At 43.1% G+C, this 72,089-nt stretch overlaps 1 protein-coding gene and 1 long non-coding RNA gene across 3 annotated transcripts; one reads left to right on the forward strand and one right to left on the reverse strand.

Moving 5' to 3' along the window:
* Positions 1–8,999: 8,999 nt before the first annotated feature.
* LOC139552078 (protein CutA homolog) lies at positions 9,000–36,360 on the forward strand. Of its 2 annotated transcripts, XM_071363477.1 has the most exons (7): positions 9,000–9,125; positions 9,275–9,458; positions 12,786–12,934; positions 21,090–21,149; positions 35,515–35,560; positions 35,669–35,718; positions 35,879–36,360. In XM_071363477.1, exons 2-7 carry the CDS (start codon positions 9,378–9,380, stop codon positions 35,979–35,981), a joined length of 489 nt encoding a protein of 162 aa, XP_071219578.1. In that variant the 5' UTR covers positions 9,000–9,125; positions 9,275–9,377; the 3' UTR covers positions 35,982–36,360. The 2 variants fall into 2 exon arrangements, with proteins under 2 accessions (XP_071219578.1, XP_071219577.1); XM_071363476.1 differs by having other exon boundaries at positions 9,047–9,458.
* Positions 24,106–26,859, reverse strand: LOC139552079 (uncharacterized). The gene is made up of 4 exons (XR_011670381.1): positions 26,730–26,859; positions 25,855–26,131; positions 25,671–25,770; positions 24,106–25,532 (listed from the first exon to the last, which is right to left on the reverse strand). It is a non-coding gene; the product is annotated as an uncharacterized lncRNA (long non-coding RNA).
* Positions 36,361–72,089: the final 35,729 nt, after the last annotated feature.

Raw genomic sequence — 72,089 nt, forward strand, 5'->3', positions numbered from 1 at the left:
TTAAGTTACTTACATTGTGTCTTCCAATGCCCCTGGGATAATGTACATTTGCTGAAGAATTATGACAACTCAGTGAAACAATGCTAGGGATTAAATGGGCGTGGGTCATTGATAAGTAATTGTCTCAACGCAGCCTTATAATTCTGTGAAATAATCCAGGAACCCAAATTAATTGGGTGGATCCCATCCTCCTTATAATACCAGGTTTGTATTTGAGCTTTGTATCAAAATTGTCAATAAATGTTACACCCACAGTGCTGCAATAGTCTCGTAGCCAGTTATTGAGGGCTAAACATTTGCTGAACGTTCAATGCTACAATTTAGGAAGGGCAGAGGGCCAGATATTATGGAACGTTTGTTGGTATCAAGTGTCAGTCAGGTCAAGACACTGGTGAGCATGCAGATGAGCTTCCTGAGATTTCCCTGAGAAATTCTTTGGTTGTGCAAACCCAGTTTCATCAACTGTCTGGGTGGCTGGTCTCAGATGCTCCTGCAGGTGAAGATGCCTGATGTGAAGGTGCTGGGCTGGCGTGGTTACACGTGGTCTGCTGTATTGAGACCGGTTAGACGTACTGTCAAATGATCTAAAACGACATTGGAGGCAGCTTATGGTAGAGAAATCAACATTCAATTCTCTGACAACAACTCTGGTTGAGTAATCACTGTTCTGATGTCCAGAAGCTCTTTTCGGCCAAAAGAGACGGTAGCATCAACATTATGTACAAAATAAGTTACAAACAATGCAAAAAAACAAACAAAATAGCAGAGTTGCTTTAAGAGCCCATAAAGCAGCAGCCATCCCCTCCGGCGCCATTATCAAGCAATCACAACAAATCCTGCGATTAACTCGATTACATATTTGTACTCTTGACAGCCCTATTTCGAATTGAACAGTCAATTGTCTGATATTAAGATTAATTGATAATAAATACACATTGGAAGAGAAACCCAGTGTTGGCCCTAACGGTCAAGTCATTGGCTTCTCCTGTGGTGAGACCTGGGTTCTAATCCTGCTGAATTCAAAAGCACACCTGAAACTACTTGCCATATGTGCGCCATCCCGTGCGTGTTGGTTTTGTCCAGATGCGACAATGGCACGCATGTTACAATATTAAAACCAACTGTGAACCAACTATATTAATTTGGGGGCATGTCGAAACACACATGAAACATTCATGGACATTTACTTGTGTGTGTAGTGTCCAAACAGTTTGGGCTAGTACCACTCTGTGGAAACGTGAGACTCTCACAAACACATACAGTTGAAGTCGGAAGTTTTACTTACACTTAGGTTGAGGTCATTATTATCATTCAACAACTCCACAAATTTCTTGTTAACAAACTATAGTTTTGGCAAGTCAGTTAGGACATCTACTGTGTGCATGACACAAGTAAGTTTTCCAACAATTGTTTACGGACATATTATTTCACGTATAATTCACTATCACAATTCCAGTGGGTCAGAAGTTTACATACACTAAGTTGACTGTGCCTTTAAACAGCTTGGAAAATTCCAGAAAATTATGTCATGGCTTTAGAAGCTTCTGATAGGCTAATTGGCATCATTTGAGTCAATTGGAGGTGTACCTGTGGATGTATTTCAAGGGCTACCTTCAAACTCAGTGACTCTTTGCTCGACATCATGGGATGTCAAAAGAAATCAGCCAAGACCTCAGAAAAACAATTGTAGACCTCCACAAGTCTGGTTCCTTTCACGCCCTGGCCATAGAGAGGTTTTTATTCTCTATTTTGGTTAGGCCAGGGTGTGATTAGGGTGGGCATTCTATGTTTCTATTTCTTTGTTTTTGGCCGAGTGTGGTTCCCAATCAGAGGCAGCTGTCTATCGTTGTCTCTGATTGGGAATCATACTTAGGCAGCCTTTTTCTCACCTGTGTTTTGTGGGTAGTTGTTTTCTGTTTTGTGTCTGCACCTGAAAGAACTGTTTCATTTTGTTCGACTTTGTTATTTTGTTTCAGTGTTCAGTTTGATTAAATATCATTAACGCTTACGACGCTGCACCTTGGTCTCCGTCTACTTCATACGACGAGCGTTACAGTTCATCCTTGGGAGAAGGTTCCAAACGCCTGACGGTACCAAGTTCCTTTGTACAAACAATAGTACGCAAGTATAAACACCATGGCCGTTATACCGCTCAGGAAGGAGACGCTTTCTGTCTCCTAGAGATGCACGTACTTTGTTGCGAAAAGTGCAAATCGCAAAGAACAACAGCAAAGGACCTTGTGAAGATGCTGGATGAAACAGGTACAAAAGTATCTATATCCACAGTAAAACGAGTCCTATATCGACATAACCAGAAAGGTCGCTCAGCAAGGAAGAAGCCACTGCTCCAAAACCGCCATAAAAAAGCCAGACTACGGTTTGCAACTGCACATGGGGACAAAGATTGTACTTTTTGGAGAAATGTCCTCTGGTCTGATGAAACAAAAATAGAACTGTTTGGCCATAATGACCATTGTTATGGTTGGAGGAAAAAGGGGGAGACTTGCAAGCTGAAGAACACCATACCAACCGTGAAGCACGGGGGTGGCAGTATCATGTTGTGGGGGTGCTTTGCTGCAGGAGGGACTGGTGCACTTCACAAAATAGATGGCATCATAAGGAGGGGAAATTATGTGGATATATTGAAGCAACATCCCAAGACATCAGTCAGGAAGTTAAAGCTTGGTCGCTCGCCAATGAGTCTTCCAAATGGACAATGAGTCCAAGCATACTTCCAAAGTTGTGGAAAAATGGCTTAAGGACAACAAAGTCAAGGTATTGGAGTGGCCATCACAAAGCCCTGACCCCAATCTCTTAGAAAATATGTGGGCAGAACAGAAAAAGTGTGTGCGAGCAAGGAGGCCTACAAACCTGACTCAGTTACACCAGCTCTGTCAGGAGGAATGGGCCAAAATTCACCCAACTTATTGTGGGAAGCTTGTGGAAGGCTACCCGAAACGTTTGACCCAAGTTAAACAATTTAAAAGCAATGCTACCAAATAATAATTGAGTGTATGTAAACGTTTGACCCACTGGGAATGTGATGAAAGAAATAAAAGCTGAAATAAATTATGCTCTCTACTATTATTCTGACATTTTACATTCTTAAAAAAAGTGGTGATCCTGACTGACCTAAGACAGGGAATTTTTACTAGGATTAAATGTCAGGAATTGTGAAAAACTGAGTTTACATGTATTTGGCTAAGATGTATGGAAACTTCCGACTTCAACTCTACATGTCGGTTGTTTTTCTCTAGGATACCCTCAGGCCTCACAAGACTCGTCTGAAGGTCCCCCGGTACCATTTAAAAATATTTATGGAAGTACTGTATATATGGAGACTGTTTAGTGCCAAAAATAAGGGGTACATGTCAAAATGTGAAAATCTGTTTGAGTCTTCACACTTGTCCGAAAACAAAAAATGTGTTTGTGACATTATTTAGATGTAATTTATTCAAACGTGTGTTTCATAAATGTGTCTGAAAACCACATTTATTGTTTCCACATGATTTTTTAAATGTCTGTGTGTGTACGCACGTGTGTGTGCATGTGTGCATACGCGTGTTTTTTGTGTTTGTGTTTAAGATTGTGTTGATAAGTGATTTTGAGGTGTCAATCATTCTGTGCTGCAGAAGTCCCATGGGTCCAAAGCATTTAAGCAGTTACAGGGAATGAAGATGTTTATTGTATCTCTCTCTCTCTTTCTGTCTCTCCTCTCTCTTCCTTTCTCTCTCTTTCTCCCTCTCTCTCCCTCCCTCTCGCTCTCTCCCTCCATCTCTCGCTCTGCTTTCCCTTTACTCTGTCGCCCGAAGGCACAGTACACGCCACTGCAAATGATCAATAAGCCAGCACACTGAAACGTTCAATCCGAGGTAAATATCATCCCCCTCCCACCCCTCCTGTGTGATTTTGGCGCAGGCTGCGTATATTATGAGTGGAGCTGTAATGAGATCGTTCCACAGCCATCAGAGGGGGCAATGAGTGAGGCGATGACATGGTATGGAAGTGTACTGAGAGGGTATGGATTTGTCCTCCATGGCGGTAGGAAGGGGTTGACTCTAAGCCCTGGTTCCTCTCCTAGTCGGTTGCTGATCATGTGTGACATGATTTAAGCCCTACGCCCACGGCAGCAGGCAGACTCCACAAGTAAAACCAAAGATGTAAAAACAAAATGGACCTTTTTTGTGCCTCTGCTGAGCTGTCTGTCTTAACTCAAAACCACTCAACCGTTCCTGTATCTCTTTTTCTCTCTTTTCCTTTCACCTTCATTCTCTGTCACTCATCTGTACTTCTGTCCACGGAAAAAAGTCATTCTTTCTCTTTGGCAAGGATACCTGGAGGGTGTTTTTTTAAACGATGGTGGTGATTCTCTCAAGCTGTGGTTATGATCACCAAATTACAGCTAGAATCTGTGGTCAGAAAACATGAAAACGGCACAAATGTAGTTCACAGTAACATGAAGAAATGGTCTACCAAATGTATGCAGGGTTGGGGAGGAATATCATTGAATACCCTGGTGGTCATTGTCCCAGCCAGACAAGCAGGCAAACAGGCAGCACAGAGAGAGCAGTGGCATTATTGTAACAGTTATTGTCACAGCCAGTCAGTTAGTGGTTGTGGATGTGGTTGAGTCATCATTCAGGGACTGCAGCTGTACAGGAAGCAACGCAGCAACCAACCTCAGGAATCACATGATGGATGGCTTACTCACTCTGTCCAGGAAGAGTGTGTGGGGGAGGGGGGGCTCCTCTTCCTTTAGCTCCAATCACTACCGGGGAAAACCCCTCGTTAGGCCTCACCTGACCCCCCTACCTACCACTCCGCCCTTCCACCCCAATCCCTCCCTTCTTCAACCTACACACAGATAGAGGGAGGAGAGAGAACCGTTTTGAAGGTCACCCACGATCTCGCTATTCACCCTGTCTCCTCTGGCTGTTCTGCTGCTCTTTTCATGATTCCTTTACTTTCTTCTCTCTCTTCATTATTTATTACTCTCTTTTCTCAGCCCTCATCTGCCGCCCTCTGCCTCTTGACTCCCTACACTCGTTCTTTAGATGTATCTTTCTTCACCTTCTCTATTATTGTCTCATCTCCTTTGTCACTCCTCACCATTTTCCCCCTCATCCCGCTTTCCCTATTCTCTCTTTAACTTCTTCCACTGTGAAAAAAATAATAATAATTTAAAAAAAAATTGGGACCTGTGGCCTCATTATTTACCTCTCCACATCCCACTTTAAGCCTGCTGGTATTAAAAAAAAGAAAGATGAAAAAAAAGAAAAAACTGAATAAAAACATTCCAGGGGACCACAAATGCTGTCTACTGAACTCCTAGGGAACAACCCCCCCACCGAGCGATGCCCCAGAACGAGCAGATCAAACGCTCTCTCCCTAACTTCCTTTTTTCCCTTTCTCTCTTTTTTTCTCCACCCATCCCTCTATTTTGGTTTTCCTCTTTCATGTTAGGGAAGAGTGGCTTAAGTGGCTATATCTGTTTCTGACGGGCCTCTCAAATGAAGCCTGTGTGAGTTGGCTGAGAGGGGAAGTAAATTGGTTGGTTCTGGGGGCTGTGGCCCTGGTGGCGACCAATGCTGTGAACTCTTTGATCTGCACCGTTGCAGGATGAGACAGCTAGACAGCCACACACACGCATGTAGGTACACATGCACGCACATGCACCCATACCAACACACACACACACATAAAGTGGAGGGGTCATGGGTGGGGAGGGAGATTGAATTGGACGGATGAGTCACACTCTTTTCATTCTTGGAACAAGCCTGTTTCGTTACAGTATATTCTGGTTATTGCCTATTATGACATGGGGATTGAGCGAGTGCCCTGAATTATTGATTTTCACATTGAAGGCAAGATTATGAAGGAGAAGATATGTGAAGATACACCCCCACCTTGTGGCGGCCATGCATTATGGCATTACAGGTTTGACAGGCTTTTATTGAGAGGTGTGTCCTTAAACTGAAGCAGAAGTCAGTTGACTGTCTACTGCCAACTACAACTTAACCATGTCACAATCATGGAGCTGTTTATCCTTTTATTTATCATCTTCTCTGCTCCATCCTTTATTTATCACCAGGCCATCTTAATCATAACAGGGACATCCTTCCATTTCGGTGCCTTTAACGAAGTAAAATTTGATTTCATATAATTTTAACATTCTGTCATAAATAGCAAATGTTCAACTTAATTTAAAAAAAATCCAATCCCAAGAGGTTAAATAAATAAAAAATGACTGTAGTAAGTGTGTATTAATTGCCAAATAAAGTTACAGTGTTGACTGTGACAGGGAATGGAACACTGTTGTGTGAAACAGGGAGTGGCAATTGAATGCAAGCTTCACACCAGGCTGTCATTCTCTGGGTAAGAGGTTTGATGTGTTATGCTTGACCTGCTCAGTTTTCCACCGCAAACACCAAAATGGACAAAAAGAGTAAAACCAGTTCACCTGCTTTTACACTATGATTTGACGATTAGGTGTCCAATGTTTCTTTTGGGAAAAAAAGAAAGGACTAGTTTCACCATAATAAATTAAAGTTCAGTTTACGTAACAAGGTTAAATATAGAATGAGGAACAGTAGTGAATGAATCATTAATCACATGTCAAAGCAACAAAATAATTAGGGCGTCACAATGATGGTGACATTTTTGGATTAAGTGGGTTGAAACCTTCCAAGAAGTGACACAGGGTTGATGGAGGGACATGTCAAAATGAATAATTTTTTCATATATAAATATCAGATTTATTGAATGTTCCAAGTGGTGTATATTAATGGACACTTCATTTAATATAACAGGGCTTTTAAAATGCAATATTGGTGCACAATTTCTACTTAAAATATCAAAGGGAGGCAAAAGGCACTCATTTCGTGGAAAGAACCAGTAGCGACATGATATGGTTATAACTATGATAGATAAATGCCATAAACAGTCATACAATTGTTGGTGTTAGCTTATGACAACTGACTGTATATGTTTATGACCTCTTCTCTACCAGCAGGATCTTAGTTACAGTAGCTTATCTGTGTTTGTATATGATCTTCCTGTCCGGTTTTGCGCCCCCTCGGGTTTGTGCGGTCTTCCTGGGCTATAATCAGCCTTGTCTCAGGGTAGTAAGTTGGTGGTCTGTTGATATTCTCTCTAGTGGTGTGGGGGCTGTGCTTTGGCAAAGTGGGTGGGGTTATATCCTGCCTGGTTGGCCCTGTCCGGGGGTACCCTCGGACGGGAACATAGTGTCTGAGGCCTACCTGGCCTGATGATTCCTGGCTGTCCCCGGTCGACCTGGTTGTGCTGCTGCTCCAGTTTCAACTGTTCTGCCTGCGGCTATGGAACCCTGACCTGTTCACTGGACCTGCTGTTTGTCTCTCTCTCTCTCCCTCTCTCTCTCCTGCACCTGCTGTCTCGACCTCTGAATGCTCGGCTATGAAACGCCAACTGACATTTACGCCTGAGGTGCTGACCTGTTGCACACTCTACAACCACTGTGATTATGATTTGACCCTGCTGGTCATCTATGAACATTTGAACATCTTGAAGAGCAATCCGGCCTTAACAGCCATGTACTCTTATCTCCACCCGGAACAGCCAGAAGAGGACCGGCCACCCCTCAGTGCCTGGTTCCTCCTCCTAGGTTTCTGCCTTTCTACTCACCGTGCTTCTACATCTGCATTGCTTGCTGTTTGTGGTTTAAACCTCTTAAGGATGTCAATTTTCACCTAAAATGACATACCCAAATCTAACTGCCTGTAGGTCAGGCCCTGAAGCAAGGATATGCATTTTCTTGGTACCATTTGAAAGGAAACACTTTGAAGTTTATGGAAATATGAAAGGAATCTAGTAGAATATGACACAATAGATCTGGTAAAAGATAATACAAAGAAGAAAACAACCATTCTTTTATATCGTTTTTGTACCATCATCTTTGAAATGCAAGAGAAAGGCCATAATGTATTATTCCAGCCCATGTGCAATTTAGATTGTGGCCACTAGATGGCATCAGTGTCTGTGCAAAGTTTTAGACTGATCCAATGAACCATTGTATTTCTGTTCAAAATGTTGTATCAAGACTGCCCAAATGTACCTAATTTGTTTATTAACTTTTCATGTTCAAAATTGTGCACTCTCCTCAAACAATAGCATGGTATTCTTTCACTGTAATAGCTACTCTAAATTGGACAGTGCAGTTATATTAACAACAATTTAAGCTTTCTACCAATATCAGATATGTCTATGTCCTGGGAAATGTTCTTGTTACTTACATCCTGATGCTAATCGCATTAGCCTACGTTAGCTCAACCGTCCCGTGGAATGGACACCGATCCCGAATCAGTTTTTAAGGCTGGTTTTCTGTTTATCGCTTTGTGGCATCTACTGCTGTAAAAAGGGCTTCATAAATACATTTGATTTTATTTTCATTTAAAGGTGTGCCCTGCCAAAGTCCTCCACCATGTCCTCTGTGGGTTATAGGAGGAAGTATGTGGCTACATTCCAATTCTCTACCCTTGTCCCAAACTGGGTGAAGCCAGGATAGAGAATCTGAAAGAAGCCAGTGTCTTGATTAATGGAGGAAGATGTCTGATGCCTATGATAAAGAAAACCAAGTTCCTCAAATTATCTATATATTCAGAGTGTGGGATTAGGTTGTGGCAATATTTTTAGGGCATGTCATTATGTCTTTGTTTATCATAACATATTTATATATTTTATAATTATGAATTGCGTGTTCAATAAACTCAACCATTATTGTGTTGTTGATGCCATGGCCCTGATGTTGGTTTGCAGGTCAATGGAGCGGTTTCATTGTGCATATTTTTTGGCAGATTTACTCAATTGTTCCTGTCAAACAAGCGGGCCTACAGTATAGCCTCGCCCACAAAAATTAAACCATTTATATTCCTAATCTGCACACTCTATTCACTATCTCGCATCCAACGAAAAGCACTTGTTTATTACGGCGCAAAAACTGTTTATGACAGGGGTTCGGGTAGCGACCTAGGGCGAAACCGGTGTTTGGTTGGACGCTGTTGTATCAGGAAGTGTCAAACATCCAATGACAAGCGGATTCTTGTTGCCACTGCGCTGATCCACCGAAATGTGGTTTATCCAGCAGAAAAGTGAGTTAACTTTTGCAGATTTTGTACATTCAAAATAGACTATTATTCACAATAAATTATTCACGGACTATGAAGTGAGAACTGTATTGGTAGGTGAGGGTAAGCACATAGCTGCCTAGAAGTTAGCAGCCTACTTTCCCCTTCTCCAGGACAAATTGAGCGCACAAGGTGCCTCTGTTCTCGACCTCACTCTCTCCCGGACCTGACAGTTTGAATAACTCGGTCGGATTGACATTTGCTACTGGCAGTAAAATGGACTGGCTGTACCCACGATTTCACAAGGAGTCCCTAGCTCAAACTCTCTGTCGTTTGGGATTGTTCGTGATCTGTATGGTAAGTTCATTATTTTGTTGAATAAAATTATATAATGTATCCAGCAGGTGGCAAATTATTAACGCGTTGGATGCAGTTTTGTAGCAATAAGTAAAACAATTAGCTATATAAGATCAGTTAAATTATATGGGGCAACCCTCACCAAATAGGCCTAGTCAGATGTATTTAATTAGGCTACGTGAAATGCGTCTGTAGTATTATAAAAAATATTGGCGGATGTTTTGGACGGGGAGGGGGGCCACTTTAATATTGAGTGAAATGCCAATCATTCCATCTCATACCATGCCGCTTGCAATGAAGCAGGGACAGGAGCTGCAGAGAGAGAGAGAGAGAGAGGATTATAAATTGGCCACCATCTGTTCCAACTAACCATTCAGCTGTGGCAGTGCAATAATAAGAGGATAGTGGACAGAGAGAGTCACCAAGCTGTATCCCGGACACAGCATTCCAGCATTCTGAGAGAACAGTTATATTGATAATACCTTGCTTTGTTCACTACCAATGGATGATCGTCAGGGTCAGGGCCATGCCCTGAATCCTTTCACAACCTGTCCTGAAGTGACCTCAACTCAGAGATGTGATGTAGGCATATATGTGAAATATGTCCCTATAAACACTGATGCAGGGTTAGGTTTTGTTCAGCTCACTAATGGTTCAGATTAGGAGTTGCGATAGGGTACTGTATCTAATACTAGATCTGTGATTAAGGGCAACACGGTTCTCCCTTGGAGAAAAAGTTATTCTGAGTAAATAAATGTTAAATAAAAGAATATGTAAAAGTATTATGTTTGTTATGTCATCATCATTACTACCACCTCAAGGTGCACTGTAAAACATTTCCTGTCATTTTTAAAAGAAATTACAGGCAGTACAGTAGCCAGAAGGTTACTGTAAATGTACAGTAAATTACTGTAGGTTTACAGGACTTTTACTGTAACATAAATTTACAGCATATTAATGGAACACCTGACTACAGTAACATGCTGTATTTCTAGAATTTACAGTGCATTACTGGAAGCAGAGTGGTTAGTAAACTGTTTTAGATATACAGTGCAGGTAGCTAGTGCCAAGGACGGGCAGTATTTCTGTTACATGTATTTGAAATAGGTATTTCAATACTTCCAATACCTATTTTGTAATTTGTATGTCACTGGCCTAAAATACATTTTGGTCATTTAGCAGACACTCTTGTCCAGAGCAACACCCAGTCAGTGCTACCGTCATAGCAAGTAAAACAAATCTGTATCTGTTACTGGGAATGTTGTTTTAGTTAAGGATACATTGGTCTTCAAAATATCCAGTATTTGTAATAACATACCTTTTGGATGTATCTTTCCCATCTCTGGCTAGTGCAAAGTACGTTACTGTAATATTCACATTAACTTGCCACCAGCTTCCTGTAAGTAACTGTAAAATGCAGAGCAATGACTGACAGTACAAAACTGTGAAATGAGCCTACTATAATGTAAGAAAACAAATGCTACTGTAATCATGTTGGTATTTTACGGTAATCACATGGGATGAGTGCAAGCAGGCTGGCTGCTAGGTATTTGTATATTACAGCAAATTTATGAATAGTTGGTGTTTAATAGCTTTTAGAGGCCTAAACAAAGGCTTCCAAACTGGCAGTGATTACAGGGCAAAACAAATCAAAAGGACACTGCTTAACCTTCCTGCTGTGTTCTGGTCGAAATGAACCGATTTACAAGTTTTCCTCTCTGAAAAATGTAGTTTATTTAATCTGATTGTCATAAGGTTCCATGACTTTGTCCACACAGGGCATCTGAACACACCAAATATATTTTGATGCTTTTCATACGATTTTTGGTGTTTTATTTAACTTTTGTAATACAAAAATGACCGGTCGTTAGAAATGAACGGGTGAGACTACAATTAGTGTCTAAAATTGAGTTCAGGCACAAGCCCATTCATCAGATGGACACACTTCCTCTCCCAGACCCCCACATGCATGTGTGTTTGAGCACACACACACCTCACTCCCCTTCTTGGCTTCCATGGCAACCCCAACAGGAAACTTTCCCCAATAGAATCTTTCCCCCACGGGAACCACACCTGTTGGCATTCTCACAAACAATCGCAACATTGTTTCAATAATATAAATAACTTTTCTCGCAGCTCTGATATATGCAGCTTTTTTGAGGCCTTGCTCACAATTCATTCAGTGGCAGCACAATGACCAAACGATATACTGTATGTGAGGCTCTTGATCATATCTTTGATCATGACACTGGTGAGGAGGAGAGAGTCCTTGTTAAACTTTGACACAAAGTAGTCTGTGATAAATAGCACAATATGTTTCATCGGAGTATTTGTTAAAGTCAAAATAATCCATACATTATGCTTTTTCTACTGAAAAACGAGTTGTATGAGCTCAGGTCAATGAGGCCTACAGGCCATAAACAGCAAATAGAAGTTCAAAACTTGTAATGTTCACAATAACTTAAGTTGATAAAAAGATCTAACACAACATTAGGTGATAATAATAATAATAATATATGTATTATTATGGATTTATAATCAGCTATAATGGGGTGGTCATTGTGGACCGCGATCACAGAATTAATTAACATGACACAAACATAACAGGAGGGTTAATATTCAACCATTAGAGGTTTAAGACCCACTGTCACTCTGATCTTTACCCTATATACTGTACTTTAAATCAGTTCAATTGGTACAGCATTCTCACGAACGGGTGCAACAAATATAGCCACATAAAATGTGTTAATGAGCCAGCTATTCTTTCCTCTCAAACAACATTTTCCCACAATGCCCCATCATTTACGAAACACTGCAGGAAATGTATAGCAAAACAGTAATACAGTACTTTATTGTTAAATTGTATTGTAATACAATTACAGCAATTGCTAACAGTGAATATGTAATTGTATATTACAGTATACCAATTAATATTTACTGTTATATATCGCTTGCACTTAGCGAGAGGTAGAGGTAGAGGCCTTAACAAAAGTTTCTAAACTGGCACTTACTACAGAGCAAAATAGATCATTCTTGCTAATGGGTGCAACAAATATAGCCCCTTTCAAGGCAATCCTCAAAATATGATAATGAGCCTGAGATTATTTCGCCCCACAACATTTTCCCACAATGTACCATAATTCACAGTATGCTGCTGTAATTCTAAATCAGTGTAGCGGAACAGCACGGTACTGTAATTTAGAATTACAGTACCTCACAGTGAAATTTTGCTGTAAATTTACAGCAATTTGTTACTGTGTAGGTGACATCTTGCGATTGTATTAAAGTGAATTGTATTGTTGTTCTCCCTTCCGTCCTCTTCTCCAGGGAATGGTGTTGACCATGTCCATGTATCCCATGCTGAGGGCCCTGTGTGTCCAGCTCCATTCTACCTTCATGGGGAGCTACGTACCTGGACACCACTCTGTCCTCCTCATCAACTGCCCCAATGAACAGGCAGCCAAGGACATAGGCAGGTAGGCTACAGAACAGCCAGCCTGGTCTCATAGACTAGACATAATATAGTACATGTAAAAGCAGGTTACTCAAATTAGTATGATATGTTACGTTTGGTATGGTTACAAAAGACAGATAGTTACTTAAACTCTTTAACCTATCTCCGAAACTTAACCCTAACCCCTAGCCTAGCTAACGTTAGCAAGCTAGCTAACATTAGCACCGACATAGCATTCGTAACATTTCCTACGTTTTGCATATTCTTTACATATTGTACATTTTCAAATTCGTAACATATAATACAAATTGTAATTTGTAGCACATCTTACGAAATGGATGATGGACATCCACAAATGAATAAATACCATACCAATCGTAACATATCATACTAAACGTAGTTTCTCGGATTTAGATACAGAATTATACAAAATGCTCTGAGACTAGGTTGGGACAGCATACCATTACCGCACTGTAACAACAGAATACTACACTCCAGTGTTGTAGTACTCAAGACCAGTCTCGGTATAGAGCCCAGAGTTTTTCCTGGTGAGGACGCTTGGTCAGGAAAAACTCCTGGCCCTATTAATATCACCCATGTGATATATCTAACCACTAACTAGAATATATGCTAGGTAATTAGTATTTCCACAATGTGTCAGTTCTCTCCTATTTGTAGATGACTCATTAAAACAAAAAAAAAAAAGAATAAATTAATAAATAAATACTTATTTACAGCATTCCGGAATACTGAGTGATGTTACGTTCACTTCAGATATAAGCTCTTATTATTGCTTTCTCTTTCTGCATTTATAGGAAATAAGTGAGTAAGCTGTGAAAGCCATAAGCCAGTGGAGTACAACTGTGCGTGCAGCTTCCTCTCTCCCTGCGTCTGTGGTGCATGTAGATGAGCTATTCTCTGTTTACCGTGTGCCTGCCTGGAGAGAACACTGAGTAGCTTACAAACAAGCCACGATCTTCTGCCAAAAATGTAAATGTCCATCCTCCCTCCTGTCTTCACAGGTTAGAGCAGTCAAATCAAGTAAAAAAAAATTTATTATATTTGTCACATGCTTCGTCAAACAACAGGTGTAGGCTAACAGCGAAAAGCTTATTTACAAGCCCTTCTAACAATGCAGAGAGAAAAAAATTATAACACAAGGAATAAGTATACAATGAGTAAATATAACTTGGCTATTTACAGGGGTATGAGGTAATTGAGGTAGATATGACGTATACAGTGCCTTGCAAAAGTATTCATCCCCCTTGGCGTTTTTCCTATTTTGTTGCATTACAACCTGTAATTTAAATAGATTTTTATTTGGATTTCATGTAATGGACATACACAAAATATTCCACATTGGTGAAGTGAAAAAATATAAACGGAAAAGTGGTGCGTGCATATGTATTCATCCCCTTTGCTATGAAGCCCCTAAATAAGATCTGGTGCAACCAATTACCTTCAGAAGTCACATAATTAGTTAAATAAAATTCCACCTGTGTGCAATCTAAGTGTCACATGATCTGTCACATGATCTCAGTATATATACACCTGTTCTGAAAGGCCCCAGTGCCTGCAACACCACTAAACAAGGGGCACCACCAAGCAAGCGACACCATGAAGACCAAGGAGCTCTCCAAACAGGTCAGGGACAAAGTTGTGGAGAAGTACAGATCAGGGTTGGGTTATAAAAAAATATCAGAAACTTTGAATATCCCACGGAGCACCATTAAATCCATTATTAAAAAACTGAAAGAATATGGCACCACAACAAACCTGCCAAGAGAGGGCCGCCCAACAAAACTCACAGTCCAGGCAAGGAGTGCATTAATCAGAGGCAACAAAGAGACCAAAGATAAACCTGAAGGAGCTGCAAAGCTCCACAGAGGAGATTGGAGTATCTGTCCATAGGACCACTTTAAGCCGTACACTCCACAGAGCTGGGCTTTACGGAAGTGTGGCCAGAAAAAAATAAGCAAACATGTTTGATGTTCGCCAAAAGGCATGTGGGAGACTCCCCAAACATATGGAAGAAAGTACTCTGGTCAGATGAGACAAAAATGTAGTTTTTTGGCCATCAAGGAAAACACTATGTCTGGCACAAACTCAACACCCTTCATCACCCCGAGAACACCATCACAGGGACTGGGAAACAGGTCAGAAATGAAGGAATGATGGATGGCGCTAAATACAGGGAAATTCTTGAGGGAAACCTGTTTCAGTCTTCCAGAGATTTGAGACTGGGACGATCGTTCACCTTCCAGACAATGACCCTAAGCATACTGATAAAGCAACACTCGAGTGGTTTACGGGGAAACATTTAAATGTCTTGGAATGGCCTAGTCAAAGCCCAGACCTCAATCCAATTGAGAATCTGTGGTATGACTTAAAGATTGCTGTACGCCAGTGGAACCCATCCAACTTGAAGGAGCTGGAGAAGTTTTGCCTTGAAGAATGGGCAAACATCCCAGTGGCTAGATGTGCCAAGCTTATAGAGACATACCCCAAGAGACTTGCAGCTGTAATTGCTGTAAAAGGTGGCTCTACAAAGTATTGACTTTGGGGGGGTGAATAGTTATGCACGCTCAAGTTCAGTTTTTTTTTGTTATTTCTTTTTTGTTTCACAATAAATAAAATTGTTTCACAATAAAAATATTATATAATAAATATTTTGCACCTTCAAAGTGGTAGGCATGTTGTGTAAATCAAATGATAGAAACTCCCCAAAAATAATTTTAATTCCAAGTTGTAGAGCAATAAAATAGGAAAAATGCCAAGGTGGGTGAATACTTTCGCATGCCACTGTAGGTAAGGGTAAAGTGACTAGGCAACATGATAGATAATAAACAGTAGCAGCAGCACATGTGATGAGTCAAAAGAGTTAGTGCAAAAAGGGTTAATGCAGATAGTACGGGTATCTATTTGGTTAACTATTTAACTAACTATTTGGCAGTCTTATGGCTTGGGGGTAGAAGCTGTTCAGGGTCCTGTTGATTCCAGACTTGGTGCATCAGTACTGCTTGCCATGCGGTAGCAGAGAGAATAGTTTATGACTTGGGTAGCTGGAGTCTTTATCAATTTTTAGGGCCTTCCTCTGACACCACCTGGTATAGAGGATCTGGATGGCAGGGAGCTTGGCCCCAGTGATGTACTGGGCCATACGCACAACCCTTTGTAGCGCATTGCAGCCAGATGCCAAGCAGTTGCCATACCAAGTGCTGATGCAGCCAGTCAAGATGCCCTCAATGGTGAAGCTGTAGAACTTTTTGAGAATCTGAGAGCCCATGCCAAATCTTTTCAGGATCCTGAGGGGGAAGAGGCGTTGTCGTTCCTTCTTCATGACTGTGTTGGTGTGTGTGGTCCATGATAATTCCTTAGTTGATGCCAAGGAACTTGAAGCTCTTGACCTGCTCCACTGCAGCCCTGTCGATGTGGATGGAGGCATGCTCTGCCCTCCATTTCCTGTAGTCCACGATCAGCTACTTTGTCATACTGACATTGAGGGAGAGGTTGTTGTCCTGGCACCACACTGCCAGGTCACTGACCTCCTCCCTATAGGCTGTCTCAATGTTGTCGGTGATCAGGCCAACCACTGTCGTGTCGTTTGCAAACTTAATGATGGTGTTGGAGTTGTGCATGGCCACGCAGTCATGGGTGAACAGGGAGTACAGGATGGGACTAAACACGCACCCCTGAGGGATCCCCGTGTTGATGGTCAGTTTAGCGGATGTGTTGTTGCTTACTCTCACCACCTAGGTGTGGCCCGTCAGGAAGTTCAGGATCCAGTTGCAGATGGAAGTGTTCAGTCCCAGGGTCCTTAGCTTAGTGGTGAGCTTGGAAGGCACTATGGAGTTGTCCAGGTGGGAGAGGGCAGTGTGGAGCAGACCTGGGATAACTATAGTTTTAAATATGCTTTGTGGAAAGTAACTATTCCATAAAAAAATCTGCCGTTTCCATCTACAATAGTCATTTACAACATTAACAATGTCTACACTATATTTCTGATCAATTTGATGTTATTTCAATGGACAAAAAAATAGGCTTTTCTTTCAAAAACAAGGACAATTCTAAGTGACCCCAAAGTTTTGACAGGTAGTGTACATGTAAATGAATCAATAAATTCTAGTATGGTGACGTGAATAAGTATATTTCAAGCTAGAATCCAACAGCTGGAAATAATCCTGGAACCCCTACGGCTAGGGTGAATCCTGTCTCTGTTAAAAAGTGCTGGTTTCTCCCACAGCAAATCAAAGTTGTCACAAAAACAGACATTCCTGTTGATCAGGTACGTGTTAATCAGGCAATACTTGTTCAGGGCAATGAGTCGGCTGAAACGTTCCGAACCCCTTCGGTAGCACGGGAGGGGAACAGAGAGTATTATTATCTTCCCTGTGCTAGCGAGCATGTTTACAACATGTTTGTTGTCCTCCCTCAGATCGCCAAAAACGAAGGTTGTTCAACCTACTGTATGTGAGTGACGATGGCCTCAATGTTAGAGTAGTTGGCCAGAACCGTGGGCAGGAGGGAGTTGTCATGGACACATGCTCCTTGGTGACAGTGGACCTTGGTCGGTCCACAGATCATAGGCAGGCCAAAATCTCTCACCATCGAGCTGCCCACCATGATGGTGGTAGTGATGGAATCCGATGGGGAAGCATCCTGTTGAACTGTGGTTGCCGTGGCCGTGAGGGAGGTGCCACTGGGCGGCCGCCGGCTGTTGGTAAACACCCAGGATCCGTGCTTTTAATTGATGTCTCTCTCCTCCTTCCCCCTCCCGGGGCTGGTAGGTCCGGCATCAAGGGGGGCAAACCAGTTTGATAACTGGATTGAATCTTCTTGGATAGATGAAGGGTGCCCAGACTGCCTCCCCAATCTCTTACACCTTGTGAGTGTCCAGTCTGCCATGGGCCACGAAGTTGAGTTTAACGTCTGTCCGTTGGATTGGGACAGATGACGTCTGTTTCTATATGAGTATTATTTTCATTTCCATTCCCAGGTGTACAGTGGGGAGAACAAGTATTTGATACACTGCCGATTTTGCAGGTTTTCCTACTTACAAAGCATGTAGAGGTCTGTAATTTTTATCATAGGTACACTTCAACTGTGAGAGACGGAATCTAAAACAAAAATCCAGAAAATCACATTGTATGATTTTTAAATAATTAATTTGCATTTTATTGCATGACATAAGTATTTGATACATCAGAAAAGCAGAACTTAATATTTGGTACAGAAACCTTTGTTTGCAATTACAGAGATCATACGTTTCCTGTAGTTCTTGACTAGGTTTGCACACACTGCAGCAGGGATTTTGGCCCACTCCCCCCTACAGATCTTCTCCAGATCCTTCAGGTTTCGGGGCTGTCGCTGGGCAATACGGACTTTCAGCTCCCTCCAAAGATTTTCTATTGGGTTCAGGTCTGGAGACTGGCTAGGCCACTCCAGGACCTTGAGATGCTTCTTACGGAGCCACTCCTTAGTTGCCATGGCTGTGTGCTTCGTGTCGTTGTCATGCTGGAAGACCCAGCCACGACCCATCTTCAATGCTCTTACTGAGGGAAGGAGGTTGTTGGCCAAGATCTCGCGATACATGGCCCCATCCATCCTCCCCTCAATACGGTGCAGTCGTCCTGTCCCCTTTGCAGAAAAGCATCCCCAAAGAATGATGTTTCCACCTCCATGCTTCACGGTTGGGATGGTGTTCTTGGGGTTGTACTCATCCTTCTTCTTCCTCCAAACATGGCGAGTGGAGTTAGACCAAAAAGCTCTATTTTTGTCTCATCAGACCACATGACCTTCTCCCATTCCTCCTCTGGATCATCCAGATGGTCATTGGCAAACTTCAGACAGGCCTGGACATGCACTGGCTTAAGCAGGGGGACCTTGCGTGCGCTGCAGGATTTTAATCCATGACGGCGTAGTGTGTTACTAATGGTTTTCTTTGAGACTGTGGTCCCAGCTCTCTTCAGGTCATTGACCAGGTCCTGCCGTGTAGTTCTGGGCTGATCCCTCACCTTCCTCATGATCATTGATGCCCCACGAGGTGAAATCTTGCATGGAGCCCCAGACCGAGGGTGATTGACCGTCATCTTGAACTTCTTCCATTTTCTAATAATTGTGCCAACAGTTGTTTCCTTCTCACCAAGCTGCTTGCCTATTGTCCTGTAGCCCATCCCAGCCTTGTGCAGGTCTACAATTTTATCCCTGATGTCCTTACACAGCTCTCTGGTCTTGGCCATTGTGGAGAGGTTGGAATCTGTTTGATTGAGTGTGTGGACAGGTGTCTTTTATACAGGTAACGAGTTCAAACAGGTGCAGTTAATACAGGTAATGAGTGGAGAACAGGAGGGCTTCTTAAAGAAAAACTAACAGGTCTGTGAGAGCCGGAATTCTTACTGGTTGGTAGGTGATCAAATACTTATGTCATGCAATAAAATGCAAATTAATTATTTAAAAATCATACAATGTGATTTTCTGGATTTTTGTTTTAGATTCCGTCTCTCACAGTTGAAGTGTACCTATGATAAAAATTACAGACCTCTACATGCTTTGTAAGTAGGAAAACCTGCAAAATCGGCAGTGTATCAAATACTTGTTCTCCCCACTGTAGATAATCAAGTAAACCCAACCAACCAACCAATGATATTATCCACAGATAAGTATAAATACGTTTTGACACTATGCTGCACAGCAAATTCTCCACTGTTAAAATAAAACAAATGAACACTGACATATAGGCACCGGAACAGTTTTAAATTAATACACTGCTTAGTCTAAAGCCGTATTCAAATATTTCCCACCGTGCCTTGCCTTTCAGTTAAATTGTAGAGTTACCACCCATGACTGTATTTGTTAAGGACAGAGAAATGGTTGTGACATTCATCCATTTTCTGTCCAATGGATTTCACCAAGTAAGAATCAAAGTGAATAAAATACAAAATACTAATATTTCATAAGGCCTTATTTTGAGGATCTAGTTTTACCCTAATACAGGGACCTGAAACTCATGCACGTTTTCCGCCCAGTTCTGGTGTGGAGTGCAATAGGGATTGCATCATCTGTGGATCTGTTAGTGAGGTATGCGAATTGGAATGGGTCACGGATGCCTGGGATGATGGTGTTGATGTGGAGACATGAATAGGCTTTCAAAACATTTCATGCCTACAGATGTGAGTGCTATGAGGTAGTCATTTAGAGTGGTTACTTTGGCATTCTTGGGATGTTGGGATGTCCATGGCTTCTGGTTGAGATATGTACGTACTGTCACTGTGGGGACGACATCGTCGATGCACTTATTAAGGAAGCCGGTGACTGATGTGGTAAACTCCTCAATGTTTTTTGGATGAATCCCAGAACATATTGCAGACTGTGCGAAACAGTCCTGTAGATAGCATCCGCTTCATAGGATCACTTCCGTATTGAGCGCATCACTGGTACTTCTTGTTAGAGTGCGAGGGAGAACTTACGTTTCTGTGTGCGGAGTAAAGGTGATCTTGAGTTGTATCTCCTCTAGTTGCACAGGTGACATGCTGGTAAAACAAAAATAGGTAAGACAGATTTCAGTTTCGCAGTAGTATTGAGGATATGTTCTCAATTGTTTAAACTGTTCTGCCTGCAGCTATGGAACCCTAACCTGTTCACCGGACGTGCTACCTGTCCCAGACCTGATGTTTTCAACTCTCTAGAGACAGCAGGAGCGGTAGAGATACTCTTAATGATCAGCTATGAAAATCCAACTGACATTTACTCCTGAGGTGCTAACTTGCCGCACCCTCGACAACTACTGTGATTATTATTATTTGACCATGCTGGTCATTTATGAACATTTGAACATCTTGGCCATGTTCTGTTATAATCTCCACCCGGCACAGCCAGAAGAGGACTGGCCACCCCTCATAGCCTGGTTCCTCTCTAGGTTTCTTCCTAGGTTTTGGCCTTTCTAGGGAGTTTTTCCTAGCCACCGTGCTTCTACACCTGCATTGCTTGCTGTTTGGGGTTTTAGGCTGGGTTTCTGTACAGCACTTTGAGATATCCGCTGATGTAAGAAGGGCTATATAAATACATTTGATTTGATATTTTTTTTCAAAATTAGAAACAACACATCCTCAACATAACCAGATCATGTCCATAAGTGTTTTAATTGATGTCTCTCTCCTCCTTCCCCCTCTCGCCCACAGAGCCCTTATGGAGAGGAGGATGGCAGCATGCATCAATATTCTGCCCAGGACTTCTACGATGTAAGTACTGTCGGGCTAGCTGGCATGCATGCACTTCTTGAGTATGGGCACCCGTTGCTAAGGAAATCACTAGTGTGGTTACTTGACTGAATGTAAATGACTCACATTACCACAGGAGAGTGAGAAAGTTTCAATCTAAAGTGTGTAAGCCTGTAAATGCATTGGCCATGAATAAGAAAGTGTGTTCTGTTCTCATAGAGGCTTGTTAATGTTCTACCAGCTACTCAACAAGGTGCTACTGAATTTACACCTTCAGGAAACAGAACAGCAGTGACCTGCTACTAAAATAGTTAATTATCTATAAGTTGAATTCACAATGTCATTGAGCCACCAAAAGAAGGTCAGATAAGGACAGAGCGCAATGACTGGAAGTTTATTTTACCTTTATTTAACTCGGCAAGTCAGTTAAGAACAAATTCTTATTTTCAATGATGGCCTAGGAACAGTGGGTTAACTGCCTTGTTCAGGGGCAGAATGACAGATTTTTACCTTGTCAGCTCGGGGATTCGATCTTGCAACATTTCAGTTACAAGTCCAATGCTCTAACCACTAGGCTACCTGCTGGGTATCTCCTTTAACTCAGCCTTCAACTGATTGATACTATTTTAGTAGCAGGTCAAGCTGTTCTATTTCCTGAAAGTGTAACTTCAGTAACACCTCGTTGAGTAGCTGTTTAAACATTGACAAGCCTCTATGAGAACAGACCATACATTCTTATTCATGGCCTAAGATAAGAGAAAGATCAATGGAGTAAGATACAGCGACAGCCACCAGGCCAGAAACAAGTGCCAAACCCTCACATTAGCAGGCCATTGTGTGACTTGTGTCACTGTAGAGAAACTGTGGATATTGGCCAGCTGTCAATCAAAGTGGCTGTGTCTGTTACTGAAAGTCCTGCTTGACTTGAGACTCACTTTTTGTGCAACCATGAGTGAGAGTGTTTTATTCCAGTTCAACTAATGTGTTGTGTTATGGAATGACATTATCTATGACTATGGGCAAAGATGGTCTCTTGTGAAAGACTCACGTATGGCCTTGTGTCAGTCAGTGGTTCTCAATTCTCTCTTCCTGGACCCCCAGCTGTTCCAGATGTAGCTCACTTCATTCAACTTGTCAATTAACACAATAATAACATGTATGGAATTTTAATAATATAATATGGCTGACCAGAATAAAAAACATGTATGTTTCTTCAAAAGGATCTAAAAATAACCATTCAGATTGAGAAAGGTTCTTTATAGAACCTTTATCCATAAAGGTTCTATAAAGAACCATAAAAAAGGGGTCTATATAGCCCCACAAAAGGTAACCATAGTGGAACCCATTTTTGGTCCTTTTTAGAAAAAAAATGTATAGTTCTTTATAGCACCAAAAAGGGTTACTCTGTGGTTACAAGCAGGGCATAACATTTGCTTTATAGTCCAGGAAGATGGCAGCCACTCAGATTTTTTACAACCCAAAATATTTTTTCTCCCGCTAATATTACACCAACAAAACACCCCAAAATGTATTAGGACGCTTTGTACTGTTTCTAAAACAATAAATGTATTACTAGTAAGAAGTAATGTGCAATATTGTTTAATTTATTACAATTTTTGTGACCTAATTATTTCAACCAAAATATCACAGCTGAGACAAAAATGTTAATCTGCCAGTGTAATGGCGGAGGGTTACCGTGGTTGCACGACTAAAGACATATTTGTGCCTGTGAGATTGAGTTTAACAAGTAAAAACATTGTATTTTCTTCCCTAGCAGTTGAAACTCAAACATAGAAAAAAACTTAGCTTGTGAACAAAAACTTTTAAATAGCCAAGAAACACAAGGACAAAGTCTCACTTCAGTAGACTTTCACTTCAAGTAAATTAGACCAACTTTTATGCCTGTGCTCAGCATTTCTAAAAATGAATCTTTTACTCAGCTCTTCATGTGTGCACAGCCAGCAAGGCAGTGTTGCAGCGCGAGGTGGAATAGGCTAAATCGGATTCGTAGTTCTTTGACTTTGTGCGATTAATTAACCAGCTATGAAACAAAACGTCAGAAATACTTTGAAAGCATTTATTTTACTATTTGTGATAATACCTGACTATTTTTATTAACAAATGTGAGTGAAATGCTCGCACTGGGGAGCCCTGACCACCCGCTAATGTGGCTGGTGAAATTAACATCTGAAAGGCACTGCATGGTCATTCCGATCGCTGGATTGGCCATGCAGCATTTACAGTGATATGACTGACCGGCTCAAATCGGTTTTATGTAGCAAAATTTGAAAATGTATTTTTTTTTACATTGGTAAAAAGTAGAAACTCAGAGCTAGAAAATTGTATATCATACACTGCATTTTTGAGGAACAATGGGAAAGTAATTATTCTTTGAAATTTGATAAACTTGTAAACTCACTTTTGAGAAAAGGGCTCTCCTTTGTCTACACCCATTCAACATTGTTCACACTCTCTTAAGCCAGCCCCACCCATCTCTTTAAGGATTCACATGTGAGGTCATGTGCTAAACGGTGAGTAGTGTAGTAAAGATTAAGACTAAAAGTGGTATTAGCCTACAATAAGGAAAAATTTCAGGTAAACAGAAGGTGTCCAGATAAAAATATTTTAGAAATAATAGGTGACGCTAGCACAGATACACTAGTCTAAATTGATGGGTCATGTGAAATAAATGCTATAACCACCAGCTACATCCAGTGGTGGAAAAAAGTGCTAAATTGTCATACTTGAGTAAATGTAACAATATAAACTTTAAGTAAAATACTTGATTACAAGTATTTGGTTTAAAAAATAAAGTATCAAAAGTATAAATAATTTCAAATTCCTTATATTAAACCAGACAGACCAATTTTTTGTATTTACTGATAGCCAGGGGCACACTCTGTAACGACATTCTACGTCATCCTCCTCCTCAGACGAGGAGAGGAGAGAGGGATCAGATGACCAATGTGCAGCGAGGTATGTAGACATGAATGAATTTATTAGACACGACGAACACTGACACGAACTATACTTGAATATTTACAAAATAACAAACAAACAACGTAGACTAACCTGAACATGCAAACTACATATAACGAAGCACGCATGAACAGGAACGAACGAGACAGTACTGTGTGGTGCAAATAAACACAGACACAGCGACAACCACCCACAACAAACAATGTGAAACCACCTACCTTAATATGGTTCTCAATCAGAGGAGATGAAAACCACCTGCCTCTAATTGAGAACCATATCAGGTCACCCATTAACCAACATAGAAACACATAACATAGAAATGCCCACCCACACTCACGCCCTGACCGACTAACACATACAAAACAACAGAAAACAGGTCAGGAACGTGACACACTCCAACATAATTTACAAACGAAGCATTTGTGTTTAGTGTGTCTGCCAGATCAAACGCAGTAGGGATGACCAGGGATGTTCCTTTGATAAGTGTGTGAATTGGACAATTTCTGTCAAAATGTATGGAGTAAAAAGTACATTATTTATAATGTAGTGAAGTAAAAGTAAGTTGCCAAAAATTTAAATAGCAAAGTAATGTACAGATAAGTATTTTTTGGGTTAAGTAGTACTTTAAAGTATTTTTACCGAAGTACTTCACACCACTGCCCAAATGCCTTCACACCAGTACATTAGCATACTGTTAGATAAGCATTTATCACATAGTATTCCATACATAAGTTAAGGCCATGAAAACTGAGTGAGGTGCACATGTACAGTACATAAACAGATATATGGCGCATGCATTTGTGTGTTGGACACCTGATATGGTCACATGATATTGTTGTGGTATGTCACAGAATCTTGTTACGACCACACATATCAATATTAATTTTGCTTGCTAAGTGGATGGGTCTCTACAGAAGGTATAAACGGTACCGCCAAATGGTTACTTGCATAGTAACAATATCAGAAATAGTGTCAATATATATAAAATATTATATACAATATGTACACGAACAATATCAATAATGATAGTGATAGACAAGGTAGTTATAGGCATAAAATCAGAAGTAAAGTGGCTGAGCAGCAGGATAAAAAAAATATATATAGTAGCAGCAACGTATGGCGTGTGTGTAAGGCGAGAGTCATTTGAATAAAGCCACTGCAGATAGTGCTGATGACTGGTCCGTCCGAACCACGCATGAACAAGGGAATCTATATTCAGAGAGCCTGTTTCTGTCCTGCCCTTGACTTTGGTGCAGGGCATGTGATGTCCATAGCCTCTTCGACACAAAACTCCCTGATCTTCTCAGAAAGATACGTTTGTCTAGCTGTGTCCAGTCCAGGTGGTGCTTGTACAGGCAGACCATCTATGGGAGGAAGGATGACTGTCCCGACTGAGTCCAAACGCTCCTTGGCGACAACACCAGACTCCAGAGCATCGAAGATGTAAAACAGGAAATAACCCCCAAAAATTAGAAGACATTACAGCCTTGCACAACATCAATTCACCTCCCAAGTTTAGATAAGAAGAATAACCTCATACAATGCAATGAAAATGATATTCACCTGAAGTGCTGGTACTGCTTGATCTGTGGCAGTGGCCTGAAGTACGGAGTCAGGTGTCATTGCCAGCCATAGCTTTCCACCAGCACCGTCCTCCATCCAGCTATGGGATGTGAGATCAATAAAAGTAGTGCCAATCATGTTGGAGGTCAATTAAATAATCAAAACGTGTTTATGCTTTACATACCAAGTGTTGTCATCGATTCCTTGCAGAGATGCAACACTGCTGCTTTTGTCACATGGGATGGCAGCAGCTTTCCACCAAAGTGTTTGTGTCCTGGGTGGCGTCCTGGTAACACTGTTGCATTATCCTCTGTGTAGTTGTTGATGAAGTTCACCAGTCGCTGCAAGTCCTCATGCTTCAGGTGTAACCTGTGCTTGGGCCAACTCTCTTTTTGATGGGAGGCATTAGACCATTCTCCTTGTATGACTGGTGGAGGAGAGTCAGGCGTGTTCTACTGTTGCTGAAAGACAAATTCCAGATACAAATATTTTAACATTATACAATATATGCAAAATGGCATTCTGAGAACATCCCTACACACAGTTCATACACGTAATGTCAGCTGGCTAGCTAACAGCAAGCTTTAACTTGCAATACAAATCAATTTTCATAGCAAGCTAAAGTTAACCAAATAGGTTCAATGTTAGCTAGATAGATAGCTACCATTAGGCTATAACTAGCAATGCAAAATGTAATTCTGAGAAAACATCACTAACGTTACATTAGATATGAAAACAGTACGAAAATTTCATATCACAATTATAGTGACCAAAATTGATCACGGTTATCAGTATTATCGCAGTATTGTTAAAATGTGCTGGAAATGTTCAAAAAGTACTGACACACTGAAATCCGTTCACCAAGTTTTATATTGAAAACCAACAAATAAACTAGCAGTACTATGCACTTTTTGTGTGCATAAACATTAAAATAATAACATTAACATTAAAGATAGCACCATGTGGCCACGAGAGGTTAAAGTTTCCCCAGTGCAGGTTTAAATGAACACAACCTTAAGTAAGTAAGTCAAACAAACAAATTAAATGAGCAGCACTCACTTTGTAGTGAGGCACGGCAACCTTCGTCAGGCTCAGAAAGCCAGGCCTCGCAACAATTTGAAATGGCATCATGTCCTTTGCAATGTAATATGAAAGGGCTGCAGTGAGGTCTTGAGCATTTTTTTGTGATGTGGGTGCATAAGCAGCCTGCCTTTTAAATGCTTGCTCGAGTGTCTGTCACAACTGTAGATGGGGAGGGACCAGTAGGATCACTGGGTTTGCCTGCTGCACGCCCACTCTGTAAACAAGGGAATAGCAAATGTATTATTATTAGTGTTGTTACATCATAATTATTCTTCACTTACACACAGTCTATCTTCTGTGTTGCATTTGAGTATATGCAATGACCCCCTGGACAATTGACATAAATACAAATGAGTCTTGTGATAGTAATTATAATGAGCCCAACAATTGACATAAATACAGGAGTCTTGTATAGTGTTTCTCCTGTTGTGAACGCTGCGTGTAACACATCCGGTGTCAGGATAAACAAAAAGCAAGGTCTACTAACTTTCTTTAATTATGTTTAATTACCGCAAACAATGAATGGCAAATGCAATTTTCGTATATACGGGTTCCCTGTATCACCGCGCAGGATGAACAGGGAACTGGCAAGAAGTACGTAAACAGCTGTTCTTATACCGTGATGACGTAGTTTCAACGCGTCTGTTAGCCTATCACAGTAGAGGCTGGGCTTGGTTTAGACTTTGCCCCCCTTTGCTGGCCCTTTGTCCAAGCCCCTTGGCGCGTTCCTTTGTTCACATCTGGTTGCTGGGTAGATTGGATCCGTCTTGGGTCTGTCGATTCTACACTAAAACAGTTCCTAATATGGTATTGTCCAGTATTCTAACCTCCTGGTTGGTCTAGAGAGATGCACCCCTCCCCTCTCCAGACTGTCCACAACTTTTATGGCCTGTGTTGGTCAGTCCTTACACCTACACACCCACACCCCTCTGTATAGTTTGTGTATGTGTGTAACAAAACAATATTCCTCCTCAACCAATATGCTAACAGGCTATTATGCTTAAACATAAATCCTAACACTGTTGGAACACTTTTACAACCAATTCGACGTCTGCCGGATTTTAAATTAACAAAATATGTTGGTTGGGTGACTAAACTACATAATGTGTTATCGTATGCAATGGGTGAATAGAGTCTGCAGACACACGATGCATACAGCAGCAGAACAACGTGTAGTGTTTTTACAAGAGTAAATAACACTGAAAGCTTCAGTTTACATTATTGACAAGCTGTTAGCAAGTTAGACAGACAAACCTTGACATTTTTCCCCATTCCGAAGTCCCCACATCATGCATTGAGCTGAAAGTTAACTTACCTTGCATTCGCTATAAAGTAGTGGGTGGTGGTCACCAAGATGACTCAAAAGATTTTAAAATGTTTCCCCCTTTCGCATCAAATTTTCTTTTGCATGTTCTGCAGGCAGGGTGACGATCTTAGATTAAGTTTCCCTCAGCACTCTTATAAACCCCAAAATACGACCACACTTCAGATTTGGTCCTTTTAGAAGGCTGAAAAATCTCCCGAGCGCTGTCACTGCCTTCCGACATGTTTTCACACAAAACAACATAACCCAAGTTGCATGCTGCACCTGCGTCAGACTGTTGCTAACTTTGGTCGATGCTGGACAGTATTTACAGTGAGTTTTTCAAACCGTGGTAATCAAACACGGTTTTAATGACAATTAATATTTGAAGCGGTAATACTAATCGTCGGGAATTTTACAGGGGTTTATCGTGAAACCGGTAACCGTTTCATCCATACCGTAAAAATTATAAGCGGGAAATCGACTCTGCCGCACGAGCATGCTTTTGCGGCACAGTCGATAGCGCTCCAGACCACGGGCTCCTTGCTGTTTCATTACATTGGTGTCAGAAGTGATCGGACCATGCATCCACGACAGTGCGTGTGCTTGGCCGGTGAGCGCGTTCCTGTAAGACGTAGAGTCGCAAGCTAGCGCGAGGACGCGCTCTTTGAAAGGAGGGAGTAGTGTAACGACAAGCACCAAACCAGCGTGCGTGAGTGCAGAGTTGGATGGTGAGCCGTGCATTGCATGACGTGCAATTTTGTGCTGTTCCTGTAACAATTCCAGTGGTGGAAATAAGAGTCAGGTGCAGAGAGCAGGAATTTCTTCAACGAGTGGAATTTATTTCCTTACAGTAATCACCTAACAAACCGGTGACGCCACACTAAACACTGGGCGCGTAAAGAGAAATGTCCAAAGTCAATTGACTCACAAAAATCCACAAATACACACCACAAACACGAAACAGAAAAACAAGCCCGCACAAAAGGGAGCGGGCAAACTGGGTTTAAATAACCCCTAATCTAAACACACAACAGGTGAAACAAATTAGACCAACTAAACGGAAAACAGAAAAGGGGATCGGTGGCAGCTAGTAGACCGGAGACGACGACCGCCGAGCGCCGCCCGAACGGGAAGAGGCACCATCCTCGGCGGGACTCGTAACAGTACCCCCCTCCCGACGCGCGGCTCCCGCAGCGCGCCGACTCCGGCCTCGAGGACGACCCGGAGGGCGAGGAGCAGGGCGCTCCGGATGGAGGCGGTGAAAGTCCCTCAAAAGGGACGGATCCAAGATGTCCCCCACCGGTACCCAGCATCTCTCCTCCGGACCGTACCCCTCCCAGTCCACGAGGTACTGCAGGCCCCTCACCCGGCGTCTTGAGTCCAGAATGGCTCTTATCCTATACGCCGGGGACCCCTCGATGTCGAGAGGGGGAGGAGGGACCTCCGGTACCTCACCTTCCTGCAGGGGACCAGCTACCACCGGCCTGAGGAGAGACACATGAAACGAGGGGTTAATACGATAGTAAGAGGGAAGTTGTAACCTATAACACACCTCGTTTATCCTCCTCAGGACTTTAAATGGCCCCACACACTGCGGCCCCAGCTTCCGGCAGGGCAGGCGGAGGGGCAGGTTTCGGGCCGAGAGCCAGACCCTGTCCCCTGGTGCAAACACAGGGGCCTCACTGCGGTGGCGGTCAGCGCTCCTCTTCTGCCGTTCACTGGCCTGCTTGAGAGAGTCCTGGACCGCTCGCCAGGTCTCTCTAGAGCGCTGTACCCATTCCTCCACCGCAGGAGCTTCAGTCTGGCTCTGGTGCCACGGAGCCAGGACCGGCTGGTACCCCAGTACACACTCGAAAGGCGACATGTTCGTAGATGAGTGGCGGAGTGAGTTCTGGGCCAACTCCGCCCACGGGACGTACCTCGCCCATTCTCCTGGCCGGTCCTGGCAATACGACCTCAGAAACCTACCCACCTCCTGGTTCACTCTCTCCACCTGCCCATTACTTTCGGGGTGATACCCAGAGGTGAGGCTGACCGAGACCCCCAGACGCTCCATAAACGCCCTCCATACCCGGGACGTGAACTGGGGACCTCGATCAGATACGATATCCTCCGGCACCCCATAATGCCGGAAGACGTGGGTAAATAGAGCCTCCGCAGTCTGTAGGGCCGTAGGGAGACCAGGCAATGGGAGGAGACGACAGGACTTAGAGAACCGATCCACAACGACCAAAATGGTAGTGTTCCCCTGAGATGGAGGAAGATCCGTCAAAAAATCTACCGATAGATGAGACAATGGCCGTTGTGGAACCGGAAGGGGTTGTAACTTCCCCCTCGGTAGGTGCCTAGGAGCCTTACTCTGAGCGCATACCGAGCAGGAGGAGACATAGAGTCTCACGTCCTTAGCCAAGGTGGGCCACCAGTATTTCCCTCTAAGACCACGCACTGTCCTCTCCACCCCCGGATGACCCGAAGCAGGTATTGAGTGAGCCCACCGAATCAATCGATCACGAACACCAAGCGGTACGTACCTACGGCCAGTCGGACACTGGGACGGCGCAGGTTCTACCCTCAACGCCCGCTCGATGTCCGCGTCCACCTCCCATACCACCGGAGCCACCAGACAAGAGGCGGGAAGGATGGGAGTCGGATCGATGGGCCGGTCATCCGTGTCATAGAGACGAGACAGCGCGTCGGCCTTTGTGTTGAGGGAACCTGGTCGGTAAGAGATCGTAAATCTAAACCGAGTAAAGAACATGGCCCACCTCGCCTGACGCGGATTCAATCTCCTCGCCTCTCGGATATACTCCAGATTGCGATGGTCAGTCCAGATGAGAAAAGGGTACTTAGCCCCCTCAAGCCAGTGTCTCCACACCTTCAGGGCTTTTACCATAGCTAGTAACTCCCTGTCCCCCACATCATAGTTCCGCTCCGCCGGACCCAACTTCTTAGAAAAGAAAGCACAGGGACGGAGCTTCGGTGGCGTGCCTGAGCGCTGTGATAGCACGGCTCCAACACCAGCCTCGGACGCATCCACCTCCACTATGAACGCTAATGAAGGGTCCGGATGCGCCAACACGGGAGCCTCAGTGAAACGTGCCTTCAACCGGTTAAAAGCTCTCTCAGCCTCGGCCGTCCACTGTAGACGCACCGGCCCTCCCTTTAGCAGTGAGGTAATGGGTGCCGCCACTTGACCAAAACCCCGGATAAACCTCCGGTAGTAATTGGCAAACCCTAAAAACCGCTGCACCTCCTTTACCGTGGTTGGAGTCGGCCAATTACGCACGGCGTTAACGCGATCACTCTCCATCACCACCCCTGAGGTGGAAATGCGATAACCCAGGAAGGAAACGGCTTGTTTGGAGAACACACATTTCTCAGCCTTGACGTATAGGTCATGCTCCAGCAGCCTCCCAAGGACCCTGCGCACCAGGGAAACATGCACGGCGCGTGTAGCAGAATAGATCAGGATGTCATCAATATACACTACCACACCCTGCCCGTGCATGTCCCTGAGAATCTCATCTACAAAGGATTGGAAAACGGCTGGAGCATTCTTTAACCCATACGGCATGACGAGGTACTCATAGTGGCCTGATGTGGTACTAAACGCTGTTTTCCACTCGTCTCCCTCCCGAATACGCACCAGATTATACGCGCTCCTAAGATCCAGTTTTGTGAAAAACCGTGCTCCGTGGAATGATTCCACCGCCGTAGCGATGAGAGGTAGCGGATAACTAAATCCCACTGTGATTGAATTTAGACCTCGATAATCAATGCACGGACGCAGACCTCCCTCCTTTTTTCTCACAAAAAAGAAACTCGAGGAGACGGGTGACATGGAGGGCCGAATGAACCCCTGTCTCAGAGCTTCCGTGACATATGTCTCCATAGCCAACGTCTCCTCCTGTGACAAGGGGTACACATGACTCCTGGGAAGTGCAGCGTTCACCTGGAGGTTTATCACGCAATCCCACCGTCGATGAGGTGGTAATTTAGTCGCTTTCTTTTTACTAAAAGCGATAGCCAAATCGGCATATTCTGGGGGAATGCGCACAGTGGAAACCTGGTCTGGACTCTCCACCGAGGTGGCACCGATGGAAACTCCCACACACCTACCTGAACACTCCTCTGACCACCCCTGAAGAGCTCCCTGTCTCCAGGAAATGAGGGGATTGTGAATGGCTAGCCAAGGAACCCCCAACACCACTGGAAACCCAGGTGAATCAATAAGGTAGAAACTAATCTGCTCCCTATGATCCCCCTGTGTTACCATGTCCAGTGGAATCGTGGCCTCCCTGATCAGCCCTGACCCTAGCGGTCGGCTATCTAAGGAGTGCACAGGGAAAGGAGGGTCTATCTGCACCAACGGAATACCCAACTTACGGGCTAGACCGCGATCCATAAAACTCCCAGCTGCGCCTGAGTCTACGAGCGCCTTATGCTGGAGAGAAGGGAAAAACGCAGGGAAAAAAATAACCAAAAACATGTGACCGACAGGAAGCTCTGGGTGAGTCTTGTGCCTACTCACCTGGGGTGATCGAGGAGTATTCCGCCTGCCATCTCCACTCCCAGAGGCGCTCCTCCAACACCGGTCTGAAGTGTGTCCTCTCCTGCCACAATAGGTGCAAGAAAAGCCACCTCCTCTGGCCCCCCTAGATGCAGCCCCTCCCAACTCCATCGGGGTTGAAGCGGGAGGACTGGGAGGTGGAACTGACAGGACCCCCTCTGAACGCCCGCGGGCAGCTAGCAGGTTGTCCAGTCGTATAGACATGTCAATTAACTCATCGAGAGAGAGCGTAGTGTCTCGACAAGCTAGCTCCCGACGGACGTCCTCCCGAAGGCTACATCGATAATGGTCCATCAGGGCCCTGTCATTCCACCCCGCGCTAGCAGCCAAGGTCCGGAACTCCAAAGCGAAGTCTTGCGCACTCCTCGTCTCCTGTCTGAGGTGGAACAGTCGCTCACCCACCGCTCGGCCCTCCTGAGGGTGGTCAAATACGGCCCGAAAGCGGCGAGTGAACTCTGGGTAGTTGTCTCGAACCGAGTCTGGGCCGTTCCAGACCGCATTAGCCCATTCCAGGGCTCTACCCGTCAGACAGGAGATGAGGAGGCTAACACTCTCCTCTCCAGAGGGAGTCGGACGAACAGTGGCCAAGTAGAGCTCCAACTGGAGCAAAAACCCCTGGCACCCAGCCACCGCTCCATCGTACTCCCTTGGGAGCGCAAGACGCAATGCGCCCGAACCTGATGCTGCCGTTGATGGAGAAGGTTGCGCCGTCTGGGAAGGAGCTGGGGTTGTAGTCGGGATACCACTCCTCTCCCATCGTTCCATCCTCTCCATCATCATGTCCATTGCCGTCCCTATCCGATGGAGAACGGTGGTGTGATGATGGACACGCTCCTCAATCGATGGGAGAGGGGTGGTTGCTGCCTCTGCTGACTCCATATTTCAGGTGCGGGCTTCTGTAACAATTCCAGTGGTGGAAATAAGAGTCAGGTGCAGAGAGCAGGAATTTCTTCAACGAGTGGAATTTATTTCCTTACAGTAATCACCTAACAAACCGGTGACGCCACACTAAACACTGGGCGCGTAAAGAGAAATGTCCAAAGTCAATTGACTCACAAAAATCCACAAATACACACCACAAACACGAAACAGAAAAACAAGCCCGCACAAAAGGGAGCGGGCAAACTGGGTTTAAATAACCCCTAATCTAAACACACAACAGGTGAAACAAATTAGACCAACTAAACGGAAAACAGAAAAGGGGATCGGTGGCAGCTAGTAGACCGGAGACGACGACCGCCGAGCGCCGCCCGAACGGGAAGAGGCACCATCCTCGGCGGGACTCGTAACAGTTCCTATCAGAATAAAGAGCTGTTTCATTACAATACGTTACACACACTTCATACACGTAAGTTAATGTTAGCTAGCAAGCCAGGTATCTAACCACCGCTAACGTTAAGCTAGTTTAGACATGTACTGTTACCGTTAGCTAGCAATAAAATAAAATAAACTTGAATCCCAATCCATAAAGTAATGTTACTAGCAATACAAACCGATTGTCATAGCTAGCTAAAGTTAACCAAATAGGTTCAATGTTAGCTAGCTAACATTAGGCTATAACTAGCCATGCAAAATGGCATTCTGAGAAAACATCACTAACGCTACCCACACTTCATACACGTAAATGAATCTACAATGTCTTCTTCAATGAAAATGTTTTTACCTAAATCAGGGAATGTTTTACCTACATTTCTCATCTGATTCATTTTCATAATCAGAGTCAGCATGCCACGATCGTCCTCCAGAAATTAGTCCAAAACTTTTTCCCACTGACCTTTGTTGATAGTGCCTGATAAATTCAGGGCAGCAATGTTATTGAGAGCAGAAGCAACATATTTGCAGTTATCCATGGCTAACGTTATATATTTCAAAAAAACTGCAGTAGAAAGGATTATCTACACATAACACCAGCTAATTTTATACACACAAGATGCTACGCCGCAGATCAATCTGAAACTAATTTCTCTGCATGTCCAACCCACTCATTATCTCAGCCAATCATGGCTAGTGGGAAGGTTCCTGACTTTTTCTTTGGCTAAACCCACTGGGCTTGTAATTTAACAACTTTATTCATATTTACAGATGACATAAAAGTTGGTTATCAAGAAGGCAATTCTGCCAAAAACCGGATTTTGATAAAAACATATTTTTTACGTCCAAACGTCTCTCCTGTGAAGTCATGACTTGCGACATACCTAGTTTCCTGAATCGGGTCACATATGTCCACTGCTGAAGTCAGTTCATTCATATTTCTTGCGCTTTGCAGCGCAGAGCTGTTGTGAATGAAGTTGTCAAGGAAGTGAGTTTGTGTTTATGCAGGATCTCCTACCCCAACTACCGTCAACCAATCATGTCAATGCGGAGCTATACGGAGCCCTCCGCATTGTTACAAAATATGAGAGGTGCATGGCGATGCGGTACACAGCTCATTTTGGCCTTTGTGTGCCTCTGGAGGCTCTGCATTTGCGTCACACCATCCATATAGCGCCTCCAACCACATTTTCGGATCAAGCATGAATTGGCTTTTACCTGCCAATGTCAAAATCTACCTGCATTTGGCAGGTGGTGGGTGTTAATTTCTAGGTCCTGGTTACAAGCCAAAGAAACTCTATCTGGTACTATTTAGAACCATTATATTTGAGTGTGTATTCTTTTATATTTTTGATTTAACCTTTATTTAACTAGGCAAGTCATTTAAGAACAAATTCTTATTTACAATGACGGCTAAACCCGGACGACGCTGGGCCAATTGTGTGCCGCCCTATGGGACTCCTAATCACGGCCGGATGTGATACAGCCTGTCACACTACACAGAAGTATACTTTTCACTGTGTGTGTACAGTTTCCTACTGTATGTCCCAAAGGTTTTTTGTATTGTCCCATAGGTATTACTGGAAAGGAGAGATTCAAGATGCGACGGAAATTCTGATGGTAAGGTTATTTGGCAGAGCTTTTAAGTCTCTGGCCAGTCATTCAAAATTACGCTATGAGTTGAAGCCAACTTTCCAGAGTGATAACAGGGACTTATCTGCATTGTAGTTTGTGAAGACGAGGACCTCGCAGATCCAGAGGGTCACAGACTTTGTCAAGTAAGTTACATTTGGTTCCTTTAGAAATCATCCCAAGCAGTTACATGTCAGGTAAAGCCAAAGCATTTATGGGTCCAGGGCAACAGTACTTCAGGTCTCAGGAAGGCAGTAGGGATGCTAATTTGCCTAATGTCTATGTTGTTCCTTCCCTCCACCCCAGGTCTGTCCATCCCTATGAGACTCCAGAGGTGCTGAGTTTTCCAGTTGAGGACGGGAGCCTGCCATATATGAAATGGATGGACGAGGCCGTTCCTGACGACTGACGAATCATGGAGCATAATTTCTTATTGGATGTGAATCTCCAATCGGTTAATTAACAGGAGAGTTAGGCCACAGGGATTGGCTGGGAACCAGGAAGCTTTGGATTCGATCGAGGGGTCCAAAGTTTAACTCATGCTTTTGAACTCTCAATCCACAGATGATAACTGTTTGTTTAGCTCCCACCAGAGGGGCATATAGTGCCTTGCAAAAGTTTTCATCCCCCTTGGCTTTTTTCCTATTTTGTTGCATTACAACCTGTAATTTAAACAGATTTTTATTTGGATTTCATGTAATGGACATACACAAAATAGTCCAAATTGGTGAAGTGAAATGAAAAAAATAACTTGTTTTAAAAAATTAAATAATAATAAAAATGTAAAAGTGGTACGTGCATATGTATTCACCCCCTTTGCTATGAAGCCCCTAAATAAGATCTGGTGCAACCAATTACCTTCAGAAGTCACATAATTAGTTAAATAAAGTCCACCTGTGTGCAATCTAAGTGTCACATGATCTCAGTATATATACACCTGTTCTGAAAGGCCCCAGAGTATGCAACACCACCAAGCAAGGGGCACCATGAAGACCAAGGAGCTCTCCAAACAGGTCAGGGACAAAGTTGTGGAGAAGTACAGATCAGGGTTGGGTTATAAAAAATATCCAACATTTTGAACATCCCCCCGAGCACCATTAAATCCATTATTTTTAAAAATGGAAAGAATATGGCACCACAACACACCTGCCAAGAGAGGTCCACCCACCAAAACTCACAGACCAGGCAAGGAGGGCATTAATCAGAGGCAACAAAGAGACCAAAGACAACAGTGAAGGAGCTGCAAAGCTCCACAGTAGAGATTGGAGTATCTGTCCATAGGACCACTTTAAGCCATACACTCCACAGAGCTGGGCTTTATGGAAGATTGACCAGAAAAAAATAAGCAAACGTCTTTGGTGTTTGCCAAAAGACATGTGGGAGACTCCCCAAGCATATGGAAGATGGTACACTGGTTAGATTAGTCAAAAATTTAGCTTTTTGGCCACGAAGGAAAACATTTCGGACGCAAAACCAACACCTCTCATCACCCCGAGAACAACCCCACAGTGAAGTATGGTGGCAGCATCATGCTGTGGGTATGTTTTTTATCGGCAGGGACTGGGAAACTGGTCAGAATTGAAGGAATGATGGATGGTGCTAAATACAGTGAAATTCTTGAGGGAAATCTGTTTCAGTCTTCCAGAAATTTGAGACTGGGACAGAGGTTCAACTTCCAGCAGGTCAATGACCCTAAGCATACTGATAAAGCAATACTCGAGTGGTTTAAGGGGAAACATTTAAATGTCTTGGAATGGCCTAGTCAAAGCCCAGACCTCAATCCAATTGAGAATCTGTGGTATGACTTAAAGATTGCGGTACACCAGCGGAACCCATCCAACTTGAAGGAGCTGGAGCAGTTTTGCCTTGAAGAATGGGCAAAAATCCCAGTGGCTAGATGTGCCAAGCTTATAGAGATATACCCCAAGAGACTTGCAGCTGTAATTGCTGCAAAAGGTGGCTCTACAAAGTATTGACTTTGGGGGCAGGGACCCTGGGCATCTTTCTTTTGGTGTTTTTCAGAGTCCGTAGAAAGGCCTCTTTAGTGTTCTATGTTTTCATAACTGTGAACATAATTGCCTACCGTCTGTAAGCTGTTTGTATCTTAACGACCGTTCCACAGGTGCGCTTTCATTAATTGTTTATGGTTCCTTGAACAAGCATGGGAAACAGTGTTTAAACCCTTTACAATGAAGATCTGTGATGTTATTTTGATTTTTAGGAATAATCTTTGAAAGACAGGGTCCTGAAAAAGGGACGTTTCTTTTTTTACTGAGTTCATTTATTTGTTATAAGTTATTTCCATTGAATTGTATTCCTAAAACGTCAGATTAATGATTAAATCACATTTGCTTTTGTTATCTGGTTTCCGTAAAGCTGACACAGCACCCCTGTTTATCGTTTCACTGTGAAGTGAAAGTTGAAAGTTCTGCATTTTGAGTAGGGATTATTGAGATCAGTTTGAAATGATTGCTCTAAGGATAGCGTTTTGTAATATACTGTATGATAGGTCAAAAATACTTTCCTTCTTCCTTGAGGTGATACATGATGCTTTGTACCAACTAGGGTTCTATTCAATCTGTATCACTGAATATACATTTTAAGGTAAATTCCGATTGAGCCGACATATGCATTGTTTCCGTGAATGCAGTCTTCGCTAACACGGGAACATTGCCTTTAAATTTCAATCATGCTGTAATGCTGAACTTCCGTGATACGAATTGAATAGAGCCCTTACATGTTTGAATTTTAGGATGGGGTGAAGGCTTTTACAATTTTTTTCTGGGTTTTGCCTTATATGGAAAGAGGAGATTTGGTGCATGCACTAGCACTCTGTGTATACTGTAGCGTGTTGTGTTCACCAATCTTTAGCCCGTGATCCCTGACTGTTAGATCCACAGAGGAAGCTGTGTGTCCACATTAAACCTGTTCCCCAGGGTACACGGAGCACAGAGAAGAAAGGTCCACCTGTTCAGGGCCCAGATGGATCTTGGCTTGGTGAAATGCAGGGCCTGTTGTGTATACACATTAAAACAGCCACACGGTTAGGTCACTGTTTACATTGCATACTGTAGATTACTGAGCTCTAGTTTATAGACACATACACACACGCACACAGTTACATTCACACCTCGGCACCCTGCATCCTCTGAGGGTCATCTCTCTTGCTCACACATACACAGTGAACATAGTATACCTGAGGGACTAACTGAAAAATTTTCTGTAATAAATGATAGACAAGATGTCAAACAGCTACAGTCTGAGTGGAGTGATTTATCATGGTACCGTTTTCAGAGCCAGTTTAGTTTGCTTCCTCATAGTCTTGAATAGAAGAATGCTGGTTAAACCATTGATGCAGCATAGTTTTGCTTAACTCGCGGAAGTTAGAATGGGGAGTTAGTCCCCCATCGGAAAACGGTTTCCAGCATCAGAACCTCACAAAGGAAATGCAGACATGGTTAAGCAAGGTTTTGTTCCCGTGGATTTACCCATAATCCACTTTACCCCCAAAGTCAGGAAAGGGCAGTGGCGAGTAGCCTATTTCCTATATAGTGCACTACTTTTGACCTGGGCCCATAGGTCTCTGGTCAAAAGTAGTGCACTAATACTGTATAGGAAATAGGTTGCCATTTGGGACTCACATTTTTCCTTTTCACCATTGGATTGATGAACGACCTGGAAAATGTACAGCTATGATGTCAATGTCATCACTATTTATTTGATATTACTATCAGCGTCATGAACAGTGGATTGAGTTCCTATGAGACTGAATCACATACTGTTATGTCAGCGTAACATAGTGACATGTTGCTGACTGATCATGCCCACTGGAGGTTATCACTGAGTGGACTCCATACTGATGACCATTTACATTGAAGGGGATCAAAGATTCTGTGTTCACCACTATTGTATTGTGATGGATAGGCCTACTTTCTATTTTGGCAAGCTACATTCAATAAAGGATCTCAACATTTGGTTACCAGCGAACAGGGTTGGGGAGTAATGGATTACATGTAAGGGATTACAAAAAAACTGTAACTAATCCGTTACCGGCAAAAATATTGTAATCAGATTACAGACACTTTTGAAAAACTAGATGAAAAATATCTTTCACACATCTCTGTTTTCTCAGTGACAATCAAAAGAGCATTGAAAAAAGGTGCAAGTTTAAGTTTGTTCCACCTGAGCGAGTCTGACCACATGTCAGAGACCACTATGATGACACACCAAATGTGTTTGATGGATCGCGGGAACAGAGCAGGAATAGGCTTTTGAAGGCTACAGTCCAAGCTATGTCTTCCAATGGTGCGACTGCTGTCGGCATCCAAAGATTATCCAACTTGAATAAACGCTTGGAGGTAAGGATGACTGCAGTGGTGTGGTCTACGGCGATATGGATATCACTTATTATTGATATATACATGGCGCATTGATGAAAATAACACTGCTGCTCTCTCATTTAGCTATTTGCGCCTTACGGATTGTGGTTGTTGTGGATGGCTGGTCACAAATCTAAATGTCTATTTGAACCCAATAATGATTGAAATGAAAAAGTTTAAGCTGCCTTTCAATCATTGTTTTTTAAACCAGTGGGCAGCCATTGAAAAATCCCCTCTTGCAACAGCTGCATAGTGCAGATCCAAACCTATGTAATAAAAGCATTTAATTCATGCTGATAAAAAAAAATCCATAGGCCTAAAGGACACATGCTCTCACTTTGAATAGAATTAAAGGGGCAATCTGTAGTTGCTACATCCATTTTTGGACTTATATATATATATAAATTATACATACACTGCCGGTCAAAAGTTTTAGAAAACCTACTCATTCAAGGGTTTTTCTTTCTTTTGACTATTTTCTACATTGTAGATGTCACGCCCTGACCGTAGATTGCTTTGTATTGGTCAGGGTGTGATGTGGGTGGGCATTCTATGTTTGTATGTCTAGGTTTTGTATTTCTATGTTTTGGCCTGGTATGGTTCCCAATCAGAGGCAGCTGTCTATCGTTGTCTCTGATTGAGAACCATACCTAGGTAGCCTGTTTTCCCACTGTTAGTTGTGGGTGGTTATTTTCTGTTTAGTGTTTGTATCACCTGTCAGAACTGTTTCGGTTATTCCTTTTGTTATTTTGTATTTAGTGTTCAGTTTCGAATAAATAATATGAACACGTATCACGCTGCACCTTGGTCCTCACCTTCTTCCTCTGAATGTCGTGACAGTAGAATAATAGTGAAGACATGAAAACTATGAAATAACACATATGGAATCATGTAGTAACCAAAAAAAAGTGTTAAACAGATCAAAATATATTTGAGATTATTCAAAATAGCCACCCTTTCCCTTGACAGCTTTGCACACTCTTGGTATTCTCTCAACCAGCGTCACCTGGAATGCTTTTCCAACAGTCTTGAAGGAGTTCCCACATATGCTGAGCACTTGTTGGCTGCTTTTCATTCACTCTGCTGTCCAACTCATCCCAAACCAACTAAATTGGGTTGAGGTCGGGGGATTGTGGAGGCCAGGTCATCTGATGCAGCATTCCATCAATCTTCTTCTTGGTCAAATAGCCTTTACACAGCGTGAAGGTGTGTTGGGTCATTGTCCTGTTGAAAAACGAATTATAGTCCCACTAAGCACAAACCAGATGGGATGGCATATCGCTGCAGAATGCTGTGGTAGCCATGCTGGTTAAGTGTGCCTTGAATTCTAAATAAATCACTGACAGTGTCACCAGCAAAGCAACCCCACACCATCACACCTCCTCCTCCATGCTTCATGGTGGGAACCACACATGCAGAGATCATCTATTCACCTACTCTGCGTCTCACAAAGACACGGCGTTTGGAACCAAAGATCTCACGTTTGAATTCATCAGACCAAAGGACAGATTTCCACCGGTCTAATGTCCATTGCTCGTGTTTCTTGACCAAAGCAAGTCTCTTCTTATTATTGGCGTCCTTTAGTAGTGGTTTCTTTTCAGAAATTCAAAAGTGAAGGCCTGATTCACGCAGTCTCCTCTGAACAGTACATGTTGAGATGTCTGTTACTTGATCTCTGTGAAGCATTTATTTAGGATGCAATTTCTGAGGCTGGTAACTAATGAACTTATCCTCTGCAGCAGAGGTAACTCTGGGTCTTCCTTTCCTGTGGCGGTCCTCATGAGAGCCAGTTTCATCATAGCGCTTGATGGTTTTTGCGACTACACTTGAAGAAACTTTCAAAGTTCTTAAAATTTTCCAGATTGACTGACCTTCATTTCTAAAAGTAATGATTGACTTTGGGGGGGGGGGTGAATAGTTCTGCATGCCCATGTTTTCTTTTCTTTTTTTGTTATTTCTTGTTTTGCTCCACAATAAAAAATATTTTGGATCTTCAAAGTGGTAGGCATGTTGTGTAAATCAAATAATACAAACCCCCCAAAAATCTATTTTCATTCCAGGTTGTAAGGCAACAAAATAGGAAAAATGGCAAGGGGAGTGAATAATTTCACAAGCCACTGTAAATATAGAAAATAGTACAAATAAAGAAAAACCCTTGAAAGAGTATTTTTGTCCAAAATTTGACTGGTACTATATATATATATATATATATCCATTGATTCTTGAAGAATATAACTTATGAGCTTAGTTCAACTGTCACAGTTCATGAGAACCCAAAATATAAGCTTGTTTTACTCCAACGTTTGTAAACATTGTAAATGTAAACAAACACTGTATAGTCTCATAACATGGTTAAAAACATAAAAAACAGAGTAGGGCTGGCTAATAAATCGTTGGTTTTGGGGACATGCTCAGGTAAAATCATTTGGCTAATCTATAGTTCCATATTTCCAAGTCCAATTCTTGAAGATCAAAGGAATGACTGGAATGACTGGAATTCTAATAGACTTTGTTTTTTAATGTAATGATATAATTTAATCGTAGTATTATATGTAGTAGAAATTGATGGGTTATAAGAAGCCTACATAACCAACCCATAAAGTAACATTTTACATCCATATATGGCCAGCTACGTAAACTTTAACATTCATTTATCCTGCAATAGATGTTGTCCAATTTGTAACATACATTTTTGTCTTCTAATGCCTCTCAAGGGAAAAGTAATCTAAAAGTCAAGGAATGTAATAAGATTATATTTCTGAGATGGGTAATCCAAAAGTTACTTTACTGATTACAATTTTGGACAGGTAACTAGTAACTGTAACGGATTACATTTTGAAAGTAACCTACCCAACTTGCTAGCAACTATACTTTCTTATAATTTATGCTCAAATCCTGGTGTTATCTTTAACAACCATTTGTCAATAATAAAACCATATGACATATGGTTCAATGTTATTTGTCTTTCTGTGTGATAAAAGTATCTTCTGTGAGCTTAACTAGAGAACACAGTAATTAAGAATAGGCTACAAACTGTCACCTTTAGCACTCCCGCTGAGTTCGTTAATAAAAATAGGTTAAAATGAACCGACAGAGCAATTACAATCCACGTGGAGACTGACAAAACTCCACAAGGGAATCGCAGGAGGCCCTACAACCTTTAGTATTTATCTGAAGCTGTCTCCAACTCTCTATGTTGTTATCAAAATGACAGTCAAAAACATTGCAGTGTTATTAGTAGAATAAGCCATTTCTCAACTACTGGAGACCAGTGAATGTCGATCACATGACAACAATGATTCTGTGTGACACATACTCATCCAAGGTTGTGGTGGACAATGTCACTAGACCAGGCTGCTCCAGGCCTTGAGGCCCCGGTCAGCCAATAGAAAACCAGTTTTGAAAGGTCCTCAGTAGGCTACTGGTGTGGGTGATGTTCTTAAGGCCCCTGGAAATAGGGACTCTCGCAATTTACATTTCAGATACATCCACAGGTACACCTCCAATTGACTCAACGTATGTCAATCAGCCTAACAGAAGCTTCTGAAGCCATGACATCATTTTTTGGAATTTTCAAGCTGTTTATGGACAGCTGTTTAAAGTCAACTTAATGTATGTAAACTTCTGACCCACTGGAATTGTGATACAGTGAATTATAAGTGAAATAATCTCTCTGTAAACAATTGTTGGAAAAATTACTTGTTTCATGCACAAAGTAGATGTCCTAACCAATTTGCCAAAACTATAGTTTGTTAACAAGAAAATTGTAGAGTGGTTGAAGTTTTAATGACTCCAACCTAAGTGTACGTAAACTTCCGACTTCAACTGTATTTGGCTAAGGTGTATGTAAACTTGCCACTTCAACTGTATAAACATTGGGAAACGCATGCCTGCATGGTGGTGCGTGACAGACCGTGACAGTCCGTGACAGATTGCCAAATATTCTGTGCACCCCAGATGCTTCTCTCTTTTGTTTTTTCACACCTAATCGGCTTCTTATTTTTCTCTCTGGCACACAGATAGGCCAGTAGCCTAGGCCACAGCAGCCAGAATGAGCTGGACAAGCATGGGGAATACAGCAGCGTGGTCAATAACTTTCTATGGCGGACTGTCACGGTCTGTCACGCACCACCATGCAGGCATGCGTTTAACACATGTTACATTTTCTAGACTAGGCTACAATGTGTAGGCCTATTACCATGAACTTTAAATAGGCCTACCTGTAGCCGGTGATGTAGTGGTAAAAAAAAAAAGCAGGTTTGCCGTCAAGGCAATAAAAGTAACACTCACTATTCGTTCAATGCATTTATCTGAAAAAAGTGGGTAAACTTGAGGTTACCCTCCACTGCCTACACCGCCGCTGGTAGCCTACCCTGACAGCCAAGGCAATTTTACACACATGAAAACACGCAGCACAGGTAGCCTGCATTCAATGTAATACATGAGTTGAATCAAAACATGTTTACACCCTAGTTCATGAGTTGTTGCTCATTTAAATTTTTGATTTATCAATGTTTGTTTTTGTCAGTCAACTTTTTAGAGCACTCTTTTTGTTTTTCATATGCACGTGGATATTAGTGTTCACCGTGCCATCTGTGGCCAGAAGAAGTATACTATTTATTTAGCATTATTATTTTCTATCACTATTTATTTTCTTTCCTGGATCAGCTGATGATGGTCGCCAATATCACCAGACAACTAGCCTACAGCTAGACACCAATCCGCATCCAATCTGTCCAACATTAAAACTTCTTGTCAATACGGGGGCGCTATTTACACTTTGGAAAAAATCGTGCCCAAATTAAACGGCCTCGTACTCTGTTCTAGATCATACAATATGCATATTATTATTACTATTGGATAGAAAACACTCAGAAGTTTCTAAAACTGTTTGAATTATATCTGTGAGTAAAACAGAACTCATTTGGCAGCAAACATCCATACAGGAAGTGAAAAATCTGAAAACGAGGCTCTGTTTCAGGGCCTGCCTATTCAACTGGCTTTTATTTATCGATATGCATGCACTTCATACGCCTTCCACTAGATGTCAACAGGCAGTGGAAGGTTGAATGGGGTGTCTAGCTTGATGTGAGGCCGAATAAGAGCTTTTGGAGTGACAGGTCCGGTATTTTGTTTGTTTTCGACGGCGCGCGGGGGACCTCTTCTGAAAAGCGTTCGGTATACACGGCGAATTGCTCCGGCTCTGATTTTATTTGATACATATGAGAAAAACTTCATAAAGTAGGATTTTTCAAACGAGTTTGATCAGTTTATTCAACGTTTATTGGGACTTTTGGAATTTTCCGTTCTTTGTGCCAAGAGATGATGGGCATGTTCGGGCCACAATGCTAGCCAAGGTTGCTAATTCGACAGAAGAAATGGACATTCTAAAACCAAACAACGATTTATTCTGGAAATAGGACTCCTTGCACAACATTCTGATGGAAGCTCAGCAAAAGTAAGACACAATTTATGATGTTATTTCGTATTTCTGTGTAATATGTTGACTCCAACTCGGCGGAGAATAGATGAGCGCTCTCACAATAATGCATTTTGTATGTTGTAGTAAAGTTATTTTTAAAAGTCTAACACAGCAGTTGCATTAAGAACCAGTGTATCTTTCATTTGCTGTACAACATGTATTTTTTAGTAAAGTTTATGATGAGTTCTTTGATTAGATTAGGTGACTGTCCAAAATATCTCCGGAGATTTTGGTGAATTGTTGTTACGTATTCACAATGTATAACCACGATTTGCAGCTCTAAATATGCACATTTTCGAACAAAACATAAATGTATTGTATAACATGATGTTATAAGACTGTCATCTGATGAAGTTGTTCAAGGTTAGTGTCAGGACCCGGTGCGAGAAACAGTCACTAAATCGGCAGAACCCAGAAGATGAGGCAGACACAGCAGTACTAGAGATGGTGGTTTAATAAAAAATAGATATCTTCCAAAATACAAAGAAAATCCACAAAGTGGTAAAAACAGCAAGGGAAAAACAAACCTCAAAAGACTAATCCAAAATACAAAAGAACAAAACCAGAGAACCTCTGGAAAATCCAACAAGAGAAAAAATATATGTTCACAACAAGGCTTGGGTTGGGGCTGGGTGCTAACATACAAACACTGAGCAGGGAACTGAGGAACACACAGGGATTAAATACTAACAAGGGAACGACATACAGGTGCAAACAATAATTAGAGCAAGGGAAAAACAAAAGGTACAAAAAAGGTGCAATGGGGACATCTAGTGACAAAAAAAACCAGAACAGTCCTGGCCAAAACCTGACAGAATCCCCCTCCTAGGAACGGCTCCTGACGTTCCTACCAGCCTTCTCAGGGTGGAGGGCCCTGAACTGACGAATGAGGTCAGGGTCCAGTATGTCCTTGGCAGGAACCCAGGAGCGCTCCTCGGGACCGTAGCCTTCCCAGTCCACCAGATACTGCCAGGACCGCTGCACCCGGCGGGAGTCCAGTATCCGGTGGACGGTATAAGCCGACTGGCCTCCGATGACACGGGGCGGAGGGGGAGGTCTGCCTGCCGGAATAAGGGGAGAAAAAACAACAGGTTTTAATAAAGAAATGTGAAATTGATTTTAAGGGATCTGGGTAAGTGCAGGCGAAAAGTAACGGGATTGACTCTCCTGGCAATCTTAAAGGGTCCGATGAATCTCTGGGACAGCTTGCGAGACTCCACCCGTAGCGGTAAGTTTTTTGTTGAGAGCCATACTCTCTGGCCGGGGTACAGGGTAGGACCGGGACGGCGACGTCTGTTGGCTTGTCGTTGGTACTGCTGTGAGGAACGCAGAAGATTAAGACGGGCCTTCTTCCACGTAAGCCGACAGCGTCTGATGAACCTCGAGGCTGAAGGCACTCTGACTTCTGCCTCCTGGTCCGGGAACAATAGAGGAGCATAGCCAAATTGACACTCGTGCGGGGATATACCAGTGGAGGAGGAGCACAAGGTGTTGTGCGCGTACTCGGCCCAAACAATGAAGGATGACCATGTGGATGGGTTGTTGGAAACCATACATCTGAGGGTGGTTTCCAGCTCCTGATTCATCCTCTCAGTTTGGCCGTTGGACTCCGGATGGTACCCTGAAGATAAACTGGCCGTGGCCCCTATGAGTTGGCAGAAGGCCTTCCAAAACCTTGAGGCGAACTGGGGACCTCTGTCGGAAACCATATCTTGCGGGATGCCAAAGACTCGGAACACATGGTTAATCACCAACTCAGCTGTTTCCTTGGCAGAAGGTAATTTGGTCAAGGGAACAAACCTGGCCGCCTTAGAAAACCTGTCGATGATGACTAGGATCGTAGTATTACCATGGGACGGAGGAAGGCCAGTAATAAAGTCCAGCGAGATATGGGACCAGGGTCGGTGGGGAATAGATAAAGGGTGAAGGAGTCCTTGAGGGCGGAGGTGAGAAGATTTGCCCTGGCAGCACACGGAACAGGCCTTGACGAAAGTGGCAACGTCTTCTTTTATGGTGGCCCACCAGAACTTACGCTGGATGAACTCCAAGGTGCGACCTACGCCCGGGTGACAGGTGAGGCGAGAGGAGTGCCCCCACAGAAGGACTTGGGACCTTGCTGCCTTGGGAACAAACAACCGATTAGCAGGACCTCCTCCAGGACCCGGTTCGATGGCTTGAGCTTGTTTCACGGTATCCTCCACTTGCCACGAGATCGGAGCCACGATCTTAGCGGCAGGAAGAACAGTCATGTCAGTATCTTCTCGAATGGCAGGAGAGTAGACTCGTGACAAGGCATCCGGTTTGAGATTCTTCGACCCGGGTCTATAGGTGAGAATAAACTAGAATCGGCTGAAGAAAAGAGACCATCGAGCTTGTCTGGAGTTCAACCGCTTCGCCTGCTGGATATACTCCAGATTTTTGTGGTCCGTAAGCACTTGAAACGGTTGAGAAGCCCCCTCGAGCCAGTGTCTCCATTCCTTCAATGCCATCTTAACCGCTAGGAGTTCACGATCCCCCACATCGTAATTCCTCTCGGCCGGGGTAAGCCGGTGAGAGAAGAAGGCGTAAGGATGAAGCCTCTTGTCTTCACCCCTCTGAGACAGGACAGCTCCAACACCAACCTCTGATGCGTCTACCTCCACCACAAAAGGTTCATCCGCCGTCGGTAGTGTCAGGATGGGAGCAGAGAGGATGCGCTGCTTGAGTCCTTGGAAGGCCGTCTCAGCTTCTCTTCCCCACAGAAACCTTGTGTTGCCACCCTTGGTTAAAGCTGAGAGAGGGGCTGCCACCGAGCTGAAGTTCTTGATGAACTTGCGGTAGAAGTTAGTGAAGCCCAGGAAACGCTGAACTTCCTTAACGGACTTGGGGGTGGGCCAATCTGCTACCGCCCCTACCTTCTTGGGGTCCATCTGGACTCGACCGGGTTCCACTACAAATCCCAGGAACTGTACTCGAGAGGAATGGAATTCACACTTTTCCGGCTTAACGTACAAATGGCTGTCTAGGAGGCGTTTGAGCACTTGTCTGACATGCTTGGTGTGTTCTTGAAGGGAGCTCGAAAAGATGAGGATGTCATCCAAGTAAACAAACACGAAAATGTTAAGCATATCCCTAAGCACATCGTTTATGAGCGCTTGGAACACAGCCGGGGCGTTGGTCAGGCCGAAGGGCATCACCAGGTATTCGTAGTGACCAGTAGGCGTGTTGAAAGCGGTCTTCCACTCGTCACCGGGTTTGATCCGCACAAGATGGTATGCGTTCCGCAGGTCAAGCTTAGTGAAGACCACTGCTTCCTGGAGCAGCTCAAAGGCTGTGGCCATAAGGGGTAGCGGGTAGCGGTTACGGACGGTTATGGCATTAAGTCCCCGGTAGTCGATGCAAGGACGTAATCCCCCGTCTTTTTTGGCCACAAAGAAAAACCCTGCTCACGCCGGCGAGGTGGATGGACGCATGAGGCCTGCTGCCAGAGCGTCCTTGATGTAGGTATCCATAGCAGCTCGTTCGGGAGGAGATAGGGAAAAGATCCGACCCCTGGGGGGGCAGGTGCCCGGAAACAGGTCGATGGGGCAATCGTAAGGTCTATGGGGTGGTAGTTTGGTGGCCCTCTGTTTGCTAAATACCGGTTTGAGGTCATGGTAACACTCGGGAACTCGGGACAGGTCGATGGATTCTAGAGACTCGGGAGGGGAACTCGGGGAACTTGGGAAGATACAAGTGGCTTGGCACGTAGGACCCCACTGCTTGATAGTGCCCACAGACCAGTCGATGTGAGGGTTATGGCTGTGAAGCCAGGGGTATCCAAGGACGAGAGGGAACTCGGAACACGAGGTCAGATGAAAGTTCATCACTTCCTGGTGTTGGGAAACTGAAAGACGCAAGGGGGTAGTGACACGAGTGACAAGTCCAGATCCCAAAGGGCTTCCATCCAACGTAGTAACCCTTATGGGGTCACTTATAGGTTCAGAGGGAACGCCATTCTCCTTCGCCCAGACACCATCCATGAAGTTACCTGCGGCTCCAGAGTCTACCAAGGCTTGAAGGGGAAGCTCGTGGTTGTCCCAGGAAAGGGTAACTGGAATGAGCAGGCGGGAGTTGGATGGATGAGAGGAGGTTATGTTTCCCGTTACCGTCCTCCCAGGCCTGCACGGGAGAGTGCGTTTTCCCTGGAGCCCGGGACACGTGGAGAGGAAATGGCCCGGTTTGCCGCAATATAGACAGCATCGCTCCCTCATCCGGCGGTCTCTCTCAGCCTGGGAGATGCGTCCAACCTGCATGGGTTCCGGTGGAGTCAGCGGGGATAAAGGTGGAGACTCGGAGCTGGGACCGATAGGAGCTAGGGTGAGAGATCTACGGTTGAGCTCTCTCTCTCAGACGCTGGTCTATGCGTGAAGCCAACTTGATCAGGGACTCGAGGTTGTCCGGTGGTTCCCGAGTGGCCAGTTCATCTTGGATGGTGTCGGAAAGACCCTTCAAAAAGCACACTGTGAGCGCCTCGTCATTCCAGCCACTCGCTGCTGCCACCGTGCGGAACTGGATGGCATAGTCCGTCACGCTGCGCCGACCTTGGCGGAGAGTCAGGAGCTGTTTGGCTGAGTCAGGACCGCTGGTAGGACCTTGAAACACTCGCTTGAATTCTTCAGCAAAGGTAGAGTAGCTGGCACAGCAGGGACTTTGGGCATCCCACACAGCAGTAGCCCAGGCTAGGGCTTTTTCCGACAGCAGGGTGATGATATATGCTATCTTGGCCCGGTCGGTGGGAAATGACGAGGGTTGCAGCTCGAAGGAAAGAGAACATTGGGTGAAAAACCCCTTACAACCACTCGGATCACCTGAGAACCGTTGGGGAGGCGGCAGACGAGGTTCAGCCAGGGGGTTAACTGCCACGGGCACTTGAATCTGATGAACTGGAGCAGAAGCGGTTGCAGGAGAAAGTTGATCAGAAATCTGCTTTATGGAATTCATCATCTCCGACAGAAGTTGAGAATGTCCAGCCATTAAGGCCTCTTGCTGAACCAGAGCAGCTTCGTGACGTTGGACAGTCCCCTCGTGGTGGGACAGCATGGGAAAAAAGTCCTGGGTACTGGCTGCCTCTGGGTTCATTTTAATGGCTCAGTGTTTCTGTCAGGACCCGGTGCGAGAAACAGTCACTAAATCGGCAGAACCCAGAAGATGAGGCAGACACAGCAGTACTAGAGATGGTGGTTTAATAAAAAATAGATATCTTCCAAAATACAAAGAAAATCCACAAAGTGGTAAAAACAGCAAGGGAAAAACAAACCTCAAAAGACTAATCCAAAATACAAAAGAACAAAACCAGAGAACCTCTGGAAAATCCAACAAGAGAAAAAATATATGTTCACAACAAGGCTTGGGCTGGGGCTGGGTGCTAACATACAAACACTGAGCAGGGAACTGAGGAACACACAGGGATTAAATACTAACAAGGGAACGACATACAGGTGCAAACAATAATTAGAGCAAGGGAAAAACAAAAGGTACAAAAAAGGTGCAATGGGGACATCTAGTGACAAAAAAAACCAGAACAGTCCTGGCCAAAACCTGACAGTTAGTGATTAATTATATCTCTATTTGTGGGTTTTGTGCAAGCTACCTATGCGGTGGAAACATGGTGAAAATATGCCGTTGTGTGTTTGGCTATTGTGGTTAGCTAATATAAATACATATTGTGTTTTCGCTGTAAAACATTTTAAAAATCGGAAATGATGGCTGGATTCACAAGATGTTTATTATCTTTCATTTGCTGTATTGGACTTGTGATTTCATGAAAATTATATTATATGATATCCCTGTCCCGTTAAGCTAGGCTAGGCTATGCTAGTCAGCTTTTTTGATAAGGATGCTCCCGGATCCGGGATGGGTATTAAGTAAATTAAACAAAGTACTGAGGAAATGGTCTGAATACTTATATAAAGGTGATATTTCAGTTTTGTATTTTTAATATATATATGCAAAAATAAATTCTAAACTGTTTCAGCTTTGTCATTATTGGGAATTGTGTCTAGATTGATGAGCAAAAACAAATCTAAATCAATTTAGAACAAGGCTGTAACGTAACAAAATGTGGAAAAAGTCAAGGGGTCTGGATACTATCCGAATGCATTGTAAATCAGTCAAGGAGAATATTTATGAATCAGTCAAGGATACCCATCACTACACATTTTGGGAACTTTAAACTTGTAGAATGCACGTCAACTCAAGCTGCATGTTTTCAAAACGTTTAAAATCACTGTATATTGTTATTGATGATATCTAGTAAGCCTACATACCCTGCTGTGCACACCTACCATAGCCTAAACAGCACTCCTATTTGCCTCGAGTGATTGGGTTTAAAGGGACAGCCATTGAGTAATGCATGAGTCAGAGCTCCCTCTTCATCTGAATAATAAACCATTGTCCTTCGTCTTCAATCCAATATCAATTTCCAAGCGCATGCTGCTCAGCTCTGCTGTGACAAATCTGTGTTGTGCTTTATGGTGTGTACATAATCAGTCCGGCGACCACGTACTGCAGGTCCATACCGGAGCGGCGCACACTAAAACCAGAGTGCCATGTGATGAGCAGATGAACAGAGTGTCGTATGGTTCTCTTGGGAATAAGTTGGGGTTGTAAGGAGTTTTTTAAATGTATTTGAGAAGGGATATCGTGGACAAGAACCCCGTGTTTCAGATGTCTCGCACTCACCACCAACGATGGATCAAAGTGTCAGGTAGGCCTTAATCTCTGTTAACCCAGAAATGCAATCTTGCATAATTTGGTAAACTGCGTGATTCATTTCTGTGTTCATACTTGTTAGAAGTTTTAAAGAAAAACTATTTTACCTCTTAAATATAGTTGTGCTAGTGGCAGAATTTCAAATTCATAAATGTAAATTCACTACAAAAAATATCACTATATTCACTGTTTTCTATAAGGAGTTTGAGCAGTATATTAAGATAATTTTACATTCTTCTAATAAGAAAGCTGTAAAATGTGTCAATCAATGTCTTTTAAGGCCTTTGTACAATCCAGATTTTTCTGTACCCCCTAAAATAGTAAATATGTTGTTCTGGTTTGTTTTTATACTTCCTGTATGTCTAATTTTGTTCTGTGCAAAAGAATATATAATTTTAAGTTATGTCAAAAATCAAGTCTCCACCAGAGATTGTGTATTTTATGATGAGATGCTTGTGTCTCCGCCCTAACAATGGGAGTCATTGTCCACAAAGGAAGGCAGGCAATAAGAGGCAAGATAAGGTGGGAACATTCTAGCCAATGAGAGGGCAGATAGGTGTGTCAGTCACAACTCCCGTTTTTTTCTCAAAGTTGCCAGAATGCCACGTGCGTCCACCTATATCAGTATACTAGTAAACAACCTAATCTTAATGAAAAATTATCTTCAATCAAATAAGCCTCACATAGAAAATTAGCAATACATTTTGGTTGTTGACTAAATTTGACACTCTCACATTGACCATCAAAAAGAAGAAGATTTTGCTCAATTGCCCTCTAGCTATGTTTGGACTGTTGTTCATGTTTTGCTGTGGTCTGGAGTACTGTGGAATATATTGCTTTCTTGTTCTGGACACTTCTCCCAGTCATGGTTAGGGTTGGAACTGCCTCTCTGGGTGTTCTGATGCTTCTAGCTTGGAGTTGTATGCTCATGATAACATAGCTACAGTTTTTCACCTTTTCATGTGTATATTATTGCTTACTAGGTGTGTCCAATTTGGTAACCACTCCCTCTTCTAATTAGGGCTAATTGGAAAAGCCTTTCAAAAGAGGACATTGTATTCTCCTTTTTCTGTACTCCCTGACGAAGGCCATGCAGCCGAAACGCGTCGGTTTTTAAACAACTTTGTTTCTATTGAACATGCCATACTAATAAAGGCATTTTAATTAATTATATGAAGAGTGCCTTGGTCCTCCTTTCTTTTTGATGACCAATTTACACCTTTTACCAAAGAGCACCTTCTATCTACCAAAATATACTATAGTGTACCTTAGTAGCGCTTCCCTTCCTCCTCTTTCTACTCTCACATTGACCTCCAGGAATGTGTCGAGGGACAGCTCTGAGGAAGGGTATCAAAACATTTATGCAGCATTGATGGTCCCCAAGAACACAGTGGCCTCCATCATTCTTAAATGGAAGAAATGTGGAACCACCGAGACTCTTCCTAGAGCTGGCCTCCCGGCCAAACTGAGAAATTGGGGAGAAGGGCCTTGGTCAGGGAGGTGACCAACAACCCGATGGTCACTCTGACAGAGCTCCAGAGTTCCTCTGTGGAGATGGGAGAACTTTGTGTACACCTGTTTTTGCTTTTTCATTATGGGGTATTGTAGATTGATGAAAAACTATTTAATCCATTTATGAATGGGCTTTAAAAGCAGAAGACGCCTGTACCATGTCAGAAATAGAGTGGAAATGTATTCAATTTCGAGATTGCATCACAATATTACACTTTATATACAGTGCATTCGGAAGTACTCAAAACCCTTAACTTTTCCACATTTGTCGCGTGACAAAAAGTTATTGAGTCAGTTTTACACTTAAGATATGACTTTCCGTTGTGCTGTAGAATTTGACAATTTTGTCTCTTGTATAATACATCCTATACCTTAGTTTATACTGGATTAAGAGTACATTTTCATTAACAGTTTTTTTTTCATTCTATATGTTCCAACACTCCCTCCATTTTGTGCCTATATCAGTTATTTTTAAGTCTTGGTTCCAATAGATCATATATTTTTTCTAAGAGATTACCAGTTGGATAGGATCGGTGCAAGGTTTTGTATATCTTACCTGTCATATAAGTATCCTTTTCTGGCTCAAATAGGATTCCCTCAACATTGCTTTGATGTCTTAAAGCTTTCAGGTCAAATTATTTTTATATAAAACTTTTAAGTTGCATATATTTTAAAATATCTACATTGGTCAGTCCAAAATTGCTTTGTAATTCTGTCATGGAAATAATTGTATTTCCTATTACCACATCATTTACGGTTTCTATGCCTTTAGTTTAGGGCCAATTTATTAGGGAATTCTGAAAGCTATGTAAGGATTGTTCATTAAGGCTGTGTTTTTAAGGAGTTGGTTCTTGTAGAATCCGTTTCATTTTATTTCATACTGTTACTGTTATGTACATTACCTTGGAAATAATGGACGACGGAGTTCATTTTTTTGAAGGTAATGTACAGAACGGAGGCGTTTATGCCGCATATACCACAGGTGACTAGAAAAAAATATAAAAGCACAGATTTACTGGTAGAAATACATTTTTGTTGTTGTTGATATACAGTATATCTTTTTTTATAAGCAAATGTATAATTTCTCATCTTTTGGTTCCTAGAGACGCGACTCAGTCGTTCGTTCGATTTAGTATTTATTTTATTTTTTTCATTTATATCAGCAAATTCATACTTTCTCATCTTTTGGTCGCTAGTGTCGCGACCCAGTCGTTCCGTTGCCATGCTCGCTGGCAACATTCTTATTCCTTGCTTGCTGTTAGCTAGCCAACTGTCTATGGCTAACACAGTCACAACCTCTGCAGCCAGAATAACAACAAAGTAGCTGTTGTCTATTGACATTCATTTGGATACATCCATAACAATTATCTGATAAGGCCCAATTTTTTGCCTGAAAACAGCTGGTCAAACTAGAAACATGTGGGAGGATTTCACAGCAAAAGCGGCGGAGGGGACCGGAGAAATTCATGTTCATCTCTTACCGTGCTAGGTCATCAAATGCTCCAAAGAAATATGTCTCTGCAAAGCTAACTAGCTATGTTTTTTCCTCATTGGACCTGTGTTTACAATGTATCCAATTTCAGTTTGTGCAGTTGTTGGCATATTGCATCAAGATTGCAAGGTGTCCTAATATATTTTCCAACTGTCCCGATATCTTTTCCAACTGTCCCGTGATTTGGTTTTAAAGTCCATTCTAGAATGCCATTCTAGCCAATCTGAAATGAGTATTGAACAAAGCCGTGGTATAAAGTGTTCTTAACTATGAAGTCGTTTCCTAGTTTTGTCCTTTGAAAATAGACACGTGGAAGGATGCAGGCGATAAGCATGGGCATATTTAATATATTGTTCCACTTTAGTTCATTTAACAATAAAATGCAACTGTGTTCATTGTCCATAGCTTATGCTTGCCCGTAGCATAACCCCACCGCTACCATGGGGCACTCTGTTCACAACGTTGACATCAGCCCGGTACAGTTGAAACAGGTATTCATCCGTGAAGAACATACTTCTCCAGTGTGCCAGGTGAGCATTTTCCCACTGGTTACGATGCCGAACTGCAGTCAGCTCTAGACCCTGGTGAGGTCGACGATGCACGGAGATGAGCTTCCCTGAGACAGATTCATCAGCCGTCTGAGTGGCTGGTCTCAGACGATCCCGCAGGCGAAGAAGCCAAATGTGGAGGCCCTGGCTGGCATTGTTACATGTGGTCTTTAGTTGTGAAGCCAGTTGGACATACGGCCAAATTCTCTAAAACAATGCTGGCTTATGGTAGAGAAATTAACATAAAAGTATCTGGCAACAGCTTGGGTGGACATTTCTGCATTTCTGAAATGCCACATCTGTCAGATGGATGGATTATCTTGGCAAAGGAGAAATGCTCACTAACAGGGATGTAAACCAGAAATAAACTTTTTGTGCGTATGCAACATTTCTGGGATCTGTTATTACAGCTCGTGAAACATAGGACCAACACTTTACATGTTGCTTTCATATTGTTGTTCAGTATGTATTTCCCCCTTTGAATTGTCTTATCAGTGTACATGTAGCCCGTTGGCCTCGACTTCTTCTATCATTACCTCATAGAAAATAAAAGTTACTTGGGGAAAGTAGAGTATAGAATTCTACTGAGGGTAAGGTAAAATAATATTGTTACAACTTACGATAAGCAAGTCTTTAGGTATCACTGTATGCAGCCTACAGTGTACGTCTAGCGCACAGTGTGTTCGTGGCTTTGTCTTCTTCTCGGTGCAGGGGGTTCAATTCTATCAGCGGAGATCTCCATTACTCGTAATGTTTATAAGTCTTCAAGTGGAAAGGTTTCTTACAGCTTAATTAAGGCTCCATCGGCGCTTGTGAATTCCATCCTTTGCGTTCCCTTCCGTACCCACAGCACTGAGATTTGATCCCATTATCCTCCAGTGACTGTCTGATTGGCAGGTGTTCCTTGCATTTCTTTCTCAGCTTAGCAGACAGGTGGATGAATCAAATGGTCTGGCCTTGGACTTTGATCTCCTTTCCCCGTTGTGCCTTCAGAATGTTGAGTTTGGTCTGATAGTTCCATATGTAAAATGTGGTCATTTCATATATGAAGTTCTTCTCTTTCATGCCTTATTTATGGCATCATTCCAGATCCTCTAGTGATATATCAACATCAAGATTCTCTGATATCAGTTTGACCACATAACTGGAAAGGTCTACTTTTTCCTGGCCTTCTGGTAAGGGCAATATTATCATGGTGCGTCTCATTCTGTTTTCCTCTTCTAAAGTTTGCATCTTTGTTTCCAAAAGGCATTTTTTTTTGTCTTGTTCGTTCATGTGCCTCTACTGTCTTTTAAAACAAATCTACTTTTTCACAAAGGATTGTAGCAGTGTGTTGGTTTTTGTTGCCCTTTGTCCTTTCCTTTTGTCCTTTGTCCTTTCCTTTTGTCCTTTGTCTCCTTTCCTTTTGTCCTTTGTCTCCTTTCCTTTTGTCCTTTGTCCTTTCCTTTTGTCCTTTGTCCTTTGTCCTTTGTCCTTTTCTTTTGTCCTTTGTCTCCTTTCCTTTTGTCCTTTGTCCTTTCCTTTTGTCCTTTCCTTTTGTCCTTTGTCCTTTCCTTTTGTCCTTTGTCCTTTCCTTTTGTCCTTTGTCTCCTTTCCTTTTGTCCTTTGTCTCCTTTCCTTTTGTCCTTTGTCTCCTTTCCTTTTGTCCTTTGTCCTTTCCTTTTGTCCTTTGTTCTTTCCTTTTGTCCTTTGTCCTTTCCTTCTACTGAAACCTTCGCTGTTGTACAAAACTGATCGCTCACACTCTCTCAGTTGCTTGGGGATATGTTGATTTATCAAGTTTAGAGGCTTGATTTAAACTTTGTTGTCTGGTTTCTACATATAAATCAAATCAAACTTTATTTGTCACATGCGCCGAATACAAGAAGTGTAGTCTAAAATAAAAAGTAATAATAAAAAGTAACACAATAACAATAACGAGGCTATATACAGGGGGCACTGGTACCGAGTCAGTGTGCGGGGGTACAGGTTAGTTGAGGTAATTTGTACATGTAGGTGGGGGTGAAGTGACTATGCATAGGTAATAAACAGCGAGTAGCAGCAGTGTACAAGAGGGAGGGAGGGGGTCAATGTAAATTGTCTGGTGTCGATTTTCTTAATTGTTCTGCTGAGAACTGGAGTTTCTGACAATTTATGTGCTTTCCTCTGACACCGCCTATTATAAAGGTCTTGGATGGAAGGAAGCTTGGCACCAGTGATGTACTGGGCCGTTCGCACTACCCTCTGTAGCGCCTTACGGTCAGATGCTGAGCAGTTGCCATACCAGGTGGTGATGGAACTGGTCAGGATGCTCTCGATGGTGCAGCTGTAGAACCTTTTGAGGATCTGGGGACCCATGCCAAATCTTTTCAGTCTCCTGAGGGGGAGAAGGTTTTATCTTGCCCTCTTCAAAGCTGTCTTGGTATGTTTGGACCATGATAGTTCGTAGATGATGTGGACACCAAGGAGTGCCACAGGGCGGTAATCATTTAGGCAGGTCACCTTCGCTTCCTTGGGAACAGGGACTATGGTGGTCTGCTTGAAACATGTAGGTATTACAGACTCGGTCAGGGAGAGGTTGAAAATGTCAGTGAAGACACTTGACAGTTGGTCCACCCATGTTTTGAGTACACATCCTGGTAATCTGTCTGGCCCCGCGGCTTTGTGAATGTTGACCAGTTTAAAGGTTTTGTTCACATCAGCTACCAAGAGCATGATCACACAGTCATCCAGAACAGCTGGTGCTCTCGTCCATGCTTCAGTGTTGCTTGCCTCGAAGCGAGCAAAAAAAGGCATTTAGCCGGTCTGGTAGGTTCGCGTCACTGGGAAGCTCGCGTCTGGGTTTCTCTTTGTAGTCCGTAATAGTTTCAAGCCCTTCCACATCCGACGAGTGTCAGAGCCGGTGTAGTAGGATTCAATCTTAATCCTGTATTGACGCTTTGCTTGTTTGATGGTTCGTCTGAGGGCATAACGGGATTTCTTATAAGCGTCCAGATTAGTCTCCTGCTCCTTGAAAGCATCAGCTCTAGCCTTTAGCTCGATGCGGATGTTGCCTGTAATCCATGGCTTCTGGTTGGGATATGTACGTACAGTCACTGTGGGGACGACGTCGTCGATGCACTTATTGATGAAGCCGATGACTGAGGTGGTGTACTCCTCAATGCCATTGGATGAATCCCGGAACATATTCCAGTCTGTGCTAGTGAAACAGTCCTGTAGTGTAGCATCTGCGTCATCTGACCACTTCCATATTGAGCGAGTCACTGGTACTTTCTGCTTCAGTTTTTGCTTGAAAGCAGGAATCAGGAGGATAGAATTATGGTCAGATTTGCCAAATGGAGGGCGAGGGAGAGCTTTGTATGCATCTCTATGTGTGGAGTAATTTTTTTTTCTCTGGTTGTACATGTGACATGCTAGTAAAAATTTGGTAAAACTGATTTAAGTTTGCCTGCATTAAAGTCCCCAGCCACTAGGAGCGCCACTTATGGGTGAGCATTTTCTTCTTTGCCTATTGCCTTATATAACTACAGTTTTGTCTGTACAACACAGAGCTACTCACACCCCCCATGCACCAATGTGTTTCTAATATCTTTTAAGACTTTGTCTGGTAGATGTTGTCTAAGTCCCCTTTTCCATCTGTTTGACCAGAAATCCAAGACTTTGCTTATTCCTAATTTTTTGAATGGAAAATGGTTGAAAAATGTATAGACCCAATTTGACATGCTCCTATAAACTTCACATGTGGGTGCTCATGAGTCCTTTTAGATGGAAAGGCCCATCTGCCCCCCACTTGGTCCACTAGACTGGGTACTGTTTAAGGGGATTACTTTTGTCTACGAGTTTATGATTTTAGAGAGAATGAGAGCCTTAGAATGCATCAGTTCATGTTTGTGATGACCTTATGATCCTAGTTTCAGAGGACAGACACTGTGTCACATGATGTCTGGGTTTTGTTATTTTAGTCAATCTTACCACCCACCACCACACTGTCCAGGTCATAACACAAACACACAAACACAGAGAGTTAGAGCAAGAGAGAGCTCTAGCTGGAAGAGGAGTCAGACTTCAGAACAGGCTCTGCCTAGTGCCCACGCTATGTGTGGGTGTCTTTATGTGGTGAAGAGCAAGCCGTGTAGTCTGCACACCTGAGAATAACACCCACACACAGTAGACTTTGATTATGGTCCTCTCATCCCCACTCTTCCTGCCTTCTCTCTCTCTGTCTCTCTCTCTCTCTCTTTATTTCCTTTATCTCTCATTTTGTATTTCACTTATTTCTCTCTTTTTTTTCTTTCTTTCTCTCTCACTCACTATTTGATTTCCTTTTCCTTTCTTTCATTTCTCCAATTCTCAATTCAGTTTTATTTGTATCCAGAAGCTAGCACATTACGTTTTAAATCTCTCTCTCTCTCTCTCTCTCTCTCTCTCTCTCTCTCTCTCTCTCTCTCTCTCTCTCTCTCTCTCTCTCTCTCTCTCTCTCTCTCTCTCTCTCTCTCTCTCTCTCTCTCTCTCTCTCTCTCTCTCTCTCTCTCTCTCTCTCTCTCTCTCTCTCTCTCTCTCTCTCTCTCTCTCTCTCTCTCTCTCTCTCTCTCTCTCTCTCTCTCTCTCTCTCTCTCTCTCTCTCTCTCTCTCTCTCTCTCTCTCTCTCTCTCTCTCTCTCTCTCTCTCTCTCTCTCTCTCTCTCTCTCTCTCTCTCTCTCTCTCTCTCTCTCTCTCTCTCTCTCTCTCTCTCTCTCTCTCTCTCTCTCTCTCTCTCTCTCTCTCCTCCCCCCCCCCCATGGGACTGGCTCTGCCAGACTCTACACTCCACTAGAAATGTTCACCCTGCATTGGATGTTCCAATCATAGAATAAGAATGATTCATTCTAATTCTGCTTCCGATTCCTCATTTTTCATTTGAGGCAATCAGTAGCTGTTTTGTTAGTATATGCCTCAGTTCACGTGTCTGCTATCCAAAGCAAATTGCTATACAAAATGAGCTACACAGACAGGCCTACCTTTCTACAAGCCTGTGTGACTGATGCTCTCCTGAGGCTGAACTGAAAAGCCAGCGGTAGTACTTTACAGCCAAGCACCTCACTCTGTCTGGTCTGATGTGATATCATTGATGTCTGACAGCAGACCTGACAGAGAGACATTCTGTGACTAACTTCCTCTCACCACGACTCAACACTCCGACAGCTCCCCTAGTAATGAATGGTGATAGTGATTATGTCACCACCACCACAAATGCATTTTCAGACGATTGACTGATTTAGGATCGTCAATCTGTGACTTGGATGCCTGTGTGGAGTTCTTCTGACCTTGATATGTCAGAGGGTTTCTTTTTCTTCTGTTCGACATCAGAACTGCTGTGGCTGAATGCTCAGTGGTAGAGATGTGAAACACACACACACACTGTAGTAACTGGCTACAGATCTAAGCTTTTTCTTTCTGGCTTTGTGGAGAGGAATCCCATGAACTTCATATCACTGAGCTCATTATGTGTTGCTGCTGGCCCAGACTTTTACAACACTCAGAGTCAGCCAATCAAGACCTCTGTAATGAATTTGTATTACCATTACCCTTTGTCCTCCACTAAATGGGACTGACTGGCTCAAATCGGTCTTATGTAGCAACATTTGAAATTGTGTTTTTTACATTGGATAAAAGTAGAGACTCGGAGCTAGAAAATGGTATATCATACACTACAGTTGAGGACCAATGGGAAAGTAATTCTGCATTGAAAGTTGATAAAATACTGAAGAGCTCTTCTTTGTCTACACCCATGCAGCATCGTTCACACCCTCTTAAGCTTTAGCCCCACTCCTCTCTTTAAGGATCCACATGTGAGGCCAAGTACATAACAACCAAAGATTTCAAGACTTAAGGCTGGTTTATACTACGGGTGTGTTCGTAAATTTTAAATCTGGAGTGCCAGAGTGTGCTCTGGGCGTTCGTAAAGTCCAAGCATTGTCAGATTGTGCGTTTGTAAATTGAGAGCCTGTCGCTCTCGGTGCGTTCATATCGCACAATGGACCCTCTGGCCGAGGAGTAGGGTTGATCGAGCGTTCTGACCTAACAACAGCAGTCAAGCGCACAAGCTAACTGGCTAACGTTGGCTAGCTTGCTAGCTACTTCCTGACACAAATGAGAGAACAGGTCACTCTGACCAGTTTACTCGCCCTAGCATAGCTGGTTAAGTTGTTTTTATGTTATCCAGAGTGTTAGTGACTGCAACTGTGCTGCTGGCACCAATTGAATTACGCTTTTTTTGTGCCAACGTTTACTGACACCGGCCATATTCAATGGGTGTTGAGCGTTCGTAAATTTGTCACTTATTCACCTGCTACGTCTATCGTTACTTGCATAGTGGAGTCTTTTGTTTAGACATGTACAGTAGCTAGCTACCTAAACAATGAACCATAGTCCCAACTCAAAATGTTACTACCCTGCATGAATCTGCAGGTAGCTAACCAACCAGGCTCAATGTTTGCTAACTAACATTAGGCTAACTAGCAATACAAATGGCTCTGAGATACAAATAATATCACTACACAGATCATATACGTAACGTTAGCTAGCGAGACAGCTAACTAGCTAATGTTAGCTGCCTAACAGTACACTTTACCTTGAAATGAAAACGACTTTCTGACAAAATTAGAAATGTGCAACATCTGAAATTGTAGCTAGCTAGACTATCTTACCCGCATACATGGATAGATGCTTCTCCCTCTCTGTGACGGATGCCATGGTTGCCCTTTGTTTGAAGATGTAATACGGAGACAGGTGTTTTATACAACAGCGTTCTGTGTGTTCTCTTTTCGACTCCATCTGCATATTTGAAATCAAACGGCATAATTTTCTCCATCTCCTTAGCTATCATACTTTAATTCCACTGATTTCAAAACTCAGTCCTCCAGAAAGTGGAGAGCAACACTTTTGCAGTTCTACTATGTGATATCTTTCAAAAAAAGCTGCATTAGAAAGGATTACCTACACATACTGACCAGCTCATGTTATAGATAGAAGCACGCTACATGGCAGACCAATCCAAACTCATCTCTCGGCATGTCCAGCCCACTCATTATCTCAGCAAGGTTGCTGTCTTTTTCCATGGCTAAACCAGGCTCTTCATTTAACAATTTCATTTTCATTTACAGATGGCATACAAGTTTGATATTTAGATATAAATGCGCCTAGTTTCCTGAAACGAGTCACAAATGTCATTGTTTCACTGTTTTGCGGTATTCAGGAGTTAGCGCCTTTCCTTCCTTACATACGCAGTAACTATGCTAATGAAGTCGAGTCAGCTGCTGTTTATGATGTGGTGCACTCTGGTTGGTTAAATTTGGCTGACGACATCACATCAAGTAGTTTACGACTGTTGTCTCTCTCTGACCACAATGTCCCCCTCAGTATGTTGACTGTCAATATAGGGATAAGGCGTGTTGTCAGGTAATTATCTTGAATTCACATGATCATATCTGCATCCCTATGTGTCCCACTCCACCCCCTATATCTGTCTTTCGCTCCTGTACGGATGAATATGACCAAACAAAAGACTGATGTCTTATTTACAGTAAGGACAGGTGAGGTCAAGTGTAAAAATAAATGGGCAGAAATAACGAAACATTTACATGAACCTTCCTCCCTCTCTCTGACAAACACACACACACACACACACACAATCAGGGACATTGAGCTGTCCATAGTACCGCTCTATCACGGCTGTGTATTGATCTAGCCTCTCCTCCAGCAGAGAGGTGTCAGGCTCAAGTGGAGGTTATGAGATTGGCTCGTGTGTGTGTGTGTGTGTGTAATAGCCTCTCAGCTATTATCTCATATCTCTATTAGACTCTAAGCACTGCCAAGAACACCTTCTAGGACACACGCACGTACACATCCACACACCAGTGGAGGCTGGTGGGAGGAGCAATAGGAGGACGTGGTCATCGTAATGGCTGGAATGGAATAAATTAAACGGTTTCAAACACATCAAACATATGGTAACCACATGTTTGACTCTGTTCCATTTATTCCATTCCAACCATACAATGAGCCCATCCTCCTATAGCTCCTACCACCAGCCTCCATTGACACACACATGCTAATACACACTCACGCTCTCTGTGTCTCCAAATATTCACTGTCTGATTGGGGAAATAAGTATGAAGTTGCTTATCTCTTACAGGGTGTTTCGTGTCCTTTCGTTGTCAATTTCTTTCTAAAGATCTGAGTAGTGCACTTCGAATGAGTACAGTTTCCCATCCAAAATTCAATGGTATTTTTCTCAGGGAGCTAAAGCGCATCTTCAGGTCCCTACCAGTGTGATGGGACCAAGTGTCAGTTGATGTCAGTTAAATAATGTGTTTGGAGCCAGTGAGGTTGGACTGGTACTGTCTTTATCCTGTGCTTATAATTGAAACTCCTCAGCACACAATTTGATTTGTATGGCACCACTGTATAGAGTAGACTACAATGTAGGAGTTAGGAGAGGGATAAAGGACCTTTTTTAAAAACTAGGCAAGTCAGTTAAGAACACATTCCTCTTTACAATGACAGCCTACCCTGGCCAAACCTCAGCTCAGACGACGCTGGGCCAATTGCGTTCCGCCCTATGGGACTCCCAAGCACAGTTGTGACACAGCCTGGAATTGAACCAGGGTCTGTAGTGACGCGTCTAGCACTGATGCAGTGGCTTAGACCGATACGCCACTCGGGATCCCTTACAGTGGAGACATATGAGGTTCCCTCTGTACAGACGTATGAGGTTCCCTCTGTACAGACGTATGAGATTCCCTTTCATTATCTCTTCCCACGAACTGTGGGGGGAGATACGGTGCCTTGACTTATTCCACAGCCTGAATTAAAAATTGATTCAATAGGGGGGGGGGGGGGGGGGGGGTTCTCACCCATCTACACACAATACCCCATAATGACAAAGTGAAAACGAATTTATTGAAAATGAAATACCGAAACAACTCATTTACATAAGTATGCACACCCCTGAGTAAATATATGTTAGAATCAGCTTTGGCAGCAACAACATGTTGAGTCTTTCTGGGTAAGTCTCTAAGAGCTTTGCACACCTGAATTGTACAATATTTGCCACTGATTATTTTTTGAATTCTTCAAGCTCTGTCAAGTTGGTTGTTGATCATTGCTCGATAGCTATTTGCAAGCCTTGCCATAGATTTTCAAGCCAATTTAAGTCAAGTCTGTAACCAGGCCATTCAGGAACATTCAATGTCATCTTGGTAAGCAACTCCACTGTATATTCGGCCTTGTGTTTTAGGTTATTGAGTTAGGAATGATGATTGCATCTTTGTAGTGAGTCAGTTCTTTGATACACCATACAAAGTGTAATTAATAACTTCATAATGCTCAAAGGGATATTTACCCATCTACCAATTGGTGTCATTCTTTGTGAAGCATTGGAAAACCTCCATGGTCTTTGTGGTTAAATCTGTGTTTAAAATTCACTGCCCGACTGAGGGGCCTTACAGATAATTGTATGTGTGGGGTACAGAGATGAGGTAATCATTTAAAAAATCATGTTAAACACTATTATTGCACACAGAGTGTGTTCATGCAACATCAAATCAAATTGTATTTGTCACATGTGCCAAATACAACAGTAACATGCTTACTTACAAGCCCTGAACCAACATTGCAGTTTTAAGAAAATACAAGTTGGTGGTTGAAGATATCCCTCTAGTGGTGTGGGGGCTGTGCTTTGGCAAAGTGGGTGGGGTTATATCCTGCCTGTTTGGCCCTGTCCGGGGGTTTCATGGGATGGGGCCACATTGGCTCCTGACCCCTTCTGTCTCAGCCTCCAGTATTTATGCTGCAGTAGTTTATGTGTCGGGGGGCTAGGGTCAGTCTGTTATATCTGGAGTATTTCTCCAGTGTCCTGTGTGATTTTAAGTATGCTCTCTCTAATTCTCTCTTTCTTTCTTTCTCTCTCTTGGGGAACCTGAGCCCTAGGACCATGCCTCAGGACTACCTGGCATGATGACTCCTTGCTGTCTCCAGTCCACCTGGCCGTGCTACTGCTTCAGTTTCAACTGTTCTGCCCGCGGCTATGGAACCCTGACCTGTTCACCGGACGTGCTACCTGTCCCAGACCTGCTGTTTTCAACTCTCTAGAGACAGCAGGAGCGGTAAAGATGCTATGCATGATCGGCTATGAAAAGCCAACTGACATTTACTCCTGAGGTACTGGTCTGTTGCACCCTTGACAACTACTGTGATTATTATTATTTGACCATGCTGGTCATTTATGAACATTTGAACATCTTGGCCATGTTCTGTTATAATCTCCACCCGGCACAGCCAGAAGAGGACTGGCCACCCTTCATAGCCTGGTTCCTCTCTAGGTTTCTTCCTAGGTTTTGGCCTTTCTAGGGAGTTTTTCCTAGCCACCGTGCTTCTACACCTGCATTGCTTGCTGTTTTGGGTTTTAGGCTGGGTTTCTGTACAGCACTTTGAGATATCAGCTGATGTAAGAAGGGCTATATAAATACATTTGATTTGAAATAGTCTGGGTAGCCATTTGATTAGATGTTCAGGAGTCTTTTGGCTTGGGGGTAGAAGCTGTTTAGAAGCCTCTTGGATCTAGACTTGGCGCTCCGGTACCACTTGTCGTGCGGTAGCAGAGAGAAGAGTCAATGACTAGGGTGACTGGAGTCTTTGACCATTTTTAGGGCCTTCCTCTGACACCGCCTGGTATAGAGGTTCTGGATGGCAGGAAGCTTGGATTGTTAAGCACAGTTTTACTCCGGAGCTAATTTAGGCTTGCCATAACAAAGGGCTTGAATACTTATTGACTCAAGACATTACAGCTTTTCAGATTTTTTAAAAGTGGTTTTGGAAATTATTGTGAATAAAAAAACAAGAGTCAGACATGATTTTCAGACACGTGTGAAGTTTCATGTGGATTGTTCACATTACTCAAACACACGTGGCTTCCCAACATTTCACATGTGATATTCTAAGTTTTTGGATTAGAACCCGGGTGAAGCCTATGTCTAGACCATTAGAGCAGGAATGCCAACACTGGTTTCTCTTCTAATGTATATTTATTATCAATTTCTCTCAATCTCAGAAAGTTGACGGTTCAATTTAAAATAGGGCTGGCAAACGTTAAAAATGTAATAAAGATAAATAGCAGGATTTGCCGTGATTAATCATGATTAATCGCTTATTCAGAATTTGATCAAATTGAGCTGTAATTTAAGATTTTTTATATAAAAGCTTTACAAGAATATTGACGTGGTGATTTTCTCCAAAATAACGGTTAGCAGAATCAGGTAACTTGATGAAGCACACTTTCAATTTCAGCACGTTTTGAAATTGCATTGTTGTTTTTACCTGTGTAGATTATGCCTTTTGAATGTTTTCACCGTATTTTGAAAGTTTCAGACAATGTGATTAATCACGATAAAAAAAATCCCAATATTGACTTATTAACTCTGACAGCCCTAATTCAAACGCATCGCTTTGTTGAAAGGTATCTGTTTACATTCATTCTAAAAGCATACACATTCACACATTTTCAAATACCTTGAAATCCCTTTTTGGCCTGTGTATTAAATGTGACAAACACCAATGGACAGCTAACAATAACAGAAGCTAAAACTAGCTAGCTAGGACAAAATGTCACTAAGATAGCTAGTGGTTAGCAATTAGCATGCGACTATTAGATACAAATTTCATAAAAAATACACTACTAAAATACAGTTGAAGTCGGAAGTTTACATACACTTAGGTTGGGGACCGTCGCTGCAGGCTCCGAACTGGGGACCGTCGCTGCAGGCTCCGAACTGGGGACCGTCGCTGGAGGCTCCGGACTGGGGACCGTCGCTGGAGGCTCCGGACTGGGGACCGTCGCTGGAGGCTCCGGACTGGGGACCGTCGCTGGAGGCTCCGGACTGGGGACCGTCGCTGCAGGCTCCGGACTGGGGACCGTCGCTGCAGGCTCCGGACTGGGGACCGTCGCTGCAGGCTCCGGACTGGGGACCGTCGCTGCAGGCTCCGGACTGTCGCCCGTCGTTGGAGGTTCCGGACTGGGGACCGTCGTTGGAGGTTCCGGACTATCGCCCGTCGTTGGAGGTTCCCGGACTGTGGCCCTTCGTTGGAGATTCCGGACTGTGAAACGTCGCCGGAAGCTCTGGACTGGGAACTGTCGCCGGAAGCTCTGGACTGGGAACTGTCGCCGGAAGCTCTGGTGTGTGTAGGCGCACTGGAGGCTTGATGCGTGGGACCGGCACCGGTGGCACCGGGCTGATGACACGCACCTCAGGGCGAGTGTGGAGAGGAGGCACAGGACGTACTGGACTGTGGAGGCGTACAAGAAGCCTGGTGCGTGGAATCGGAACCGGATACACTGGGCCTTGGAGGCGCACTGGAGGTCTCAAGCGTAGAGCTGGCACAACCCGTCCTGGCTGGATGGTTACTTTCGCCCGGCAAAGGCAGGGCGCTAGCACAGGACGCACTGGGCTGTGCAGGCGCACCAGAGACACAGTGCACAGAGCCGGCGCAGGATATCGTGGGCCGTAAAGATGCACTGGAGGCCAGATGTATACGTCCCACTCTATGGCCAGGGCGTGACATGAACCAGACTTGTGGAGGTCTACAATTGTTTTTCTGAAGTCTTGGCTGATTTATTTTGACATCCCATGATGTCAAGCAAAGAGTCACTGAGTTTGAAGGTAGGCCTTGAAATACATCCACAGGTACATCTCCAATTGACTCAAATGATGCCAATTAGCCTATCAGAAGCTTCTAAAGCCATGACATCATTTTCTGGATTTTCCAAGCTGTTTAAAGGCACAGTCAACTTAGTGTATGTAAACTTCTGACCCACTGGAATTGTGATACAGTGAATTATAAGTGAAATAATCTGTCCGTAAACAATTGTTGGAAAACTTACTTGTGTCATGCACAAAGTAGATGTCCTAACTGACTTGCCAAAACTATAGTTTGTTAAAACTCGTTTTTCAACTCCACAAATTTCTTGTTAACCAACTATAGTTTTGGCAAGTTGGTTAGGACATCTACTTTGTGCATGACACAAGTCATTTTTCCAACAATTGTTAACAGACAGATTATTTCACTTATAAATCACAATTCCAGTGGGTCAGAGGTTTACATACATTCAGTTGACTGTGCCTCTAAACAGCTTGGAAAATTCCAGAAAATAATGTCATGGCTTTAGAAGCTTCTGATAGGCTAATTGGCATCATTTGAGTCAATTGGAGATGTACCTGTGGATGTATTTCAAGGCCTACCTTCAAACTCAGTGCCTCTTTGCCTGACATCATGGGAAAATCAAAAGAAATCAGCCAAGACCTCCACAAGTCTGGTTCATCCTTGGGAGAAATTTCCAAACGCCTGAAGGTACCACATTAATCTGTACAAACAGTAGTACGCACGTTTAAACACCATGGGACCACACAGCCGTTATACCGCTCAGGAAGGAGACGTTCTGTTTCCTAGAGATGAACGTACTTTGGTGCGAAAAGTGCAAATCAATCCCAGAACAACAGCAAAGGACCTTGTGAAGATGCTGGAGGAAACAGGTACAAAGGTATCTATATCCACAGTAAAACAAGTCCTATCTCGACATAACCTGAAAGGCTGCTTAGCAAGGAAGAAGCCACTGCTCCAAAACCGCCATAAAAAAGCCAGACTAAGGTTTGCAACTGCACATGGGGACAAAGATCGTACTTTTTGGAGAAATGTCCTCTGGTCTGATGAAACAAAAATATAACCTTTTAGCCATAATGACCATGGTTATGTTTGGAGGAAAAGGGGGAGGCTTGCAAGCCGAAGAACACCATTCCAACTGTGAAGCACGGGGGTGGCAGCATCATGTTGTGGGTGTGCTTTGCTGCAGGAGGGTCTGGTGCACTTCACAAAATAGATGGCATCATGAGGTGGGAAAATTATGTGGATATATTGAAGCAACATCTCAAGACATCAGTCAGGATGTTAAAGCTTGGTTCCAAATGGGTCTTCCAAATGGACAATGACCCCAAGCAAAATGGCTTAAGGACATCAAAGTCAAGGTATTGGAGCGGCCATCACAAAGCCCTGACCTCAATCTGAAAGAAAATTTGTGGGTAGAACTGAAAAAGTGTGTGCGAGGAAGGAGGCCTACAAACCTGACTCAGTTACACCAGCTCTGTCAGGAGAAATGGGCCAAAATTCACCCAACTTATTGTGGGAAGCTTGTGGAAGGCTACCCAAAACTGTTGACCCAAGTTAAACAATTTAAAGGCAATGCTACCAAATAATAATTGAGTGTATGTAAACGTTTGACCCACTGGGAATGTGATGAAAGAAATAAAAGCTGAAATAAATTATTCTCTCTACTATTATTCTGACATTTAACATTCTTAAAATAAAGTGGTGATCCTAACTGACCTAAGACAGGGAATTCTTACTAGGATTAAATGTCAGGAATTGTGAACAACTAAGTTTAAATGTATTTGGCTAAGGTGTATGTAAACTTCCGACCTCAACTGTATCTCTAGATTTTTAAAACCTAACCATGGATACAAACCAAAAAAAGAGGATAAAAAATAAGGAGACACGGAGAGCTAGCTTCTCTGCTCTTTTCACTGGGCTTCTTTCAACAGTCACGGACCAAAATACAAAGAAGAGATGCGCACCTGAAGAAGTAACACTCAGACTGCCTCTCCCTAGTGGCAGTGCTAAGTATACATGTGTAGCAGTGCAACACAATGGAGAACTACAATAATAATGGCATGATAACGCACTTGAAGTATTTTACTTAGGTAGGCTTAGTAACCTTTTTACAGAATGGCAAATAATTTGCAATTCCACATGTGGAAACACTGCTACTGACACATGTCAACTCCACCTTTTCACGTGAGCAGACTAACGATATTTCACCCCCACCTGTGAACTTGCAATTCCACATGTGAAAGTGAGATTTGCACACAGAGTTGTCTTGCATGTGAAATGGTTTTACTCGTGTGAACTCGCAATTCACCTTTGTGAGATGAAAACATTTGATTCTCTTCACATGTGAAAAGGTGTTTCAATTTCACATGTTTTTTTTTTGTAAGGGTGTAGCCACAGAGGAGCATAGAGAACATAAAACACACGCACACACACACAGAAAGTGTCACAGGAGACCATACTGATGAGTTGAGAAGTTATAAAAAGAAACATGGTAATCATTGTTGCCTAGTGCCCATTGGAAGTGCTAATGTCACCCTGGTTTTGCTGCACTGCACACACAAACAAAAATACATGTTCTTGTAAATAGTACCAGATAGGAGTTCTTTGGCTTTTAACCATAGCGCAACCCTTTTTGGTGCTATATAGAACCCTTTTTTGAAGGTTCAATGAATAACCATGCTCATAAGGTTCTAAATGGAACCTGTCTGGTGCCATAAAGAACCCTTTCCTAAGGTTCTATAAAGAACCATTTAAAAAGGTTCTAAATGGCCCCCAAAAAGGGTTCCCCTGTGGTTACAACCCTTTTTGGGGCTATACAGAACCCTTTTTATGGTTCTTTATAGAATCTTCATGGAAAGGTTCTTTGTAGATGCTTTGAAGAACCATATGTTTTTTTATTCTGGTCAGCCATATTAGATTGTTAAAATTCCTTAGGCTTTAGTATTGTGTTTATTGACAAGTTGAATCACGGTAACTAACTCTGGAACAGCTGGGGGTCCCTGAGGAGAGAATTGAGAACCACTGAGTGATTTAGTCAACCATTCTCAATTGACACGAGGCTATATGTGAGTCTACATTCAAATGAGCCGCCTCGCTTACATTTTAATAATACATTTTGTGAACTGTAAAGAACCATTGAAGAGCTCAAAAAGTGATTTGAGTCATAGTTCCACATAGAACAATCACCCTTATCCAAAGAACATTTGAGGAACCCACATTTTTTTGTGTGTATTAGATGGTCTCCTGCCTTCTCTCTCTCCCCCCCCCCCCTTTCGCTACCCATTTTCTGTTTTGACAGCAGTGTCGTTCCATTTGATTTCGATTACTTTTTGACCGAACTTTGATCTCGTGAATGTTTCGGCACACTTTCTGACCACTTCTCCCATGGGCAAATATGTATGGGAAGTTTTGGGGTGTGGTCAAAATTTGATTGAAATCTAATGGGACGACCCAGCAACATTGCTTCAAACTGCAAACTCATAGAAATGTACCCCATATGGACCTAGTCCCAACACCAGGCAAATTACACCCATTGTCTAAGCTTCAACACACAAACACACAAACACACACGCACACGCACACAAACACTGCTGTGTGTACCCCAGCCCTAGAGAGACTGAAACCATATTAGGCCCACTGCTTCTGTGGACTCATACTGTAGTGAGGTCACCAGAGGTGTGTTCTTTTCTGTGTATTA

This window comes from Salvelinus alpinus, chromosome 24, assembly GCF_045679555.1.
Source record: "Salvelinus alpinus chromosome 24, SLU_Salpinus.1, whole genome shotgun sequence".
Classification (NCBI taxonomy): domain Eukaryota; kingdom Metazoa; phylum Chordata; class Actinopteri; order Salmoniformes; family Salmonidae; genus Salvelinus; species Salvelinus alpinus.

Excerpts from the sequence above, each read along its gene's own strand:
- LOC139552078 (XM_071363477.1), top strand. The coding sequence starts at position 9,378 with ATGGACTGGCTGTACCCACGATTTCACAAGGAGTCCCTAGCTCAAACT. Across the intron at positions 12,935-21,089 it reads GCAGCCAAGGACATAGGCAG|AGCCCTTATGGAGAGGAGGA; the intron begins GTAGGCTACAGA and ends TCTCGCCCACAG. Across the intron at positions 35,561-35,668 it reads ATGCGACGGAAATTCTGATG|TTTGTGAAGACGAGGACCTC; the intron begins GTAAGGTTATTT and ends TCTGCATTGTAG.